A 72089-nucleotide genomic window follows, 5' to 3' on the forward strand; every position below is an offset into this window, starting at 1 on the left:
GTTATTTTGATTCTGCTCACATTTAGACAACTGAGGGCAATTTGGGCCCAAACTAGTGGTAGCAGTAAAATTTGCCCAACTTCAAATTAGCTGCATTTGAGGACAACATCGTGGTATACTGATGTTCATTCCCTAATGCTCAGGTGCAAACTGACCAGGTTGGCTGTAGTCCCTGCAGGTCTGATACGATTTACAGTCAGCATCTGCCAGCACATAATGACTAGTGCAACTGTGGTCCTGTGCCACACTCCTCTGCAAGCCCTATCGAACAGTATTCATCAGTACCAGGCATACTGGGGCATTTGCCAAGGCCCATTTGCCCACTGGGGCAGACACCTTGCACGTTCCCTTCCCCCTGGCAGCTCTGCTGCTCCAACTGCCAGCCTCCTGCTCTCTCACTTACAAACAGGCTTACTCAGTGGCAGTGCTCTAATGGGCTACTACTGTTTCACCACAGTTGGAAAAATCCATTCACAAGTCCAAAGGGGAGGTTGGCAGCTGCCTCACTTGCTTGTATGTAGGCTTTTCCAGCACTTAGCATAATTAGTGTTGCCACTACCACTAGGTAAGCTGGCTTGCAAGCATGAGAAGGAGGCTAGTACTTGTCCCATCTCCTCCCCTGTGCACGAGCTGGTTTACTCAGTGGCAGCTGTGCTGTAATGGGCTGCTACTGGGTAATCCTGTTCACAAGCAATGGGAGACCAAGGCTGGCCGCTGCAGCAGTGCCACTGCTGTGAGTGGGAAGTGTTCGGAAGGCCTACCAAGGCAAACTGTCTAGGAACCCAAAATGTCTGGAGCCAGGCCTGACTAGAGTAGCCCTCTAGCTCAGCTTCTGTTCATTCTCTTAGTGGGGCTTGCTAGTAGAAAACATCCCAATGGATTGTGATTAGGGATGGAGGAGAATATCCGACAAAATCAAACCTGGTACCAGATCCCGACTGAATTCACTAGTCCGCTATCCCTTTGGAGCGGCACTGATCTCTTGCAGTGGGCCGTGACTGTAATCGGCATGGATTTTGTCCCTGCAACTGCAATTGGCAAGAATTTCTCCCCCGAAATCCTACCCCTATTTTATGTATTTTTTTTCATAATTAAGATGTTGTGTCAACCACAGGATTTCCATTTGTCCATTATATATTACAAAAAAAAAGTTATCACAATATAATGCAAAAAAAATGGCTATATATGTCTTTAATGTTAATTGTCTAATCATCCTGCAATGTCATGTTTTTCAAACAAGATATCTCAGAGCATTCTGAATCTCTTGCATGGGAAACATTATGATGATGAAACGGACCCACGCTCCCCACATCACCCTGCCCCCTGCCTCTTTCATTGCTGCTGTCCTGAGCTAACCAAGGGCTTTCTCTCGCTCTCTCTGTGCTAAATGTGTATGTGTGCGTGTGTCACTGTGTGACTGACAGTGACAGACAGTGTCAGAGCAGTGCAGTGGGGCGCTGCTGCTGCCTGCCTGCCTGCACCTCTCCTGCACTCTCTGACTTTTTAAACTTTCTGTTGCCACCCCTCACGAGACCCTTGTTGATGTTCAATCATTGTCATGGCTCCTGGTGCCCTGTCTAAGTGTGAGAGTTTTTAAACAATTTAAATAAACTGGGAATTCATTGATTAAACCAGATCATAAAGCAACCTAAAAATTATGCAAAGTTTTTCTCCGCTGCCAAAAAACTATCTGGAATGCTTTCATTTACATAAGCATCTACGAAAGCAATTACATAATTTTTGCAACCTGAAAAACACACACCTGCAAATCAAATCACCCAAAAATGCATGCAGCAGATCAAATTGGCAAGCGCCAGAGAAAGAGGAAACAAAAAAAGGATAGACTGGTAAAGAAACACCGGACTATCTAAATGCATGCGGATCGCCACCATGCAGCGAACCCCATCCCTAATTGTGATCCTAGCTGCTTAGACATCAGTTACCCAGTCCATTATTAGCTGATCTAGTCATACTTTTACGTTTCTTATGAAAGGAGGAGAGGAGAGGTTCACATAAGACTCAACCAAGTGTCTTACCTATTGCACTCAGTTCAACGGGCACTGCCAGATCAGGAATGTGCCATCCCAGTGGGCATGTTTAATATATGTGGGAGATAAAGGGCTCTAGCAAAGGTTCCACAGAAGTAAATGAACAGCTCTCCTTTGGGACATACTTTGGCTGGAGATAACAATGACTTTTTCCAAGGCCGGCACCAGCCTGCCCCAGGTGCATAGCTCCTGCCTGTGTCACCTGCCTCTCTCCTCTGATCTGCTGCTGCACGCGCTGCGCACACAGGGCTGCCAGCAACCCAAATGGCAGTGAGGCTTCTCTAAGGGGCTGATGCCCCTGCCACCATCTTCGGTGATAGTGCACATGCACAGTATGCTACATGTGCGCACAGGGCTGCCATCAACCATGATGGTGGCAGGGGCATCAGCCCCTTAAAGAAGCCTCCGCTGCCATCTTGGTTGATGGCAGCCCTGTGTGCACAGCGCATGCAGCAGCAGAACACAGGAGAGAGGTAGGAGGAGCGAGTGAACAGGCGGGCAGCCTGGAAGCTCCGTCCCTGCGATCTTTGGCAGGGGAGTGCTACTCTCCCATGCTAATGAGGGCCCCCTCAGGGGCCCCTCTGGGTCACAGGGGCCCTCAGCCAGGGCCCGACCTGGCCACCCTTTGACTTTTTCAAATATCTGTAAGTATAGAGAGGGACTACAGCTGAGAGAAAGAGCACATGCTCTGCATGTGGAAGATCCCAGATTCAATCCCTGACACCTCCTGTTCAAAGAGTAGCAGGGGTGAAAAAAGTGTCTGCTTGAGACCTTGGAAAACTGCTATCAATCAGAGTAGGCAGACAACACAGAGCTAGACAGACTTAGGATAAAACACTCTCCGTGTTCCTTTGATAACACCTTCATTACTCATGGTATGTAGACTTACTGTTTCTGTCTCCCAACTGTCTATCTTGTAGTTCGACAGCAATCAAACAAAATAAATGAGCACGTATGGCATGGACAGTGATGCCATTTCAAACTGTTGTCCATTTCTGATCACCGTGTGTCAGTAATGAAGGTCCACGGCTAGTATAAGCAAGCACTGAGACTGCCCAGTACCACTGAAAGGCTGATATCTCTCTGGGGTTAATGTACCTTGCTTTAAGGTTTAGCTAATGCCATCATTTGCCTGACCTTGCAGTATGGATGGTAACAACTATGGTATTTCTCTCTACCATGGCACAGACTTGTGCCAGAGTGTCTCCTCCCCTCCCCACTTGTCTTTTCCACCAAAAGAGTTGTATGATAACCATTAGTCAATTGTTTCAGGGAATAACCCCACCGCCACCCAGGGACCCAAGGTGTACATTGTGGATGGAATAAAAAGACTGCTAAGTGGAGGCCACAATGAGCAGAGATGATACTGCTGATGTTCTGCCATGATGCAGTCATACTGAGAACAAAGCTAAGTATGGATACATCCATGGTAAGCCATTAGGATAAGCCCATCCATCACTGTCACACAAAGGGATATGAACTTATTCCTACTGCTGCTCTTCCTCTGCAGTTCTGTCATGTGCAATGAAATCCTAGTGTGTGGCCTCTGCAGCCTCTCAGCCTGCACTGGCTTACTTTCATTTCCATTACGTAACAGTGGTTTGCTTTACGGGGGTTTCAGTGGTGTGTGCCAAAGACTGAAGCTTCCTTCCCACTACAAGAACAATCCAGAAATTAAGTTGAGCAACTCCTAGATGTTGGTAGGTTGTGTCTCTATCTTCATCTCCAGGAGAGTTTACTTACTTTGCACATGGCTGATGTTTACTCAGCATGTGATCGGTCAGTGGGATTCCACCCGCCCTACATCTAGACACACGAGTGCACTGGCATTTATGCTCACTGAGTCCCCTGCAGCAGCGATTCCCAAACTTTTTCCCGCATAGACCACTTGGAAATTGCTGAGGTCTTGGTGGCCCATTTAATTGTTTTCCTGCCTGTTTCTGCAGTTGTCACGTATTGGGCTGGTGCCATGCTGATCTTTAACCGTATTTTTATTGCTTCTTTTATTTCTTTTCTTTTATTGTATTACAATTTGAATTTCATAGAATTCAAATTGTAATACAGTTTAATACAATATATGAAATAAAAAGCAATAAAAATACAGTTAAAAATCAATATGAATATTTAAGACAGACACACCACAGACTACTTGAATGATGCTTGCAGGCCACTGGTGGTCCACAGAACACAGTTCCGGAACCCCAGCACTACAGGATCCTTAATTCTTGATTTTGCAGAGTAAGAACTATGCTTTATTGAACCTATGCATGTTGGATTGTAAGTGCATCCATATTGCATGCACATTACAGTCAGTATCTGTAGGCATGTTTGCTGTGGATGGGCAAACATGGGGGCAGGATGGGCATTATTCCGCTGCTCCACAGAATGAGTATATGTATATGTATGTATATATTAAGTAGGTGTAAACAGGGCTTTTATCAGCAGCGTGGAGCAAGAGTGACTCCTAAGTGTGAGCATAGAGGGTCTTAGTATCACATCTCAAAAGGTAACATTAGTTGCCACCAGTGACATGCAGGCAAGGAAGCTCCACAGACTGGGGCACCTCCCAAGACAGAAAGTTGGGGGAAGAAGGCAAACTTATATTGGGTTGTGGACTGTTTAGGTTCACCACGATTTCAGTCCCTCTGCTTTATCATGCCTACAATTTGTTGGTCACTGAGCATCAATAGCATTCTGTTGTTGGTCCTGAGCCCGCTGGCAGTGTGGTCCTCGAGGCTGACCAGAACGACGCAGGCGGCGTGGTGGCAGGCCAGCCAGTTGGCGGCAGATCTCATCTAGAGACAGACCAGAGGAAGGAAGAGCTAAATATTGGGTTAACCATTCAACATTATTTACATGCCCAGCTAAGTTTACAACTGTCCTGCCAGGTGTGCATAGAATTTCATGCCAATTATTTGGGGTGTGGGTGTCTTGGGATGGTTAGTGGTTGACAGCATATTACACACATTTGGGACCCCGTGAGGGGAAAGGGGGCTGTAGGAAAAGAGTTAAACATCCTTCCCTCTCTCCCTCTAAATCATATCTTCCTGAAGTAGCTTTACTTGTTTAAAAAAGAGCATTGGGAGTGTTGTGAAGTGCTGTGGCCCTCAGTCAGACTCTGCACATTGTAGTAACTGAGGAAAACTGAGAGTAAAACTTGCTTCCATGTGTGCCAAGTAAATTTCAGCACTTACTTACTTATTAATAAGTAATAATCAGGAATTACTTCAGGAGTTGAGAATCTGCGGCCTTCCAGGTGTTGTTGGACTAGTACAACTCCCATCATCCCTGGCTTGGGCTCATGGAAGGTGGAGTCAAACAACATCTGGAAGGCCAGAGGTCTCTGTTTATAAATACCTTCAAGTGATCAAAGCACTTCACATAAATAATATATGCATTTTTTACAACAACCCCAGTATTAATGTCTCCATATAGCAGATGAAGAACTGAGGCTGAGAAAAAGAAGTTGGCCTAAGGCTACCTAGCAAATTCATAGCAGATACCAGATCTGAAGTTTATCCGCCACTAACACCACATTTGTCCTCAGCTGACTTCCCCAGACACTTGGCAGTGCAGTACTTTTACTCTGAAAGTGAACAACAGCTAATTGAGAGTAAATGCATACCCACTCAAAATGTAGTTCAATAATGGTAACAGAAGAGGAAATCTAGCTGATAACTCAATAGATTATATGCTGCTAACTCCAAAATTATCAGTCAGATTTGTTCCTTCTTCTGATGTCTCTTTACATCTTAGTTATCATGCTGTCTCCTTATAGTCATTTATTCAAGCAGAGCATTCCCTGGGACCTCAGTTTTCCCACCTATTGCTTTGCCATTAGCCCTTTATCATCTTTGTACCTTTCCCATTTGTCAATATCCCTCTTAAATAATGGTGTCTGCCATGGAATGTGGCCATTCACATAAGGTCCTACACCTGTGATGTAAGCCATATTCTTCCTCTAAGATAAATGACCTTTCTTTCTTTCTTGTTTGTGTGGAAAATCCCTGTAGGCATCTTTACTCACCCTGCATGGCTTCATCCTCTTTACAGACAACACGAGAGCAGATCTCCTTGTTTATCATGTAAGCCCGACGGACGCTAGCCCCAGAAACGGGGGGAGGGGAAGAAGCAAACAGCCGAAGCATAAATCCATGAGAACCAAAACCTGATAACATTTTTTTTCAAAAACGGATATTGGCAAATAATTGTGAATAAATCATTGCTAGTAAAGATGCAAAGGGCCTAATTACACATTACAAACAAATGGCTGTAACTGAACCCACATACACTGAACCCTCTTTTTCAGGAAAAGCAGGTTTGGGGTGCTGTAATCTAGAAAAGAAACTCAGTGGAGGGAAGTGTACTACATCCCTGCCCTGCCCTCTGCTTCTTTGCTCCAAATCAGCCTTCCTCAGTCTGGTGCCCTCCAGATTTGCTTAACTCCCAGTTCCCATCAGCCTCAGCCAACATGGCCAATGGGTCAGGGATGATGGGAGCTATAGTCCAATAACAACTGGAGAGTGCCAGGTTGGGGGACGCTGCTCCAATCCTATCAGTTGCTTGTCCTCCTGGGGTATCCGAGCTTAGCAGACATGTTTGAAAACGGGAGTGGGGAACTTGAGGGGCTTGAAGGAAATCAGTTTGGAGTGGGAAAGCAACAGGTGAGGAAAGAGTTGAGCAGCCCTTCCCATCACATCAGATCTCCCTCTCCATAAGCAACTTTTCCTAAAAAGAAGAGCTAATAGGGTTCCATGCAGGGGTTGCCAACACAGTGCCATGGGCCCTATGAAGGCCTTCATTAGCATCCCCAGTCAGGGCCCCCAGACTCTGGTTTTAATTTTTAAAAAGTAAATCTCTAGCCTTCCCAAAAGAAATTTATGGAGCAAAATGTGAAGGTGCGCTTCTAAGTGATTTCTATGAAATGAGCCAGCCTGGCTGATTCCACTTGTCAGTGCTTTCAGCCAATGGTGAACTGTGATTAATAAGCAAGTTGTTTCAATACCAAGCAATAGGAATCCCTGAGGTCCTAAAGCGTTCCTGTTTTTTCCTCCCTTTTACTGCCCTTTTACTGTTTCTGTATTGTTATCTAGTAGTCCTTGGATTCTCCATAGTTTGCCCTTCCTTGTTTCTTAACAACCATGATACATCTTTCCTGTGGTGAGTTCATCTGAGATCAGGTGATCCCTAGAAGCTATTTTCTGCAAATACTATTACACAATATGTGTGGCTAGATAAAGAATCCCCTCTCCAAACTGCAAATGCAAAATGTGAAAGCTGTTCAAAGAGATTTAGGCATGTCTCCTGCCCTGCAGGATCTAAAGCTATGCACTCATTAAAAATTCACTGTATAGTTAACATACAGTACAATGGTATATATACCTACTCAGAAGTAAGACCACATCCGCACCACACATTTAAAGCACTATTATACTACTTTAACAGTCATGGCTTCCACCAAAGAATCCTGGGAATTATTAAGAGTGCTGAGAGTTGTTTGGAAACATCTGTGCCCTTCACAGAACTACAATTCTGCCACCCTGGGCTCCTGCTGGGAGGAAGGGCGGGATATAAATCAAATTATGAATAAATAAAATAAATAAAAATTCTCAGAGTTCCCTGGGAAGAGGGATTGATTGATAAACCACTCTGATAACTGCAGGTCTGTCAGGAAATAGGGGCTCACTTAACAACTCTCAGCACCCTTAAACAATGTTACAATGGCATAATAGTGCTTTAAATGTATGGTGCAGATTTGACCTAAGTCTGTCTGTTTAATGGGGCTTAGATGGCAGCCTATGCTTTCATTTAGGGGTGGCATTGGGTAAAACAGGATTCTTGTGCCTTTAACAGCTGTATTTTCACAATCAATATCAGCAGGACATAAATGACTTTATGGCAAACTTTATTTATTTATTAAACTTTTATCCCTGCTCTTCCTCCCAAAGGAACCAAGGGCGATAAATAAAGGACAAAACACTAAAAACATCTTAAAACATCTCAAAAACAAAACATCTTGAAAACATTTTAAAAATAAAACATCTTTTAAAAAATTTAAAAAGCAATTCCAAAACTGACGCAGACTGGGATAGGTCTCAACTTAAAAGGCTTGTTGAAAGAGGAAGGTCTTCATAAGGCACCAAAAAGATAACAGAGATTGTGCCTATCTAATATTTAAGGGAAGGGAATTCCAAAGGGGAGTTACCACTAAACTAAAGGTCCGCTTCCTATGTTGTGTGGAATGGACCTTCTGATAAGATGGTATCTGCAGGAAGCCCTCACCTGCAGAGCGCAGTGATCGACTGGGTATATAAAGTGTAAGACAATCTTTCAGGTATCCTGGGCCCAAGCTGTATAAGGTTTGGTACACCAAAACAAGCACCTTGAACTTGGCCCACCAATTAATGCACAGCCAGTGCAGTTCTTTCAGCAGTGGGGTGACATGTTGGTGATATCCTGCCCCAGTGAGCAGTCACACTGCTGCATTCTGCACCAGCTGCAGCTTCTAGACCAACCTCAAGGGCAGCCCCACATTTATTTATTTATTATTTGATTTATATCCCTCCCTTCCTCCCAGCAAGAGCCCAGGGCGGCAAACAAAAGCACCAAAAACATTCTAAAACATCAAAATACATTAAAACAAAACACAATTAAAAACATTTTTTTAAAACAGTTTTCAAAACATCTTTTTTTAAAAAAAGGTTTAAAAACATATTAAAAAGCAATTCCAACACAGACGCAGACTGAGATAAGGTCTCAACTTAAAAACATTGAGCACATTACAGTAATCCAGCCAGGAGGTTACCAGTTTATGGACAACAGTAGTCAGAGTATCCCAGTCCAGAAACAGCCACAGCTGTCTTACCAGCCAAAGCTGTTGAAAAGCACTCCTAGCCACCAAGGTCACCTGTTCCTCTAGAGACAAAGATGAACCCAGGAGCACCCCCAGACTACAAACTTACTATTTCAGAGGGTGTATGACCCCATCCAAAGCAGGCAACTGACAGTTATCCGGACTTGGGAACCACCTACCCACAGCGCCTCTGTCTTGCTAGGATTCAGGTCAGTTTATTGGCCCCCATCTAGTCCACCACTAAGTCCAGAGCTTGCACAGCCTCTTCCGATTCATATGTTACAGAGAAACAGGGCTGGGTATCATCAGAGTACTGCTGACACTTTGCCCCAGATCTCCTGATGTCTTCTCCCAATCACTTCATATAGATGTTAAACAGCATTAGGGACAAGATGGTACCCTGCAGCACCCCACAGCACAACTGCCAGGGGACTGAAAGACAATCATCAAATGCTATTGTCAAACTGAGAGATAGGATCGGAACTACTGTAAAACAGTGCTGCCAATACCCATCTCACAAAGTCAGTTCAAAAAGATACCATGGTCAGTGGTATCAAAAGCTGCTGAGAAATCAAATAGGAATAATAGGGTTGCACTCCCCCTGTCCTTCTTTGAATAAAGGTAATCTATTCAGTCCTATAACCAGGCCTGATCCCAGATTGCAATGGGTCATGATAATCTGTTTCATCCATGAGTACTTGCAATTGCTGTGCCACAACTCTCTCAATCACCTTCCCTACGAAGGGGGTATTTGCGAATGGGTGGAAGTTGTCACAAACCGATGGGTTCGGGGTGGCTTTTTCGGGAGCAGTCGTATCACCATCTCTTTCAGGGTGGCTGGGAACACTCTGTCCTGCAAAAACACGTTATCCACACCCTGGATCCACTCAGTCATACCCCCTCGGCAAGCTTTAATAAGCCAGGAAGGTCAAGGGTCAAGAAGACATGTTGCTGGCTGTATCATCACAGGCACCTTGTCCACCTCATGAGGCCACATCAACTGAAACTGATCCCAAAAAGTTGCAGTAGATGTTGCACTGGACACCTGACTGGGGACTACAGTAGATGTGGATGGGGCAACTTTACCCTCCAGCAACTTTATCCTCAAAGTGCTTTGCAAACAATTCAAAGTGGGCTTCCAAAAGATCTAAAACTCCATTTCCTGGAGTAGATGTTAGCAGATCCCAGACAATATGAAAAAGTTCCACTGGATGGCTACTTGAGGATGTGATGGAAGCAGAGAAGTGGGCCTTCTTTACTGCCTCATTGCCACACAGTAGGCATGGTTATGCTGTTTTACTCATGCACAATAGCTTCACTGCACACATTTTGCAAGGCGACCTACTTTCTCAAATTTTACTTGCATTTCTGCCATTGAACGGTAGATGTCAGTCATTACCCACCTGATGGATTATCATCCAGGGAAAATATGGAATAGTTTAACCAAGAATTCCCAAACCTCCTTGGCTTCTACAAGAGGGCCTCCTACCTTACCTGGTAACACACAAGTAGCTGATACACTGCTTCACCGGCTTATGAACAGAGTACAACCGCGTACAAGGAAACTGCTCTTCACGACATTCTGGAAGCAGACAAACAGGGACATGTTCAAGTTAAGGACACTGATCCTTATGAAGTTTGTGATATGGATCTATCAACTGGATGGACACTCATAAAAACTGACTGCCAAGAGACCATATTAAAACCAAGTGAGAAATTGCCTAGAGTGAGACTGGCTTGCAGTAACTTCTATGATTTCCTTATCCATACTGAATTTCATCCTATTCACACATCCTATCCTATGCATATGCTGAATTTTATGCAAGGTACTCTACCTAACTAAACAACATTGATTGGCACAGAAAATAATATTGTGCAGGCAACTTAGAATGCTGGGATATAAAATTTGTTGATAAAAGAGAACTTACACCCCAGCAACTAAGGCAGAACTATGCTGAGCAAACATTGGTGGTATATTCAGTCATAGAACAGCTGCCAGTGAAGACCAGCTGCAAAATAAGTGGGAAGACTAAGCTGAAGGGGTCTGAACTGGCAGTGACCGACAAGGAAAGGGATCTTAGGGTTGTGGCTATAACTCAACGGAAATATCAACCAAGTACGCAGTGGCTGGGAGAATGGCAGATTCCATGCTATTGATTATTAGGAATGGGATCAAAAATAAAACTGAAATTATTGTAATGGCTTTATATGAATTTATGGTGCAACCATACTTGGAATACTTGTGGAGGGTTCTGGTCCTACATCTCAAAAAATGTAAAACTGGAAAAGGTGCAGAAAAGGGCAACCAAAATGATCAGGGAAGAAAAATTACAACTAGGGATTTTGAGTAATTTGATTTCTGTATTGGAAATTGACTGACTGAAATGTCTGGGGATTTTTTAGTTTAGAAAAAAAGGGTACAGGATAGTGGTGTGTGCAATTATGCATGGTGTGGAGAAAGTGGATATAGAGAAGTTTTTACTTTTCTCTCAACACTATAACACGGTCAAATAAAAGGAAGTACTTCTACAGTCTACACATAGTACATAGTTAAACTGGGATTTGCTCCCAAAAGATATAGTGATGGCCACCAACTTAAATGGCTTTAAAGAATAATTAGACAACCCATGGAAACTAAGACTATGAAGGGCAACAAATCATGATGGCGATGTTCTTCCACTATTAGAAACAACATATTTCTGTATATCAGCATTGAGGAGCCTGTTTGTGGGCTTCCCAGAGACGTATCTGGGAAACAGGATGCTGCACTAGATAAGCCTTTGGTCTGATTATCCATCAAGACTCATCTTATGTTCTGCTGAGGGACCAACTATGGGAGTACTAGAAGAGTGAGGTGGGGTTAGTTGGGTGACACAATGTTAATGAAGTATCCATATAAATGTATTGTGAAAGGCAAGTGTGAATAATTATAACTGGGCTTGCAGCCTCCCTGTCTTGTGGGAGATGATGAAAGCTAATGAAGTTCACATCAATACTGCATTTTCCCCTGCTCGTATGCACAGCACAATGATGACCCACAAATTTCATAAACACTTATGCTGCTTGGTTTTTAAAAAAAATTAATTATTTTTCATACCTGTTCAACAGGTAACAACCAATAACATAAAAGAACAGGAAAAAGTACAGATTCCATATCATACAGTTAAAGTTCCATTAGGAAGTAGGTAGCAAGACAGACAAACAAAAAGCACACATCAGGGCTGTTATCTGACACAGTCTCTTCAAAGCTGTCCGTGTATGCGAATGGGCCATCAAGTGTATTCAGAGTCATTCACATACTGAATAAAGGGAAACCAATGAATAAGAAAATGATCTGTGTGACTAGGGTTGCCAGGCTCAGGGCCTGAGACTGATCCTGTATCTTTAGGAGAAGAGAAAGTCAGCCAAGTGCAGGTGCTCTTGCAACACTGTAATGGGAAAAACCACAAGGTAGAATTCTCCCTTCCCCCTGCACACCTTTTAAAGATACAGAAGACCTCTTGGAGGCTGGGCCTGGCAACCAAAAGGTCTTCCGTATCTTTAAAAGTTGTGCAGGGGTAAGAGAGAATTCTACCTTGTGCTTTTCTCATTACAGTGTTGCAAGAACACCTGCACTTGGCTGACTTTCTCTTCTCCTAAAGATACAGGATCAGTCTCAGGCCATGAACCTGGCCCTATCTGTGTCTGCTGTTCCTTGAGATTTTTTTAACCATACTGGTTAATTTTTCAGCTAATGAGACAGTCCAGACTTTGTCATACCAAGAGTTCAAGGAGATGCCTTTTATGGGCAATTTCCAAATGGGCAGCTATAAACAGGAATATGATTAAGTCCTGATTGTCTCCATCAAAGATATTTAATAGGGCCAAAGATGGTGTCAGTGCCACTGTATGACCTGTAATGGCATTAATTTCTGAAAACACCAATTACCCAAAATGTTCGTATGGAAGAACAAAATAATCACATACACACAAATGTTCCTAGCTCTCCACAGCTTTGCCAAGAAGCAGGACTTGCATTAACCATGATGTTCAAGAGTTTCACAAGTGTTAGGTACCATTTATGAATAACCTTAAGTGAATTTTATCTTATCTGAGCTGAAAGAGATTTCAGTGGCTTCTTTAACCACATTGCATTCCATCTTTCCTCTAAGACACCCCAATTCTTGTTCCCAGAATAATTTGCTACCATTTAAAGAACCCCAGTGATGGGGAGGGGAGCAGGGAGGGGAGCAGGAAGGAGGGGGAGGGGAAGAACAGGTTTGATCATTTGCATGTTTATTGAATTCATGGGATTTACTCTTGTGCAATCATGCTTAGGATAGGTAAAACTGACAGGAGGGGAGAGGGACTGCTGGAGTGAGCAGGGGAAGAGGAAGAAAGAGGAGGGGAGGGGAGGAGGAAGGGAGAGGAGAGGGGAAGGAGGGGAAAGGCAGGTCTGATCATTTGCATGCTTATTGAGTTCAATGTGATTTACTCCTATGTAATCACGGTGAGGACAGGTAAAACTGACCATAGGGGAGGAGCAGGGGTAGGGGAGAGGTGAGGGAAGGAGAAAGGGAGGGGAGAGGGGAGAGGAAGGAGGGGGAGAGGGAAGGAGTGGATTGGAGGGGGATGGGCAAAGGAAGGTCCAGGGAAGGGCAGGTTTGATCATTTGCATGCTTATAGAGTTCAATGGTATTTACTCCCATGCAATAATGCTTAAGATGGGTAAAACTGACCATGGGGAGGAGGAGGGAGAGGGGGAGGAGAGGGGGAAGGAGGGGATTGGAGGGGGAAGGGTGGGAAGGGGCAAGAGGGAGGGGATAGGAGGGAGAAGGAAGGGTGGGTTTGATCAGTTGCATACTTTTTGAGTTCAATGGGATTTATTTCTGTGCAATCATGTTTGAAAATGGAAATGGACTGCCTTCAAGTCGATCCTGACTTATGGCGACCCTACAAATAAGGTTTTCATGGCAAGCGGTATTCAGAGCTGGTTTTACCATTGCCTTCCTCTGAAGCTGAGACTGGCTCAAGGTCACCCAGTGACCTTAATGGCTGTGTGTAGATTTGAACCCAAGTCTCACAGGTTGTAATCCAACACTGACCTGGGGGAGGGGCAGAGAGGGTAGGAGGAGGGGGAGGGGAGGAGATTGGGTGGGTGGGTACTGGGCAGCGGGGAAGCCCCTTTCCTTTCCAAAAGGAAAACGTAAACAGTATCATTGCTTTTCAGCACTTCCCCCACCTTTCTATTCTACAGCAGGCACATGTAGCCTCCCACCCAAATTTAAACCAAAGCTGTCCCTGGCCACATCCACACCAGACTGTTATTTCACTTTAGGCAGTCATGGTTTCTCCCAAAGAATCCTGGGAAGTGTAGTTAGTGAAGGGTTCTGAGAGTTGCTAGGAGATGCCCTGTTCCCCTCACAGACCTTCCATCAGAGTGGCTGACTGTTAAACCAGTCTGGCCACTGGAGCTCTGTCAGTGGAATAGGAGTTTCCTCACAGCACCCTTCACAAACTACACTTCCCAAGATTCTCTGGGGAAAGCCATGACTGTCTCACGTGAAATCAAAGTCTGATGTGGGTGTGGCCCCGATTAGCCAAGTAGCTTTGAGTCTGGCTTTTAGAACACTGACAGTTGATTCTTACTGAGCATGCCTGACATTATCATTCAGTTCAATGCAAAATTTCTTAAATAAATAAAAAATCAGCCAGGCATTTTTTTAACTTTTAAACTCCAGAAGGTGAAGGTCAGGGTATGGGGCAAGGTCAGTAATGGGATTAGAGGTCCTCTGTGAACATCGCTGATTTTTATTGAATTTCAACAGATTATGAGAACTCTGAGAGAAAAAATTCCAAAGGGGGTCTGATTTTCTCTCTCTCTCTCGTTAGACTTTGAACTTTCAATTTTTTCTGACTGTTTTGTGTATCACCATGAAAATGTATAGGGTTGTTAAGCAAGCGCTTCTGAGTTCAGGACTATAAGTTTTGTACGGTTTTGTTTTGAAATGAGCTTTGGAAAGCATCAGAATGTCATGGGGGTATTTTCAATTTAACATTGCAGAATGTGAAAAATCCATGCTGGCTATAGTATACAGCCACTCTCGTGGCTGTAAAATTACTACATTTAAAAAGGTATAAAGATCTTATTTAGGGCATTCAAGGGCAGACGCTTTGATGTAGGTTCGGTTGAGAGAAAATGACTGGCCCCCAAACACCCAGTGAGTTTAATGGCTGAGTGGGGATTTGAACCCAGGTCTCAGTCCAACCTGTTACTAATTACTTCACTGCACTGGCTTTGCTGAGTGCCTTATCTCTGGGCTGGGCTGATTTCAGCATTCTGATTTACTTGTGTTAAAATAGAATCCTGGCGGATCATCAATGTGTTTTAAATTTACAAAGCAAAAACACACTCTCCACTCTTGCTCAAGAACACAGGAAGTGCCTAACTGGGTCAGATCAAGATCTACCTGACCCAGCATGCTCAGGGGGGTAGAGGCACCGGTATGCCAGCCTGACAAAATAAATCGAGAAGTCTGTTATCTCCCTGGGGCGCACATCCGGGACGTCGCTGACAACCTGCCGAGGCTCATTGGGAAACAAGATAGGTACCCCTTTCTCCTCATCCATGTGGGCACAAATGACACGGCCAGAAACACCTTGCAACAGATCACCTCAGACTATGAGGCTCTGGGTAGGAAGGTCAAGCATTTGGGGGCGCAGGTGGTCTTCTCGTCAATTCTTCCCGTGAAGGATAGAGGACTACAAAGGGAAAGGAAGATACTGCAGGTCAATGACTGGTTACGCAGATGGTGTCGATGGGAGAGGTTTGGATTCTGGGACCATGGTCTAAGCTTCTTGGAGGGGGGACTGTTGGCAAGAGATGGGCTGTACCTCACGAGGACTAGGAAGAATCTCTTTGGCAGAAGTACGGCAAAACTCATCAAGAGGGCTTTAAACTAAAGCCTCTGGGGGATGGAGATGATAGCTTAAAGACCAATCCAAAGACAGCGGGTTGTAAACGCAGCAATTTGAAGGGTACAGGAGACACTGGGAGAGAGAAAGGGATGCACGGCAAAGCTCACGGTATATTAACGGAGGAATCCAATCGGGACAAAAGAGACTTCTGCTGTCTATATACCAACGCGCGGAGCTTGGGAAACAAGCAAGAGGAGCTTGAAGTCTTAGTGCATCAAGGCAAATATGACTTCATAGGGATAACAGAGACTTGGTGGGATGACTCCCATGACTGGAATATAGCCATTCAAGGATATAAACTCTACAGAAAGAATAGAAGCAACAGAAAAGGAGGGGGAGTAGCGTTATACATCAAAGACAAATACACCTCTATGGAAATCCAAGAGAGCGAACAAAGTGGTCCGATAGAGACCATTTGGGTAAAAATAAATGGAGAAACAAATAAAACCGACATGGTAGTAGGTGTCTACTACAGACCCCCTGGCCAGGAAGAGGTGGTAGACGAGGCCTTTCTCAAACAAATCTCTGAAATCTCAAGGAGGCAAGAAGTAGTAGTGATGGGGGACTTCAACTACCCGGATATCTGCTGGGAGACAAACTCTGCAAAGCACAAAGACTCCAACAAATTCCTGATGGGCCTTGCTGATAATTTCCTCTTTCAAAAAGTAGAAGAAGGAACAAGGGGATCGGCAATCCTGGACCTGATCTTAACTAACAGGGACGAATTGGTCACGGGAATTAAAGCGGTCGGTACCTTGGGGGAAAGTGACCACGTAATGCTGGAATTCGGGATTCTGGGGAAAGCCAAAGAAGAATATAGTCAAACATGGACCTTGGATTTCAGGAAAGCTGATTTTAGCAAGCTCCAGGAAATGATGGGTAGGATCCCGTGGCTAGATAGACTAAAGAAAAAAGGAGCCCAAGAAGCGTGGGAGTTCATGAAGAACGTATTACAAAAAGCGCAATCGCAAACAATTCCAAAGAGGAAGAAAAATGGAAGACATCGGAAAACGCCAATGTGGCTACACGGAAGACTGGTGGAGGAGGTAAAAGTAAAAAAGAGCATGTATAAAGAATGGAAGGAAGGACGCATCACCAAGGAAGAGTACCGACGAGCGGCTCGGGCTTGCAGGAATAGCGTAAGGAAAGCTAAAACCCAGAAAGAGCTGAGGCTGGCGAGGGAAGCGAGGAACAACAAAAGGGGGTTTTTCAGATATGTTCGAAGCAAGAGAAAGACCAAGGAAACGGTGGGACTGCTGCTCAATGAGGATGGCAAAATGTTGACAGATAATGAGGAAAAAGCAGAACTGCTCAACACCTATTTTGCCTCCGTTTTCTCCCAAAAAGGGAACAGTGTGCAACCTTGCATCGGTAGCAATCTCAGTAAGGGGACGGGACTGCAGTTCGAGATTGATAAGGAGATAGTCAGGAAATACCTAGTTAACCTAAATGAGTTCAAATCTCCAGGGCCTGATGAACTGCATCCCAGAGTATTGAAGGAACTTGCAGATGTACTCTCGGAACCTCTTGCCATCATCTCTGAGAAATCATGGAGAACGGGAGAGGTGCCGGAGGATTGGAGACGGGCAAACGTCGTCCCGCTCTTTAAAAAGGGTAAAAAAGAAGATCCGGGGAATTACAGGCCGGTCAGTCTGACTTCAATACCGGGAAAGATATTAGAACAGATAATAAAAGAGTCCATTGGCAACTATCTAGATGACAACGCTGTGATTAGTAGGAGCCAGCATGGGTTTGTCAAGAAAAAATCCTGTCAAACTAATCTCATTTCTTTTTTTGATCGGGTCACTAGCTTAGTAGATGGTGGAAATGCTGTAGATGTCATCTATCTAGATTTCAGCAAGGTGTTTGACAAAGTCCCCCACAACCTTTTGATTAGCAAACTCGTCAAATGCGGACTACATGGAAATACTGTCAGGTGGATTCACAACTGGTTGGAAAACCGTACTCAAAGAGTGGTCATCGGTGGCTCTGCTTCGGATTGGAAGGAGGTCTCGAGTGGAGTGCCACAGGGTTCTGTCCTGGGGCCGATACTCTTCAACATTTTTATCAATGACTTAGATGATGGGGTGGAGGGAAGCCTTATGAAGTTTGCAGATGATACGAAACTGGGAGGGATAGCTAACACAATGGAAGACAGGAATAAAATCCAAAGGGACCTGGATAGACTAGAAAATTGGGCTGAAATTAATAAAATGACATTCAATAAAGACAAATGCAGAATTCTGCATTTAGGCCACAAAAACAAAATGCACGGGTACAGGATGGGAAATACCCGGCTTAGCAGTAGTGCGTGTGAGAAGGACCTTGGAATTGTAGTGGATCGCAAGTTGAACATGACCCAGCAGTGTGATGCTGCGGCAAAAAAGGCAAATGCGGTTTTGGGCTGCATAAACAGAGCTATAGTTTCCAGGTCGAGGGAAGTAATAGTCCCACTATATTCTGCATTAGTCAGGTCTCATCTGGAATACTGCATTCAGTTCTGGGCACCTCATTTTAAGAAAGATATAGACAAGTTAGAGCGGGTTCAGAAGAGGGCGACAAGGATGATAGCCGGTATGGAGAACAAGTCTTATGATGAAAGGTTGAAGGAACTTGGCATGTTCAGTCTGGTGAAGAGAAGGCTGAGGGGTGATATGATTGCACTCTTTAAGTACCTGAAGGGCTGTCACATAGAGGAGGGTACAGATTTGTTCTCTGCTGCCCCAGAAGGTAGGACTAGGTCTAATGGTTTTAAGTTGCAGGAGCGTAGATTCAGATTGGATATTAGAAGGAACTTCTTGACAGTAAGGGCAGTTCGGCAATGGAACTGACTGCCTAGGGAGGTGGTGGGATCCCCTTCGCTGGATGTCTTCAAGCAGAGGCTGGACAGCTATCTGTGGGAGATGCTCTAGCTGCAGATTTCCTGCTGTGAGCAGGGGGTTGGACTCGATGGCCTACAAGGCCCCTTCCAACTCTAGGATTCTATGAACTTCTATGAACCCCAACAACTAGCAAGCACTGAGACCCTCGGAGGCCAGGTATTACAAAGTTGTAAGGCACTTTAGGGATAAAATCATGCAGATTTGGCCAGAGTTTGATACCACAGTGAGATCAAGTCCAGTGGAGGCATCCAGAGCACTGCCTGTTCCATCTGTACTGGATCAGTTTCAATTATTGCAGCCTGAGGAAGTGGGCAAGCAGCTTGAAGAAGCACGGCTGATTATCTGTCACCTTGACCCTTGCCCATCTTGGCTTATTAGAGCTAGTCATAGGGGGTTGAATGGGTGGGTCCAGGGAATTATAACTACTTCACTGGAGGAGGGGGGGCATACCATCTGCCATGATGCATGGTGCATCCCCTCAAGAAGACCTCTCTGGACCCAGAAGTGTTAAACAACTATCGCCCAGTGGTGGATATTCCTTTTTGGGGCACGTTACTTGAGAAGGTGGTGACAGTCCAATTTCAAGCATGCTTGGAGGAAACTGATTACTTGGATCCATTCCAGTATGGCTTCAGGCCTTGTCATTGCACTGAAACCACCTTGGTTGTCCTGGTTGATAGCATCTGCCAAGAGAGATATAGGGGGAATGTGACCCTGTTTGTTCTCCTTGATTTCTCAACAGCTTTCGATACTGTTGAAAGTATACTGTTGAAAGACACTCATTCTGGAGTGTCTCAGGAACATGGCTGGGAGCACTGTGCTTTAGCAGTTCTGCTTCTACCTCCACAGCTGCTTCCAGAAAGTAGTTATGGGAGGATACTGTTTGGGCCATGGTAGTTCTCCTGCAGTATCTCTCAGGGTTTCATATTGTCCCCCATGCTATTTGACATCTATATGAAGCCATTGCTAGCTGCCATCAAGCGATTTGGAGTGAAGTGTCATCGCTAGGCCTATGACACCCATCTCTGTCTCTCTGTTCCATCTGAATCAAGAGAGGCAGCTGAGGTGTTAGACCAGTGCTTGTAGGCAGTAACGGGCTGGATGTGGGCCAATAAATTATATAAGCCACCCTGTTTTTGTGATTTTTCTGACTGTAAGTTGCTTTACATTGTTTTTAAAGATATATTTTAAATTACTGTAACCCACCCTGGGACTTCAGGGTGAAGGGTGGGTAATAATAATAATAATAATAATAATAATAAATGGCAATAGCCCACTGATTGGACCTCAGTCTGATACTATTCTATGCTTCCTGTACCCTTGCTCTATATTGTAATGGGTAATCAAGAGATGAGACAATCCAGGTAAAACAAAAGAGCTACTGGTTGGTGGTGTCCTGGCTCACTGTCCCAAAGCACCATGACATAGGCTATTATCTTCAAGTAACAGAGAGGGCTTTATTCAAGAATAGGTTCAGTGGTAGGCTCAGGTTACAGGGGGTTGTAATAAAAGAGTCTAAGAGCAGGGTCCAAGTTCAAGACTGGGCGGTGGCAAGAAAGATGACCCAACAAGTAGCCACATCCTTCCTGCAAAGTTTCAAACCAGCAAGGCATGGCAAACTCACTCAGGAGACTCTCACCCTGCACAAGAATATTGCGCTTGCAGGTGGGCACTTCTGTGAGGGGACTGCAAGTGCTTGTTCGGCACCACGTCATTGAGCCCTTGGCAATGGAGCAGTGCCCTGGTCCACTGGCCCCTCCTCCTGCTCTGCAGCCCTTCCATCTAGTCAAGGACTTCCCCAGTTTCCAGTGAAGCAGGGCAGGGCCAAGAGCCAGAGACTCTGCTGCCCCATCCCTAACATCCTGAGTCAAGGGGGCTGGGTCTTCACCCCCCTCCTAGTTTGCCCCAGCTCACTTGCACGTCTGCTTTCTCCTCCTCCTTGTCTGTCAAACACTGCCACCCCATCCCAGATCTTGACAAAACCATGGCACTCATGACATCGTCCTCCCTCCTGAGGCACAATTCCCTCCCAAGACCGTGGGAGCCAGCTTGTCTGAGTCGTGTTTGTGAAAGTGGTTCAGCAGTTCCAGAGCCTGCATGGTGGCAGCAGCTTCCTAGGAGGGTACTGCAGTTTTCCGTGATGGTGCAGTAGTCCAGAATCTGGGCCACCTTGAACTCTTCCAGAAGCAGGGGCACAGCAGAGACCCGATACAGGTGCTTAGGTGCCACAGGTGCCAGGAGGCAGCAGCGAAACACTTGGTGAATTCACATCAGAGGTGACAGGCATATCTGGACAGTCATGGGATTAATTTAAGACTTAATTTGAAATGGTCCCATGTGGTGCACATCCGCCTTGAAACTGGGTGTGCTAGAAGCAAGATAACAGGTTGAGAAGCAATCCCGGTCCCCCACTCTGCGTTCTGTGCTTTCTTGCCCATGTTTGTCTGCAGCCTCCTTGTACACAGTCTTAGCCCTGCCCAGTTGTTTTTGTAGGAATTGCTGTACTGTGTGCAGCTCTTGCATGAAGCCTTTTGCTGTGGGGACTGGGGAGGCAGTTACAGTAGATGGAAAAGATGGGTGATATCTGTAGTTGACAAAGAAAGCAGTTTGCTGGACAGAGGAGAGAGGCAAGTTATTATATGCAAACTCTGCCAGGGAAAGCAGGGCAACCAAATTGTCTTGCTGATAATTTATGTACAAGTGCAAATATTGCTCCAATGTAGCATTAGTACATTCTGTTTGTCTGTCTGTTTAAGGATGATGAGAGGATAGCTTGAACTCTATATCTAACAGTTGCAACAAGGGTCATCAAAAAGTGTGATGAATTGGGGTCCTCCATCAGAGATGAGCCCTTCAGTCTCCTTGGCAGTTGAGAGCCCCAAACATGGGACAAAAATGATTATAAGTCGCTTTGGGTTCACTTTTGTGAAGGCAAGCAACTAACAAATTTAAATAACAACAACAACAATCATGCGGACCATTTTACTGAATAGATCCACAACTAACAAAATGGTGGTGTGATGCTGGGAAGGTGGTAGGCTTGTGATACTACCCACAGATAAAAATCTCCATGGCCTGAAGGGATGGGCATGGTTGGAGCAACTCTGTGGGTCTGCCAGGCTCACTCTTAGCCTGCTGACAGATTCCATGGGACTGGAATAGGACTGGAATTCCATAGTGCTCTACAACATTATGCACCTTGAGCCACCAAAATTCTCTAGTCACTGCCTGTAGGATCTTGGACTGTACAAAATGATCTGCTATGGGGCCATCACAGCATTGTTTTGTTTTGGGTTTTTTGAATTGTTATTGTTGTTAAACAGGAACATGAAACAAACAGTTGCATACAGAGGAAAATATGTACTGTAATGAAGCAACATCTTCTCTTTAAGTAGCACAATGTCAACAAGTTCTACAGAACTTATCTAGCCCCTCCAAAGAGAGGCATGCTACAAGGGAGGTTCTGAGGACCTCCATGAATGTTTACATAATTTAAAAAAGGGAACCAAACTATGTCACAATGGTCCTACTTCACTTCCCATACATCACCCGCCGTTGATGTGTAAGATGTTCCAAAAGAGCCAAGTCCCAAACTTTGATCCACCAAGCAACTTTTGGGACACCTTTGGGGTCTTTCCACAATTTGGCCACCTCTAATTGAGCAGCCGCCAGGAGAAGAGAGGTCAATTCCTTATGTATTAAACAAGGGTTAGTATCGCTTTCTAGGATAAGCAAAGCCAAACCAGGGTCCAGGGGGAAAAATCTGGCAGGTGATTACTGCAATCTCGTTGATCACCCAGTTCCAGAAAGCTCACACCCTAGTACAGCCCAACCATAAGTATAAAAGTGACCCTCTTTCCTTGCATCCTCACCAGCTTAGAGGAGAGATGGTCTTATTAATTCTCAACAATTGGACTGGAGTCCAGTTCCATCGGAGTGTTTTAAAGGAAACCTCCTGCTTTCTCACTGAAATTGGACCAGATTCCCTCCCACCAAGCTTCATCAATCTTAACATTTAGATTCGACTCCCAAACCTCTCTAAGGCCATTTGCAATACCCATCTAACTATCAATAAGTAGTTCATATATCTCCGATGCAGTTCCTTTCAGCTGCTGGGTACAGCGCGTACAGAGAGCTTCAAACCATCCCCTTTACTCATAAGCCTACTAGCAAGGGACTGAATTTGTAAGAGGTGAAACCAATTAACTTTGAGGCCACTTAATTGTTTTCACAGCCCATCCATTGAAATGGGGCAGCCACGTATAATAATGTCCTTAATTCAAAACAGACCTTTCAATTGCCATCCTTCAAATTGTTTGTATTTATCAACATGGCAAAAATCCAGGTGATCCAGTATTGAGATAAGAGGAGACACACTTGGAGCAAGCTTATCACTCTACCCCCTCCACACTAGCATAGTTGATCTAAGAAATGAGTTTTGAAGCTTGTGAATCACTGCTCAAGAGAATTTTAGCAGAGGGAGCATTGATAAAGTTGATACAGATGGCAGGAGCTCCAATTGCACCAAGGGGATATACAGAGAGCCTTTTATTATGTGGATAAGAGATTTCAACTGAAAGGCTTCATAATAAAGATGTAAATTAGGCATACCTAAGCCCCCTTTCAGACATGGCCTATATAAAACCTTATTTGGCAATCTATTCCGTTTGCCTTTAGTGGTGAATAGAAATCAGGAGAATTTGAAAGAGGTGTAGGAACTTCAGGAGAATGGTAATCTTTATGGCAGTAATCCTGCCCAACCAGTTCAAATTCGTGCTTCCAGCTATTACATTCATGGAGTGTTTGTTTATAAAGCATCCCAAAGTTCCTATATCTCTTTAGACATGATAACCCCTAAATATTTGAAACCCTCACAACATAGGGTGAAACCAGAGATCAGTGTCGTTTGACAGCTCAGCCAAGCCATCGTTAATTTCACTTCTAAGATCAAGCCTAGCAAATTTTGTCTTAGGTCCCTGAATTCCAGATAACATTACCTTTCAAACTACGAGGGTCTTGCTGAAGCTGTCTGCAATTTTATGTCACTTAGAGCTTTATTTCTCCGGTGATTGTTGGAGGCTTATGATTAAGCTGCCATTCGACTTGCCAGCAAGCCACGCCCCCCCCCCGTAACAGCATTGTTGTAGTATCTGTGCCCTTTCCATCCCACTGGGAAAAAGGGGAGTTCTGGCTTAATGTCTGCTCTGCAGCTTGGTGAGCACAAAGAGATCTTGCTCCTGCTCAGCTCTCAGTTGGGGGCCTGGGGCAGCCACGAAAAGCTCGGGTTGCAGGATCAGCAGCAGTGGAGGTACTTCCCTGTGAGAGGTGTATACTGGCTTATGAGCCAGTGCATCAGCCCTGTGATTTTCAGAGTTGAGTATTATGTGATTTTGAATTAGAAACATGAAAAGAACTGAGATCACTTGACATTGATTGAGTTTGCGGGTGGTCTATAGATGCTCCAGGTTTCAGTGGTCTGTTCTTTCATTTCGTGCACTGCCCCTTCTAGATGATGGTGCCAAGTCTTGAAGGCTACCTTAATCATAGAATCATAATGGCTAATAGTTTTTTCTCCATATCATATAATTCAGCTCTGAAGGGGTTAACTTTCAGGAATAGTAATTACAGGGGAGGTGCTCTCCTCCCTCCTGATTGGAAAACTACTGCTTGTATGGCAACATCCAGCGCTTCTATTTCTTGATGAAGAGCTTTTGAGGATCTGCATGCTGTAGGAGGGGTTCTGTGGTGAAGAGTTTTTTAACCATTTGAATGCCTGCTGTGCAACCTGAGTCCATTTAAATGTCCTTTCCTCCTTCAGATAGTCTGCCATTGGTGTGGTGAACTCTGCATAACTGGGAAAGAAATGCCAGTAGTAATTAGTGAAGCAGAGGAATCTTTGGAGATCCTTCTTCATTTTGGGAAGCTGCCACATGAGCACAGTCTGGACTTCGGCAGGGTCCATTTCCACACTGACAGAAGAAATACAGTACTCCAAGAAGTTGAAGGTAATAAGGTCCAATGCACATTTCTCCAGCTTTGCATAGAGGCTGTGTACTTGGAGTCTTTGCAACACAACCTTTACATGGGATTCATGTTGTTGACAATTTTCTGAACAGATTAAGATGTTGTCCAGATAAACAATCAGGAAATTATCTAGATAGTCTCTGAAGATGCCATTCATAAGATGCTGGTAGACCTCAGAAGCATTGCACAGTCCGAAGGACAACACTGTGTATTTGAAATGACCATTGAATGTGGTCTTTCACTCATCCCCCTCTTTAATCCGGACTTGGTTATAAGCCCTTCTCAAATCCAGTTTGGTGAAAACCTTGAGAGTGGAGATGCTGTAGTAGTTCTGAGATCAGAGGGAGGGGGTAGCAATTTCACTGTGATTTTATTAAGGGCCCAGGAGTCATGGCAAGGATGTAGCTTCCTGGACTTCTTCCAAATAACATAGAGACCCCTGCAGGAAAGGTGGAGGGGCAAATAAATCAATGCTTATGATTTGTGTCCAGAAAATCCATGAGCAATGCTAGTTTTGGTTCAGACAAGGAATATATGCTGTTCACCAGAATCTGCGTCCCTGACACCAGCTTGAAGGCACTGTCATAGGATTGGTGATCGAGTAACCTGTTGGTTTATTTCTTATCAAAAACATCTTTAAAGGCAGTGTAGTTACTTGGCAGGACCCCTAACCCAGAATTGAGATTTGCACTGATGTGGGGACATGACAGTTACCACCATCACAAGAAAGGTCCCACAGTGCTGTTGACAGTACTTGGAAAGAAAGTCCACCTCCAGACACTCCCAGGAAATGCCAGGATTGTACTTGGTCAGCCAGGTAATTCTCAAGACCAAGGAAAACCACGGAAGGATGGCCAGGTAGAACTATTACTGTTCCATGTGTTCTTCGATCCTCATGGTCAGGGTGGCAGCAATCTGGGTCATAGCACCTGAGAGTAAAACTCATCCATCAAGAGTCTCCACAGTTATAGGCATGGCAAGGGGCTGGATTGTAATTTTATGCTGTTTGGCAAAATCCAGATCCATGAAATTGCTGGAAGAGCCAGAATCCACCATAGTGTCAGCCTGGACTAACCCCCTGAGCTCCCTTGAATAGGGAGGATCATCAGAGGTTTGGTTTTGGGGGTGAATGAAGCATCCTGCTCTGGGGGCAGACTGGGAGCAAGAGTTGTGGACTGTCATCCGTTCTCTAACATTCCAAGTCCAGAGGGCTGGATCCTCATCCTCCTTCCTGGATTGCCCCAGCTCACTTGCCCCCTCTGCTTCCTTCTCCTGTCAAACAATGCCACCCCAGCCCAGACCCTGTCGCGGGTCTCATGGGGCTCATGACAAGTGGCTCTGGTGATCTCGGAGGAGATGGTGTGTCCTTTAGATTTAGTTACATTCCCCCTGAAGTAATAGGTTTGCAGTTTGGTCCATTCTGGATCTGCTGTTACTCCTGGATAAGCAAGTGATGGTGGTGGGCAGGAGTGCCTTTTATCAGCTGTATCTGGTTTGCCAGCTACATCCTTTGTTGGAGAAATTGGACTTGACCATAATCATTCATGCCCTACTTAATTCCACTACCCTCTATGTATGGTTGCCCTGAAGACAGTTGGTTCCAAATGGTGCTGATAGACTGGTACCCGATAATTGGCTTTATGCCAGTTTTATGTCAAACTGTCAGTTTGTTTCTGGGCTCAATTCAAGGTCCTAGCATTAGCACCCCTCTGACAGAATACAGCTGATGTGAATAGGGAAAGGTCCTTTTTCATCTTAGAGTCCAAGTTATGGAATACTTGCCCCAGAGACTGACCCACTCATTGACCACTTTTAAGCAGACATTGGAATGGTATTATTTCAGCAAGTTAATTTCCCTCTGACTGGAGTTGTTGTTGTTGTTGTGTTGTTTCTGCAGTTTTGCTATTTGTTGTTGTTTTATTATATTGTTTTATCTTATTTATTGTTATATTGTTTTATCTTAAGGCATTGCAAGCCATCATAAGCAGGCATTTTGCCTAGAAAGGTGTGATATAAATGAATGAATAAATAACTGAAAGATCTATGTCCCAAACAACTTTGAACACCACCTAATCCTCCAGTGCCAGGAAATGGGAAGGCAGGCCACCAATGAATAAAACTCCAGCTCTACAAGGAAACCGATATGAGCCACAGTTTAAATCAAACTGTGGCTTAAAATCAATGAGCAGCATGCTTGTGCACACTACTCAAAAGTTCCCACAATGCTCCTCTCCTGATTCTTCTGCTGCCACACCATGGGCAAAATGAGAGTCTGGCTTATCATGTGGTTTTGTCATGAGCCCCATAGTTCTGACAGGGATCAGTCCAGGTTTGGACAAGGTAACAAACCAGACTTTGGCTAGTATCATCCATGACACGGCAGCACGAGCAGCAGAGTAGCATCATGGAAACTTTTGAGCAGTGTGCACAGCACACTGCTCTTTCACATTAAACCACAGTTTGTTTTAAATTATGGTTTCATGTGATGTGTGAACCATTGGTTGAATATGGGAGAACAAACAGGAGCAGAAACAGAGAGATAACAAAACTAAACTTACCAGGTGTTGTTGTTGGTCCACCATCATCTGGAATGAAAAAGGGAAAAGATTTATACACAATGGGTTAATGCACTACTATTTCCCTTAAGGGCCAGCCGCAGAAAAGGTGAAATAAATATGCTTCTGAAAATTATCAACAAATTTTAATATCAAATATTCACTGGACATTCTGTGAATATTCAAATATAAGCTGCTACATATTTAGAATCTATATTTGACCAACAGATTTGATACCCGATATTTAATTCTACTTGAGGTGAAATAATTGCATTTATTTCTTTATATCTAAGAGTTTCAAATGTAGCAATATTTGATGGCTGACAAGCAATGGTATTTAGTATCTTACATTTGACATCTTAAAAGATTCCACTTGATGTTTGCTAAAATTAATACAATCAGGAAATGCTGACAAATTTTAAAGCCTTTGAAATGAGTTTAAGTTTCATATTTAAAATGCAAATTCAAATTTCAAAAGCAAACTTTCACATTCAGGATTGTACTGCAAAATTTGAAATATTGGCACATTTTGGATATGCATAAATATTTATTTCTGCTGTAAACTTTAGCCTCAGCACCAGGTCTTGCCCAGGAGGAAAACTAAGCAATCTTCTGGCTTGAAGTATCAAAAAGCCAATACTAGAGGCAACATGCTTCATGTGCACCAAAACAGGAAATTACCTTGCTCATCTGCTACAGTTTCCATGGGATCAGCCACACCTTTTGAAAGGATAAAGAATGTTATTACACGTTCCACATATTATGTGGCAGCAACCCAGGTTCTTCTGCCAAATGAACACCTAACAAGGAGCACCAGTCACTCCTGGCTCATTGATGAGTGTACTGGTATGATATCCACATTTGCAAACAGAGGTTTATCTTATTCATTAAGCTGCACACTTAAAAAAATCTAAGGCATACTAATAAAAAGCAGAATGTGAGAATCAGCCCTGACACTAGACGTGGATGTGAGACCAGAGGAAAGAACTCACCTAAGTCATCTGTTGGATCAGTGGTCAATTCTGCATTTAGCACCGCTGAAAAAAGAGACATTTGTTTGATGTACAGCTGTGCAATGGTTTCTTTATTTTCCTTTCTGATTTATAAAATATTGCAAAATGTTTTAACAGTAAAAACCAACAATAAACACACACTCACACACACACATATATACATACACACAGACAGTTTTGCATCTATACATATGAATTAGAATATGCACATTTTATGCAAATCTATGCCCTCTTTTTTGGTGATGCATTTTCTCTTTTTTGTTGACATGCACAAGCACCCACCCACCCTAGAAAAATGTTTCAATGGGTGTAACCTAGTTCTCCAGATCCACTAGTTCATTGTCACCCCTAGTTCCCTGAGACTTGGAGTTGCCCAGGATCTCTAGCAGAATTCTCAGCACCCACACTACAGTTCGGAAGACTCTTTGGGGCAAGACTATTGTAACAGTTGTTGTAGAAAAATCTGTATATGTGCCTCCTGGAGTAAGGGAAAGGGCAGTTTGTAAAATAATAAAGGTGAAATAAATTTTAACTTGTTTAACTGTATTTACTTATATGAAAACACTGGAAATGTTTGTGTGCTACCTTAATAAAATTTTGATTATTATTTAGAGCACTTATAGTAGTTAGGAAATGTATTATTATATAAATTCCAACAATCATTAACATATATTATAGCAACTACAAGAGGGAATCTGGATCGAGAGGGCCTGGGGAGAAAGGGTGAGCCTCCTTCCCCCATACTATGGACACGATCCACATTTGGTGTCTGGTGGCTGCTTTTACAAAAAGAAATATTATATGGGGAGGACCAAATATGGAGTTCCAACTTAACATGTTGTTTGACCCTTAAAGTGTCTAGTAACTAATCTGCTCCAAATTCCCTTGGGTGAAACCAATAATCTGGATCACTTAAATCCCTTCACCAGGAGATACATGTGGGATGTCTCCCTCTTGATCCTCCTACACTTTTCAGCTCTTTTCAGTGCCATTAGCTATATAATACCCTTTTGGACCACCTGACAAGACTGGGGTGAGTGGCACTGTTTTGCAGTGATTCTGCTCCTACTTGTCAGGTAGGTTTCAAAGGGTAGTGCTGGGACGCTCCTTCTCTGCCACTATGGGACTTGTTCTCTAGAATGCCATAGAGCAGGGATGGCTATCCTGCAGCCCTCCAACTGCTATAATCCTTGACCTGTGGCCATGCTAGCTAGGTATTATAATGTTCAAATTTAATGTCAATATGTTTTATTTAATGTTTTTGTTTAATTTGCTGTTGTTCATCACTGATTTTATTGTATATTGTATTTTAATCCTGTTTTGTTCACCACCCAGAGAGCTACTCGCTATGGGCGGTTTAAAAATGAAACAAAATAAATAAATAAATAAATAACATCTAAAAGGCCACAGGTTAGCCAACCCTGCCAGAGAGGCTGCATTTTGTCTCCATCCTTTTTAATATCCACATGAAATCACTGGTGCAGTTATGTAACATACTGAAATTCATCAGCTGTAAATTGCAATGCTTCATTCTATATTGTACTGAAATCCAGATGTTATTTAGGATGGGGTGGTCGACACAATGCCCTCCAGATATTGAGAAATTACAACTCCCATTGAGATTGACCATTGGCCATGCTGTTTGAGCTGATGGGAGTTGGAATCCAACAGCACCTGCAGCACCAACGGGTTCCCCACCTCATCTTAGGAAATGCATGTAATTTTCTTGAAGAATGCACCAAATCTTCCTGAAGGCCTTTGGTTTCTACATTGTTGTTGTTGTTGTTATGTGCCTCCAAGTCGACTACGACTTATGGCGACCCTGTGAATCAGCGACCTCCAAGAGCATCTGTCATGAACCATCCTGTTCAGATCTTGTAAGTTCAGGTCTGTGGCTTCCTTTATGGAATCAGTTCATCTCTTGTTTGGCCTTCCTCTTTTTCTACTTCCTTCTGTTTTTCCAAGCATTATTATCTTTTCTAGTGAATCATGTCTTCTCATTCTGTGTTCAAAGTATGATAACCTCAGTTTCATCATTTTAGCTTCTAGTGACAGTTCTGGTTTAATTTGTTCTAACACCCAATTATTTATCTTCAGATATATAAGGCATATATATAAGATATAGAACACCTAATATTTGCCTTTCCATATATGAGCACACCAAATTCAAACACATTACAGATTTACATAAGGACCCTAAACATGATTATTCAGATGTATGTTCACTGCGTCTATTGAGATTTACTCCTAAAGATTGCAACATTAATGTAGAATTGATGGAAATGTACCTGCAGAATCTTGAGAAACTTGCTGAGCAATAACTACAGGCAGAAGCCAGTCTAGGTAGGACAAAGAAAAAGATTGTTTCCATTCTATAATCCACATGTATTAAAATTAATTGTTACAAATTATTGATGACCCTAACCTCCCCAGTAACTGCTCCTCAAAGATGGAAATGCAGCTCCCAGATTGCTGAGAGGAGGGGAAAAGAGAGAGACAGAGACAAAGTCATACAGACTTTCTTGAAAGAAAGGAACCAAGAACAAAAACTGAATCTATACTTTTTTCAGAGGGGTAGCTGTGTTAGTCTCTTGCAGCAAAAATAATCAAAGAACCTTTATATATACATGATTTCTTATCTGCCCTTCACAACAGTGTCTCAGGATAGGCTACAACAATATACAGTTATAAAACAGATAAAAATTTACATTTATAAAAACAAAACTGCTCCAGCCAGAACAGAACAGTATATATTCAGCAGAAGAGGTGGGTTCAACAAACAAAATGCCTGAACTGTCAAAGACCAAGGTGAAGAGGTATGTCTTCAGCATATGCCAAAAGCTATACAAAGAAGATGTTATATATGTTTGATGATTTAGGAGCTGCCACAGAGAAAGTCCTCTGACAGTAAGCATTCCCCACACTTCTGAGGATGGTAGAACTGCCAAGAGAACCTCCTCTGCATCTTAATTCCTGTGAAGATGAGTAGGAATACAAATGGTATTTTAGATATTTGGGGTGTAAGTTGTTTAAGGCTTTAAATACTAATGTGAGCACCTTAAATTGGGCATGGAAACAAACTGGCAACCATTGTAGCTGTTTTAAAACAAGGTTTATGTAAGTTAATGTCAGTTATGTAAATGGAACTCCAACTAATATCATAACTGCAAAATATTGGACCAGTTGAAGTTTCCAAGTCATCTTCAAGGGTAGCGCCACATAGAGTGGGTTACAATAATCCAGTCTGGAAATTACTAGACCATGGAGTACAATGGCCAAATCATCTCAGTCCAAGAGGAGTGATAGCTAGCAAGCTAGGCACTCCTAGCCACCAAGACTACCTGAGCCTCCAGTGACACCCAAGCTACAAGCCTGTCCCTTCCAGGGAGTGCAGTCCCACACAAAGCAGGTCATATCTCTGCCTCTAGGACTCCAGAATTCAGGACACACAACAGCTCTGTCTTTTCAGGAATCATCTTCAATTTATTGGCCCACATAAACTGTTCCTTAAAGACTAAGAAATTTATTATGGCATAAGCTTTTGTGGACTCGAGATTCTTTGACTGAATTTATAGCCATACTATTCTGTTTTGCAAAATGTGCCCCCCTCCCATCTAGCTTTTTCCATAGCTTTATGTTTGATGGCAATCTATAAAGTCCTGATTAATGGGCAGGATCCATTTCAAGCATCTGGAATATATCATAAGGTCAAACTACACATGATACAGGACATTGTGATTAGATTTCCTAGCATACTCTTCTTTGAAACAGCTGCATGTGAGTCTGTTAATTTGATATGAGAAATGACACTGGGGGAGGGGGTTAAACTTTTCTCCCTGAGCTGTTTCCCAGTCAAAATTCCCTAAAGCTAATATTAGTACTGCTGGGGGACCAAAGGCAAGTATATCCTCCACTATGCTCCCCTGTTCAAAATAACACCCTCCTACAGCTGCTTTTAATTTTTGAAGTAAAGGGAAAGACACTGGGCGGTCCAGCAATTCCTCATAATATGTAGTCCAGCCCATTGCCGGATGCCTAGTTAAGGGCTGAAATTAACACTGGGTTTAGCTAGGGCAAGGGGGAGTTTTAAGTTGGTGGAAGCAGTGATTTCAGGAGTGCTACAATTGCTTTAGACTAGCACTACCTGCCAGAGTGCCTACTTGCAGAGTGCTGTCTGGTTGATCTGTAAATTTGTAAATAAATAGATATTGCAAAACACTAGCTGTCTTTGGAGCCAGTGTGGTGCAGTGGTTAGAGTGTTGCGACTATGACCTGGGAGACCAGGGTTTGAATCCCCACACAGCCATGAAGCTCATGGGGTGACCCTGGGCCAGTCACTGCCTCTCAGCCTCAGAGGAAGGCAATGGTAAACCCCCTCTGAATACCACTTACCATGAAAACCCTATTCATAGGGATGCCATAAGTCAGGATTGACTTGAAGGCAGTCCAGCTGTCTCCAATACTCTGTCCTCCCAGAGCTTGGAAAAGTTACTTTTTTGAACTACAACTCCCATCAGCCCAATCCAGTGGCCATGCTGGCTGGGGCTGATGGGAGTCGTAGTTCAAAAAAGTAACTTTTCCAAGCTCTGCGTCCAGACAAAACTAACCTATAAAGCTGTCCCAGAACCTCTCTCTGCTTAAAGGGGAAAGGCACAAAACAACACTCTGGTTATTTGAAGCTACAAAAAGACAAGATAATTGATTGTGATGGAAGATAAGATAAGGAAAAGATTCATTCTAGAGCTGGACAGAAGGAAACATCTGCATTAGCTGGTAAAGGTAAAGGAAAGTGATGAAAAAGCAAAGGAGAGAAAGCTGGCAATATGATACATAGCAGCAGTCAGCAAATGAAAACAGCAGGCAACAATGAAATAGGGTTCCACTGTAGATATAGTTAAATGACAACCTTCTATTGGTTTTATACCAGTTTAACTGCTATGACATCTGCCAAAGAATTCTGGGAGTTGTAGCAATAATGCTGAGAATTCTCTGTTAGCAATTCCCAGCCCTCCCATAGAAGGCGTCTCAATATTCCACAGGAAAATGGAATTGCTCTTAAACCGACACTGAGATTGTGTGCACAGTTACACAGGAGTAGGCCCCACTGCACTAAATGAGCAACAACAAGCCTTCCAACAAGCCTTTTAAGTGGAGACCTATCCCAGTCTGCGTCTGGGTTAGAATTGCTTGTTAATATGTGTTTTTAATAATGTTTTTAACCCTTTTTTGAAATGTTTTTAATGTTGTTTTGTTTTATTTGAAGCTACAAAAAGTTTTGTTTTAATGTTTTAATGTTTTAAAGTGTTTTTAGCGCTTCTGTTTGCCACCCTGGGCTCCTGCTGGGAGGAAGGGCGGGATATAAATCAAATAAATAAATAAATAAATAAATAAATAAATGAGACTTACAACTGAGGACTGGTTGCATGTCTATAGTGTAGGCATGTAGTCATAGCCTACAGCTCATTAGTAGTATTAAGCTGTAGCCTTTAGATACTGCTTTTTAGCTGTCATTTATGCTTTCTGGTGTGCTAATGCTGTGAAAGTTCTGAGTTGGGGCAGAGGTGGACTCCCATAGAAAACATTACAAAATTCACATTGTTTTAATAGTTGTGAATAAATTTTAAATGAAAATACTTGGTTTGATGAACAACAGCAAGCATGAACGGGAAATTGTTTCAATTTTAAAGGGAAGCTCCTCAGTGAAATTTTAAAGCAATAGACCTTAATGTCTTAATTAAATTAAAGTCTTACTCTGCAAAGGACTCATCAAAGATCTCCTCAGATAAGTTAGCTCAGGTGGAGAGATGGACTGAAAAGAGAAAAAGAACAGGTCCAAAGGTTTTGTTGCAAGAATGAATGACTCAATAGAATGGATTCTTTTCTTCATGATAAAACCTAATAGAAATAATTATGAACTATCATTATTAAGGTGAAGATTCCACCAAGGAGTTTCCATTTAAAATTCAATAAATATCCTGATATGCTTGCTGTTATTTGCTCTGTTTCAGCATCTGATAACATAGATGTGTCTCTGAAACCTCATGCTCTTAAAGTAAAAAGGACATTAATCTTGAAGGTGCTACAAATTTCTGGACATATTACACACATGAGCACAGACTAACATGACTGGACTTGAATTGTGTCAATACAGAATGTGCTCTTTGCCAGTTTTGCACCTCAGGCAAATGCCCTATAATCCACATCTGGTTGTATTCCTACTCCTCTGGTCTTCCTTCCATTGGTACATCTTCCATACCAAATCCATTTTATTATAGACCAGTAACCTCTGTATCAACATATAAACAGCCTGGAAAATAAGGGAAAACCTGATATGGTTTTCACAGGACAGACTCACCAGATGGCAGGGCAGTGAGAGCTACAAGGCACAGGAGCTTCTGAACTCCACAGGCCATCATTCCTGGAAAGTGAGGAAGAAAGAGAGACAATAAATTAAAGTTACTTGCAAATTTTGTGTACATTTTCTTATTTCACTAACCGATTCACAGCAACTTGTACATTTTCCTTATTCTCCTCCTTTCTATGATCAATAGCCTTGCTTGCTTTGCTTCTCCACTTGATAACCAACTAATTCAAAATAATGCAACTTGAACATAACTCTGCCTTTTCCTTCTGTTCTGTTCTAACCACCCAACACCGATCTGCCAATTCTCACCTTCTTATTATGTTGATTTACCTGCTTATTTTTATTTTTAAAAAATCACCCTCTTTAAAAAAAATAGGGATTCAAATCCTTTCCCTCAATGTTATCCAGGCACTCTGTTCCTTTGCACTGTAGACACGGTCTCTTCCCCCTTCAGTCAGTCCACTTAGTTTGGCCAGAGTGCATAGCCGCTCCCAGTCCCAGCAAATGTTCTACTTTGGCTTGTCTTCAAAACTGATTTCAACAAAGAAATAGTAGGATTTGGTGTCATAATGCAAATGGAATGAGAAGAGGGGGAGAAAAACTGTCCCGTGACCTCACTGAGTTTATTGTAACTCAAGAGGAATCGGCACCTCCTAGTCCCTCTAGATAGGGAATGGCCAGGGATGGAGTCCTACTGTCTGTCTTGCATGTGCATTGTTTCACTCTGCCCTTAAGAGGATGAAGCAGCAATTATTTTTCCATGTGAATTCTTCTGAACACAATCTGTCTTTTTCCTGGAAAAGAATCATTCTAATAAACCTTATCTGGCCTCAAAGTCTGCCTGACCGTTAGGCAGGCATAAGAGCTGGAGCATAAAAAGAAGCAAATTCTCAGTAGTTTAGTGTACTTACATTGTTTGCCATGAAAGGAATCACCATTGGGATTTTCTGCCTCAGGCATGAAAATATTCTGTGTGTGGTAGCTCTCCTTAGGTAGTCACCTCATATCACAGAGTTTGGACACCATTAGGACTGCCAATTCCTGAAATAATAAAGAATTTATTTATTTATTTATTTAAAGAATTTCTATCCTGCCCTTCTACCTTACAGGATAGCTTGGTTGGTTGGTTGGTTGATTGATTGCATTTGTATACCGCCCCATAGCCGGAGCTCTCTGGGTGGTTTACAACAATTAAAAACATTAGGGCACAGTAGGGCACTCAGGGCAGCTCACAATAAAATTATACACAATAAAATCATACACAATAAATTCATACACAATATACAAAAAACACCAGAAAAATTAAAATAGATAAAAATACATAAAATACAGTTGAGAAATATAGGGGAGTGATATTAAAAGGGACTAAAGAGGCAAAATTAAAAAGGGGAGAAAATAAAATTAGTTTCAGGCTGTATCTTCAGTCCCTCCCAAAGGCTCTCCAGAACAAGATGATTTTCAGAAGTCTGTGGAAAACCATCAGGGAGGGAGCAGAGCAGGCTTCTTGGGGTAGGGTATTCCACAGCTTGGGGGCCACAGCTGAAAAGGCTCTCTTCTACGTGCCTGCCAGTCTGACAGCTTTCATTCCAGGCACACAGAGGAGACCAGAGGTAGCTAATCTTAAATCACGGCCAGGTACATATGGGCGTAAGTGATCTTTCAGGTACAGTAGGACCCCACTTTACAGCGCTTCTCTTTACAGCGCTTCACTAATGCAGCGGTCTCAATTAGACACAATTAGACTAAAGCCCCACTCATATGGCACTTGTTCCGCTTTTACAGCGGTTTTCGGGCATCGCGCACCATTCTATTCAATGAGTTCCACTTTTCGGCGGTTTTCACTGTTCAGCGGGGGTCCGGAATGTAACCTGCCGTATGAGTGGGGCCCCACTGTACATTGGTCCAAGGCTGTTTAGGGCTTTAAAGGTCAGAACCAGCACTTTGAATTAGGCCCGGAAGCAATTGGGAGCCACTGGAGATGATAAAGCACAGGGATGATATGATCCCTGCATCATGATCTAGTTAACATTTAGGCTGCTGCATTTTGAACCAACTGCAATTTCTGAACCATTTTCAAAGACAGCCCCACGTAGAGTGTGTTACAGTAATCAAGCCTCAATGTCACTAATGCATGTGTCACTGTGGCCAGGTCAACTGCTTCCAGGAACAGGTGCAGTGGTAGACCTGTATGAGTTGGCCAAAAGCATTCCTGGCTACTGCAGCCACCTGATATTCAAGCAGCAGGGCAGGATCCAGGAGTACTCCCAAACTGCAGATCTGCTCCTTCAAGGGGAGTTTGACCCTGTCCAGAACAGGTTGCAGCACTGTTCCTGGCGCAGTTTTACCCTTGACCAGCAACACTTTCATCTTATCTGGATTAAGTTTCAGTTTGTTACCCACATGTAGCCCTTCACAGCCTCCAGGCACCGGTTTAGGATAAGCACTCCCTCCCTGCAATCAGGTGTCAGGGAGATATAGAGTTGTGTGTCATCAGCATGTTGATGACATTGTACTTCAAATCTCCGGATGATCTCTCCCAGCAGTTTCATAGGAGACAGAATGGAAAGCTGCAGAACCCTGTAGGCCAGTGGTCAGGGGGTCAAGCAGTAGTCTGCCAGCACCACTTTCTGGGACCTGTCCACTAGGTAGGACTGGCGCCACTGTAGAATGGTGCCTCCCAATCCCATCCCAGCTAGACAGTCCAGAAGGATACCATGGTTGATGGTATCGAAAGCCGCCAAGAAGTCTGGCAGCACCAACAGGGATGCAACAGGTCATCAAGCAGGGTAACCTAGGCAGTCTCTGTCCCATGACCACACCTGAAGACTGATTGGAAAGGGTCTGGATAATCCAATTCATCCAGAATTCTTGTATCTCTGTGGGGTCTGGGACTGAAGACTGTAAATGCCTGGTGATGAATGCTCAGAAGGAGAGCTGGTTGAGCTCTCAGAAAATGCAGTGAGGGGTAGGCAACCTGTGGTCCTCCAGATGTTATTGGGCTACTATACGTATCATCTATGACCATTGGCCATGTTTGGATAAAGAGAGCTGGCGTCATACAGCAGCTGGAGAACCATATCCTCTTGGCTCCTCTTCTAAGTCTTCTAAGGAGCACAACTATTGCATGTGCTAGTAAGTGTCATACCTCCCTTAGAGGACTCACCAGAGGATGAAGGGGAATGGGAGACCTCAGACCCAGGGAAGGGACAAGCAGAGAGGCAGCTCAAGACTCTTCGCCATCAAACAAGGAGCAGGACCCTGCTGGAGCCCTCCTGTCAGATTCAGGGAGCAACCAGGAAGCTACTCGGACCCCAGCAGAGAGGAGAGACCAATGGGAATAATGAAGGCAGTCAGCATGTTTAAGAACCACAAGCTCTCGCAAGAGGGGAGGCTGATTGCATCTGGCATCAGATGCTGAGCTTAAAAGGCAGTGAGTGGCTTGTGCTCTTGCTGAAAACAATGTTGGACCCCCGCATCAGATAGTCACCAGCCCTGCTCGTGATCCTGTGCCTTCAACCCTATCCTGCCTGATTGGATCTCCATTACCTTGACTCTTCGACTGGCCAAGGACTCATCTGTTCTGCACTGTCCCGGCTCTTGTAACTTCTTTCAACACTTGCTGTTTGCTGGGCGCTCCTCCTCAACTCAAGCCTGACAGGTTTACGAACCAGCCGCTGGCCATTTCTGTTAATTCTTCTATTGCTGCTGTAAACTATTTCCACTTGGCTGGCAAAGATTGACACTAGGGCCTTTAAATAAAGCCGTAAAGGACCTAGGATGGGTATCTCAGGTCTCCTCCCCCATGAACATTGCTCACCTTCTGAGGCTCTTCTTGCTATTCCACACCACTAACAGACAGTTGACTGTTGATGTGTCTCAGTACTGTGCAGAGCACAAATGAATAAAGAATCCAATATGGCTGCATGATCCAATCAGTGTGGATGTGTTATGATCCACTCCTGACTAACAGCTGCTGCTGAATAAGCATAGGCATAACAAGATCAACAGCATAAAGAGGAACAATTCCTTTCTGTAGAGAACTAGCTTTTTTGGTCACAATGTCAAAATTGCTAATGAATTTCAGTTTAGTAGCTTCAAGTTGAAGTCTCCCTTTGAAACTTTACTTCCATGGTAACTTTAGGGCAGTGGTTCCCAACGTTTATGAGTACGGGACCCACTTTATAAGTAAAAACAATTGTGATACCCCCGACCCCCTAATTGTAATTTTAGCCTCTGTTAATTGAAAAAATTGAAAAAAACATCAATAATTTAAGATATGCAAATGATACCATACTCTTAGCAGAAACCAGTAATGATTTGAAATGAATGCTGATGGAAGTTAAAGAGGAAAGCACAAAAGCAGGACTAAAGCTGAACGTCAAGAAGACTAAAGTAACGACAACAGAAGATTTATGCAACTTTACAGTTGACAATGAGGACATTGAACTTGTCAAGGATTATCAATACCTCGGCACAGTCATTAACCGAAATGGAGACAATAGTCCAGAAATCAGAAGAAGGCTAGGACTGGGGAGGGCAGCTGTGAGAGAACTGGAAAAGATCCTGAAATGCAAAGATGTATCACTGAACACCAAAGTCAGGATCATTCAGACCATGGTATTCCCGATCTCTATGTATGGATGTGAAAGCTGGACAATGAAAAAGGCGGATAAGAGAAAAATAAACTCATTTGAAATGTGGTGCTGGAGGAGAGCTTTGCGCATACCACGGTCTGCGAAAAAGACAAATAATTGGGTGTTAGATCAAATTAAACCAGAACTATCATTTGAAGCTAAAATGTTGAAACTAAGGTTATCATACTTTGGACACAGAATGAGAAGACATGATTCACTAGAAAAAACCATAATGCTGGGAAAAACAGAAGGGAGTAGAAAAAGAAGAAGGCCAAATAAGAGATGGATTGATTCCATAAAGGAAGCCACAGACCTGAACTTACAAGATCTGAACAGGGTGGTTCATGACAGATGCTCTTGGAGGTCGCTGATTCATAGGGTCGCCATAAGTCATAATCGACTTGAAGGCACATAACAACAACAACAAAGAACAAATTAAACCAGAACTGTCATAGAAGCTAAAATGATGAAACAGGTTATCATACTTCGGACACATAATGAGAAGACATGATTCACTAGAAAAGACCATCATGCTGGGAAAAACAGCAGGGAGTAGAAAAAGAGGAAGGCCAAACAAGAGATGGGTTGATTCCATAAAGGAAGCCACAGACCTGAACTTACCAGATCTGAACAGGGTGGTTCATGACAGATGCTCTTGGAGGTCACTGATTCATAGGGTCGCCATAAGTCGTAATCGACTTGAAGGCACATAACAACAACAACAACTGAAAAAATGGTGCGTGGCAAAATCACATCTCCAAATATCCCTTTCAATAAAAAGCTCCCAGCAGACAGGGAGGTGTTGCTTTCTTTTCTTAATACAAAGGTTCATCAAATTGGTATCCCCCCCCCCACACACACATAGTCTGAAGATGTACAGTCCTGTCTCACAACACCAGTGGATTACAGTGTTGGACTAAGATCCAGGTTCAAATCCCCACCCAGCCATGGAGCCCACTGGGTGACTTTGGACCAGACACAGTCTCTTAGCCTGACTTATCTCACAGGGTCTGTGTAAGGATAAAACGGAAAGGTGGGGAACCATGTGTACCACCTTGAGCAACTTAGAGGAAAGGTGGGATATAAATGTAATAATAATTAAATAAATACATTTTATTTATTTATTTATTTATGGAGCTCAGCCAACCTGCTGAGGTTTTTTAAAATCACATCATCATCAAGCGGCAGCAATGTCATAGTGGTGGGGTTGATTGAGAAGGGGTGTTGGTGCATTTAGGCCTTGGGATGATCATTAGAACTGATGACTTGGTTCGTGGGCATTTGGGGAACAAGAGTAGAGCAGAAGACAGATCAGCGCACGTGCACACACAAACACACCTGCCCCTCCTGCAAGCATCTGCAGGTGCGCATGCATTTGGGCAGATGGGAGGGGGGATGCCCTGAACTGCCACAGCATCTTGGATACAGAGATTGGGGGCACAGAGTATAGGTGGAAGAAAGGAGGACACTGGCACACACACTTAGCCTCAGAGATGGGGGCAGAGCAAGTCCTGAGCTTCCTCATGGCTCCTTGGCTCTGTCTGGGCCGAAGGTGAGATCTGGGTGGCCTCACAAATAAGAGTAATTTTTAAAAAGAGATGGCCATGAATCAGGAGCCAGGAAAGGCAGGCAGACTGGCTGCCAGGAAGGAAGGGGGAAAGCAGCATTTCATTGCAGCATGGCTTCTTTTTGCTTCACGAAATGCCCTCTCCTCTTGTTCTAAGTAAGGGCATCGGCGGCAGCAGCAGCAGTGTGGGGAGATGGGAGTCAGCCATAGTAATCGCCTCTTTTGCCTGGTAGCTCCACCCTCAGCCTCCTTTGGCACCTGCCATGTGTTTTATAGGCAGATGCCTGCCCTCGGTGCACCTGAAAGACACTCTGGTGCTTCAGCAAAAGTCCTCCCCTCTCATTTGGAGCAAGGGGGAGCTGTTGTCTGCAGTGGCAGTGGGGAGCAGACAGTGTCCAGGGAGGGAAGTTTTTTTTAAAAAAATTAATAAATAATTCATTTCTTTACTGTGCACAGTCCCCTCTGGATTACTTTGCTGCCCCCTGGAGGCACTGACCCCAGGTTGGGAATCATTGCTTCAGGGTACGCTACAGAACATTCTGGGAAAATGAAATGCTCCCACAGTGGTTCCTGAATACTATTTTTATGCCCAATTTGTGCTAAGTGATGCTCTTGCAGAAAGACTGACTTGTTTCACCTCTGTAAATGGGAGGCCCGCTGACATTGCTGGCTGATATTGCTTGGACCTGTGATCATGTTCACTCAAGTACCTATAGGGACATAATTGGCACTGGGGTTGTAGGGATATCTCCATTAGATAGCCTATTGTAAGTAGGGAGAAGGGGTACCTGTAAGATAGGCAGTGTATACACCATACATTTAAAGCACATTCCCCACTCAAAGAATCCTGGGAATTGTAGTTTGTTAATGATGCGGGGAATTGTAGCTCTGGGTGGAGTTAACTAAAGTTCCCAGGAGTCTTTGGGAGGGTGATATGCTTTAAATGTAGTGTGTACACAGCCAGAGATCACCTTCCAAAACAGGCTGCAAATCTTTTATGATATGCTTGAGAAGTTTACCTAAGGGTTCAGTTACAGACCTGTGATCAGGATCTCACATGGGTGGTGGTTGTTCGTCTTTCAAAGCAACCCAATGGCACTGTTAATCTGATCAGAGAAGTGGCATATGAGGGTGGAGTGTTTTGCTATTCCTCTTGCAGTGTTTCCCTAACCTAAATCACTCTCTGAAGCTTCTCTTAGCACCATGGGGGGAGCAGGGAAAGCATCTGTACATGTCTTCTGCAGCTCTCAGTAGAACAAACAGCAGCTTCAAGGGGCAATTTAGATCAGGGAAACAGCATGGTAAGAAAAAGTTAACCCCCTTCCTCAAGGCTGCTTCCCCAATCAAATTAGAAATGCTATGCAATCGTTTTATTTTTGTTTTCGAAAGCAGAAGGGGGAGGATGGTGGATATCACAGAGAGGTTCCCCCTCATATTAGGATTGGCCCTGACAGGTAACAGTGAGTAGCGTTCTGCTACTTTTTCTGCTGGGCTGAACTTGCAGTAACTGACTCTGGCTTTGTCAAGCTGTTGTTTCACTACTACATGTGAGCACTGTTATGGGCCTCGCCCTATGTTTTATAATTATCTATATTCATATTTCTCATATAAGTGCCCAACATTTTATGTTAAGTTGTTTGATTCATAGAGAAACAGAGGTCTCTCCCCTCCCTTCGTAGTGTGTTGTACATCTTAGATGCAGTTGACTGTCTGCTAAGAGGGAACTAGTAAACACACACTGGTAAGATTTCTGAGAAGAATGTTAGTAAGTCTGCCTGAGAGAGATGGAACTCCCTTAAAAGGAAGTTGAGTGTGGTGCATCTTAGACTCATGGAGATGGAGCATCTTAGATGTAGGATCCCTGGAAGAGTTGGGAACAGGCCAACTAGATTCACCTGATGCACACCTCTTTGTATAAGAAAACATATACAAAGCCACACCACATGGAGTACAGGACCAGTCTCTCTGGAGACTTGGTTGAAGAGCTGCATGAAAGTCAGAATATGGTAAATAGTAAAAATCATGCACACTGTAGTATCTCAAGAGATTCTAGATGTCACATGAGCACTAATTTTCCTATAGAAGTGATTATCACTAATACTTCTTTGGCAAATTACTGCCCAAAGGTGGAAGGGAAAGTTCCTCCTCCCCCCACCTGACCTTTGCCTTTGATCCTTGGCTCCCTCTTGGCCACACCAAAAGACTGACTAACAAAAGGGAAAGTAAGGAAAGGCTACTCAAGGCATTTCTATTTCCATGTAATCAAATGCATTCTCAAGATCACAGAGCACAGATTCCTGAACACTCCCATTTACTCTGCATCCATTGCACTCCCCCCATTTCAATTTAGGAAGGGGTGTACACACGATGCTAGTCCCAATCCATATCTATTCTGTCCCTTCTCAGGAAATACTGCAGCATGATGCGTTTCCCCCGCAAAACAGCTTTGATCTGAATGGAGAAAAAGGACAACTTAGCTGCATTTCAAGCCAGTAATGTTGTACACACAGGGTTGTGAGGGAAGTGTTTGAGAGTTTTTTGAGCTGACTGTGGGAATACGATCAGAGACAATGGTTGCTCCAAAATCAGAGCACAGAACTCTTGATCTTTTACATGCAATGTTAGATGAACTAACTTCCTGTGCAGAAGCAGCGTACAGTCGCGGCTAATTCATTCCAACTACGAAATATAACTACTGCTGGCTCAGTCAAACCACTCTCACTCACCTCCCTGGACTACTGGATCTGCTTGCGCACCACCTGCTTGTGGTGGTAAATAGTTTCACCAAAGTGGGCTGGAAATGAGTTTCTACCCGAGTGAGCCCCCAGAAAGAGCTGGTGTTGCAGGCCGGCCAGCCCACGTGGCTTCACATTGAAATACACCAGGACGTCAGTGAGAGACGAGCAATCCAAAGAGGTGTTTAGAGACTTGTTGGAACTGCCGGAGCTTTTGTCTGCCCCCGGCAGAGGCAAGGCAGTGCACAAAATAGCTTGGAGAGGAAAGGCATGCACCTTCTCCCAGCACAGGAAAGATTGGAAAGCCAGCTAGCCTGCGGCAATGAGTTCCTCCAGTGCCAGGCACTGTGCTGTGCTATATGTCTGAGGCGGGCTGGGATCTCAGGTGGTGTGGAACCCCCTAAAGGATGCATTGTTCAAACACTGGGACTGATTTGCCATGTGCGTCCCTGCCCTCTCCAAGAAATATGTTCCTAAGGGCTTAACAATGCACGTAACAGACATTCATCTTTTACATGGAGTTTTTTCCACTGTCATAGATTCCACTGTCTGACTTCCCATTTATTTTCCTGATTCCTCCCAAGACCCAAGAATCCTTGGGTGGGGTCTCTAAACCATTAAACCCATCTATTCAGGCAATTGCTGTTAGAAACATGCAACCTTAGGTGAGCTAACGTCTGATGTATAAGGACTTCATAAAGGGGAGAAAGTAAGAACCCTCAATCCTGTGCATTCACTAGCAAGGGGGCCGGTCTTATAGAATCATAGAATAGTGGAGTTGGAAGGGGCCTATAAGGCCATCGAGTCCAACCCCCTGCCCAATGCAGGAATCCAAATCAAAGCATTCCCGACAGGTGCCTGTCCAGCTCCCTCTTGAATGCCTCCAGTGTCGGAGAGCCCACTACCTCTCTAGGTATGAGTTCCATTGTCGTATGGCTCTAACAGTTAGGAAGTTTTTCCTGATGTCCAGTCGAAATCTGGCTTCCTGTAACTTGAGCCCATTATTCCGTGTCCTGCACTCTGGGACAATCAAGAAGAGATCCCGGCCCTCCTCTATGTGACAACCTTTCATGTACTTGAAGAGTGTTATCATATCTTCTCTCAGTCTTCTCTTCTCCAGGCTAAACATGCCCAGTTCTTTCAGTCTCGCCTCATAGGGCTTTGTTTCCAGTCCTCTGATCATCTTGTCGGTTTCAGTACTGTAGTGAGATAATTTCTGGTGTATTGTTTAAGAATGCCTGCAGTTATTGGTCTCTGTCAGGACTAGAGCAAGCACAGTTCTATCATAGGGCAAACAAAACAGTGGTTGATATGGTCCTGAAAAAATATATAATCAGAAGAGATTCATTGTATACAGTGGGAGGTATGTCATTCTTCCAGTCAGCAAAATTGATATTTCCAATTTGATTGATGCTGAGGAGGAGTGTATCATGTCCATTTGATTCACAAAAGCAATGAAAGAATGCTAAGTAGAATAAACACATGTGTGATGTAAGGTGCAATCCTATAGGCATTTACATTGGGCTAAGGGAAGTTATGATGCAGCGGATGTCCGTCATCCCAGCTCAGGGCCTTTCCTGGCTCAGCTGACTCAACTGAGACTGGCATTAGTTAAGCTGGCATAACTATCTAAGAGTGGTGTTCCCAGGGCTTGACAGGGCAGGACTAAGCAGAGGGGGCTTACACCATATCCTACATCTGTTTGGTCATTGGACCTCCAATCAAAACGGTGGTCTAAATAAAAGCACACAACAGAAGTCAATGGGGCGGCTCACCTGCCAGCCCTACTTCCACCTCTGTGAAAGACCTTACTGGGTCTGGCATAAATCCTGGCCAATCACACAACAGCAGCAGCAAACTCCAGCCTCACCTCACTTCAATTCTTGACACGTGTGGCATGGCATGCTGCTGGCTGAGCTCCTTATGTGCTTGGGGGAGGTGCTCAGAGCACTTGGGGAAAGGCACTTTGCATTCAGAGAACACACTTCACAAACACTGTGCACTTGGAACACTTTTGCAACAAACCCCACCCCTCAGAAAGGGGGAGCAACGCCTTCATGCTGACACCTCTCTTTTAAGCGTCTCTCTCCAACAGCTATACAGCAGCAGCAGCCGCACTCTGGAGGGCAATCATCGAGAAGTCCAGAAACAAGGCTGGTCTAGGAAAGAGTAACCCTTTGGAGAAGTCAACCCCCCCAACCCAAACAGGGAGGGCTGGAGGCAACCTCAAACACCCTACCCCCTGCAGAGGCCATCCCAGCCCTCCAGACAGCCCCACAGCTCCAAGCAGCACCCCAGGCTCATGCACAATGACCCCACTGGGGGAGGAAAATGCTGAGGCCCACAAGTGCATCTCCTGCACTCCATACAATAGAAGCATCTCACAGCGGATCTGGCACCATGGCCACAGATGGAAGGTGCTCAGGGAAGCCAGTCAGGGGGAAGCTCCTGCAACCACGAGACTACATTGCCATCCCACTGTCCAACTGCCTTGCAGACACCCCCCCACAGAGGTGTAGGCAGCAGCATCTGCAGCACTAGAGGATGCACCACAGGTGGGAAAGCCATCTCCGCAGAGAAGTAGGGGACACCTCCAAACAATCACTCCACGCACCCCACTCATTCCCTGTGCTGTTTGCTTTTTGAGAAGTTCCCTCCTTGCCCCAGCCAAGAAGGCTGCAGGCACCAGGAGGCCAGCACCAGCAGCAGGCCACCCCAACCATGCGTCTTACCCACCCCATGGTAGTGGGGGGAGCAGGCTCAGTCTCCATGGCTCTCACCCCTGCTCCCTTCACAGGCTGCAAGGCAAAAGGCTGCATCCAGTATGGAGGCCCCCAGTCTCTGTGGAATGGCAGCCCAGCAACCGAGGGACTGCAATCACCCCCGCCTGATGGGACTCCTCCGCTGTGCTTCAGATTGAGTTCAACAGAGATCAGATGTTTTGTAGCTGACAACTGTCGTGTTTATTCATGGTAACAACAGCTGGGCAGGGCACATTCACGCCACCAGGAAATGCTTCACAACAGGACAGGACTCTGCCTCCAAACCACAACTCCTACGAGCCTCTGCTGCAGAACAGGCAGTGCCAGGAGGGGCCTCTGGGACCTGTGGTCCAAAGGCAGAACAAGGGGATGCCACATACGAGGCAAACAGCTAGCTGCCACCTGGGGAAGGGTGGGCAGCCCCAAGCTGTCCGGACACCCCTTGCAAGGGCAGGTCTGGGGAAGCCAAAGAGGAGGGGGGCTGATAAGTGCCTGGGAATGGCTACCCCACATTATGGAGGTGCATGGGGGGGGATGGCGGATGAGGGAATGAGCCACCATCCCACTTGTGGTGGGTCCAGGGAGCTGACAAGGAGAGTTTACTAGGTCCAAGCAATGGGCAGGGGCACTGCCTCATAGCCTGAACAACTCCTTGACAACTTGGGCAGCTGCCACATGTGGGTCTTGGCCATAGTGGAGAGAGGGCTGCACCTTCCCCCATCCCAGCCCTCCTCCTCTGACCTCAGGGGTCCCTGTGGGCTCAGTTCAACTTCCAGGGGCAGCTGCCATGCCATTGTGACATTGTGCAGCATGGCACAGGCCAGCACTATCTGCAACACTTTCATGGTGGAGCCCATTGTACACACCCCTGCGTGATGCAGGCCAGGGAAATGGGACTTGAGAATTCCAAACAAGCATTCAATGACCATGTTTGGTGTGTATGCTGTGTGGCAAGAGGCATCCACTGGGTAGGGCATCATCAGGAAGGGCCTCAGTCAATTTCACGTCAGCAAAGCAAAGGCACAAACTTGGCAATTTTAGGTTAGCAAAGCAAACAGCAGGCTGAGCAAAGTAAAGGCACATATCAATTTCATATTAGTAAAACAACAACACAGTCTTGTCAGTTTCAAGTTAGCAAAGCAAAGTGCAATGCATTTTTAAAAAATCCGATGTTGGGGAAAGCCGGGGAAACTTGCAGCATTCAAGATCGGTCTGCAAAGATAGCAAACTTGCAGACTATCAGGAACAGGGCCGGTTCTAAAGGGCAGCCAGGTGGGGTACTGGCCCAACAGCCCCTGGAGTTACAGGGGGCCCCTCAGCCGCCCCTCCACTCCCCTTCCGTGATCCGTGCCCCCCCCAGTCCCCTCACCTACCTGTCTGCTTTTACCATTGCCCTTAACGAAGATGGCGGACACGGTTTCCCTAAGGTACTGAAGCCCCTGCTGCCATCTTAGTTGAAGGCAGAGATGCACACGCATAGCACGCATGCGTGCCATCAACTAAGATGGTGGCAGAGGCGTCATCCCTTTAGGGAAACCGTGGCTGCCATCTTCGTTAAAGGCAATGGTAAAAGACAACAGACAGGTAGGTGGGGGGATGTGGGGGGGACGTGTGTGTGTGTGTGCATGCGTGCATGCGCACGCGTGCACACACACACACCAGGGCCCAGGGCATGCTGATGCCCAAGGGCCCCGGCATTCCTGGAGCCAGCCCTGATCAGGAAGTCCAGTGCCAAGTTCTATTTTCATGAAATTCTTGCTCATTCCTAATCACATTGATGGAGTACTGGTGATGGTGGTTCCAGTAAATGTGCACGAACCTCACAGGTACCAGGATCGGGACGAATGAACCATCCAGGCCCCAGTACAGCAGGGAAGCCCACCAGGGTGAAGAACTCATCCCTAAGTTTGGAAAATTCCTCCCCCCACTTGCGGGAAGTGGATGAACTCCTGCACATGGCCACCATGGCTTCCAGGGAGGCTGACAGGCACCTCCTGGTGGACTGGAGGATAGGGTGGGGCCCCCAACCAATGTCCCACTGGAAGTTCCTTGTGGCCAGGTAGTGCCAAGGAGCACTTTCTGAAACACAGAGATGTTCCTGTGTGCATGTGCTGGGCTTGCAGGTGAGCCAGTATCAGGCAGAACTTCTCAATCAACTGCCTGTCCAGTTGAAGAACTGGCAGCATTACAGGTCAATTATGGCAAGGGCCTGGAGATGACCCGTTGGCAAACAGGTAGATCAGAAGGATGGACAAATATAGGACAGACAGGTGTACCTCGGATGGCAGAAGCAGCAGACAGAGGTGAGAGGAGAGGTATGTGACCTTGGCAGTCCGCACTGTGGATGAAGTGGCACTATCAGTGGCAAGCAGGCATGGCCCTTCCCCCTCCAGCCAACCTGGCTACCTGCTGGCCAACATTGCACAGGGTGGCACCCTGGTATTGCACAGGCCAAGGATGCCATGTAGGCCATTGGTGCTGCCTGGTGACGGGGGGGGGCTGCACACATTGCTGCTGGTACTTTCCCTGGCTGCAACTCATGCCTCCTTCCATGTGCATTGCCTCCATGCCTGCCAGCTAACTCAGACATACTGCGAGGGATGCAAGCTAGTCTTCTGAGAGGATCTATTGGTTCTCGGCTGCCTGGCAGTAGAGAGTCATATTTCTCATAGGCTCTTATCGGCAGCTGCTTGGCTCCACGGCCTTGGAAGTACTAAGGCATCTGCTCATTTCTTGCATGTGGGAAACACAGGATAGGAGCTAGGCATGCTGGTTCCAGTGGCAAGGGAGATGGGGAAGACAGAGAGGGCAACTTAATTTTTGGTGATATCTGCCTGCTGGTCACATGGGAATTCTTCTGGTTGCTATGGCTGACACTGGGGAAGGATTGTCTGGTTACAACACCTCCACGGATGACCACAACCGCAGTGAGCCAAACTGGCATGCCGAGAAGTCCCTCCTGTAACAGCTGGTCGCAGTAGTTGCAGTGACAATGCTTTGCATCTGGGGAGTGGGCCCTGCTGAGGAGTGGGGTGTGCAAGTGGGTTCCACCACTGCAGCCCGGACCATCACTCTTGGTGGAGCAGCCTGCACAGCTGAGCTTTGTCGCAAGCACTGAAACATCTATGGGAACATCCGCAGATGTCTCAGGAAGCTGTGCTGTAAGCCTTGTCTCGGGATGAGATCCTTGGGCTGATCCTGACAACAGAAGCTGTCTACAGAACCAGTGTGGATTCCCTGATAGGTGAGTGCATTCGGGGGGGGGCAGGAGTGGCATGTGGATGGGGAAGAGGGAGCATGGGCTCTGCATTGCATGCAGCTGGAAGTCCTCTATCACCCTAACTAGTCTACCCTCCCCCCCACGCAGCTCCCCTCCTAACTACACCTGATGGAAGCAGTGATGACAGCCAGCCACTTGGCAAGTTGCTGACACCTCCAGCGAAGAGCAAGAAGGCTCCCATGGATGCCCAGTGGGCACTGCCAGGCAGCAATCATCCTGAGCAGCAGCAACGTTCCCTCACACAGCCTGACCCCTCCAGCCCAAAGAGTTGGACACACAGCTGAACATACTGGAGGAACTCACAGAGCCGCTCCTGCAGGAGGTGCCCGCCCAGCCCATCAAGGCCCTGGAAGAGCTGCCAGTGGATGTGGAGCCTGTTGAGGAGGACCACCCCACTCTCCCCTTAGGGGCATCTCTGCAGTTCTCATGGAGCACAGATAGTGGGTGGTCCCTGCCCACAAGCTCCTCCTTCGTTGAGTGGCATGGGCATGGCTGGGCACCCAAGAGGCATGTCCTGGGTTCCTTGTGGACATTTTAGTGATGCTCTTTCCTCTCTCCCCCCTTCTTGCTCCCCTTGCAGGCTCACTGATGCTGCACGGGCTTCTTGTGATAGTGCAGTTGATGCTAGATGTGTCTTAGGAATGCCTGCTGGGGGCTCTCAGCATCCTGCCACCACCGGAGCCTGCTCTCCTGGTGCAGGCGCAGCTGCCCCCCCCCATGCCTGCTGTCACCCCTGTGACTGACCCCCTTCCCATGCCTCTTCTGGAAACCAATTGGAAGCCCCTTGTGCTGCACACACCCTTTCCCCTGAGACCTCTCTGGATTGGGAAGTGTGAGTGGAGTTCGTGGAAATAATTGACTTGCTTCTAGTCCCTGATAAGCCTGCACCCACAGTGCCCCCCATCCCTGTTGCTCCTGCTGACCAGCCTGTGCTCCCTGTGCCACCCCCACTTGCTCAGCCATCTCCTGCTGGGTCCCTTGGAGGTGGTAGTGGTGGCCAGTGGGGAGAGTGGGCAGAACATCAGCAATATTGCCAGCAGCTATGGTGGTGGGAGCAATGCCTCAACTGGTTATAGCAGCAGTGGCATGAAGCCCAGTAGCTGATCCCCTCTTGGCCCCTTCCACGCAAGACCCAGGATGTTGGGGTGGGGTGTGATGGTGATGAGGAGGTGGATGATGCCAGCAACGTTGATTCTGGTGCTGGGAATGGGAATGGTGAAAGGGAGGGTGAACTGGAGGAGGGGGAGGACATCTGCATGCCAGGGGCCCTCACCATGTGCAGCCCCTCCCTTGGACAATGGCTGGGCTGTGGGCTCCAGTGGAGGCTGGGCACCATGAAGGTGGGCACTGCAGGGTGCCGCCTTGGCCATCTTGGTGTACACCTTTCCCAATGACATCAAGAAGGTGGCACTGCAACTGTGGGCAATGGCAACTTCTATGCAGGGTGTTCAGGGTGCACTGGATGGGAGCTCAGCTACCACCCACAGCCAGTTGGAGGCCCTCCACCAATGTGTCCTCCAAATGCACCAGAACGTGGCTGCAGTGGATTGAGGGATTGAAGAAATGCCCCCCTTCTCTGAGCCCTGATCCAAGTAGTGGGGGTACTGGGGTTGACAGCTCATGGACCACAAAGGGGGTGCAGGAGCAGAGAGGTCAGGGTTGCGCCACTGCCACTGCTGTAAGGGAGGAGGAGGGGGAGCTGCCAGTTGCCTGTCCATAGGGCTGTCCCTGCCACAGTCACCCCTGAAGGCATGGCTTAGTGTATTTGGAGTGGGCTGCATGTGTGTGTTTCCTGTCCACTCACTATCTCTTCTGAGGCTACAGCTGTATCTTGTCCATTGCTTTCAATAAACTGTCCTTTCATATCTTCGCCTGTTGTTTGTGTTTGGATAAGCAAGCTTGCATGGTTTTAATAGGGAGAATTTGGGGGCACCTCTATGCTTGTTTACTGAGATGTAACTTCCTATTGATAGGTGTTATTTCCCTTCTCTTCTTCTTTGTTCTCTTATTCTGCATATTCTCTGTTAAGCCATAGAAGAGAGAAGCCTCCACAGGTTTCTCTCCCATATCATCCCAGTCATGGACTGAAATCTACTACCTACTTCTATCTTTTCTCTCCAAGCTAGAGCTTATGTTTCCTGAACATATGAAAGGTTGTGAGTAAACATTCTTAATACTTTTTTTACCAAAGAAGACTGTCTCTGTTGTTCAGCTAGTCTGTATGAGAAGGTGGGCTGATTAATTCTCATTCCACTTTGCAAAATGTATACTCTGCTAAGAAATAGAACTACTAAACTGTTTCTTTTTCATTTAAAGCAAACACTTGGGGGAGTGGCAGTCTGTGTATGCCACCAGGGTACTTGCAGGGTGTGCGATGTGGGTGTGATGTGAGATGCAGGGTGTGCTTGTGGACTTGTGTGTTTGTTTACCTGATTGTGTTGTTTTGTGCTATCTGTGCATATGGGCGTGTATTGGCGGAGAGTGTGGTGGGCGTGTGGTGTGTGCAGTGTGCTGATTGGTTGCCAGGGTGGCTGTTGCTATGGATGCTGTGTATCATGGGCCCTATGGAGGACTCCTGGTGAAGTGAACAGGAGCAGGAGTGTCATGGGCCCCAAGGAGAACTCCTAGCAAGGTTGGGAGAATGGAAAGTGCGGTACAGACACTGGTGAGAACATTGCCAGCACTGAGGATGGAACTGGGGCTGGTGGTTACAGAGAGAATGTCTCCAGAAGCCTCAAAGCTGGCTGTTAAGAGTTGCTGAGGAAGGTTCAGGCAGCCTTCCCTTGTCTCAGCCAGCTACTGGAACTTTCTGCTTGGCGTCAAGGCCAGGCACAACGGTTAAAGAGATCAGCCTGAACAAACACTTTGGAATGTTTCCAGCAGTGGAAAAAGAAAGTAATTCAGCAGAGGTAGACATTGCCATGTTCCCTCTCATCGTAGGCCTGCCTTGCAGCTCATGTTGAAAAGAGCCTGAATTAATTCATAGTATTAAGTGCCCTCCCTTTTTTTGTATAAATAGAAGTAGCATTGCTTGTATTATCTGTTGCGACAACTTGTCTGCTGTTGCTTCTAGTATCTAGGTGCCTGCTACTGTTTGAATCCTGGTTTAGGCCTAGCATAAGATGCTAGATCCCTGTTCTGATTTCTGAAATAAGCTTTATGCAGAAAACCCCAGTCTTTGAGCCCTGATTCTGTTTCTCTGGTTGGAAGCCAGGACAAGGAAGAATGGGACCCTGGGGCGGGCCCAGTGGACTGCAGTGAGAGGAGGCTGAAAGCAGGAGAAGTCAACAGTTTAGACCGTGACAGCTCCACCCCTATAGTTCCATTTACAACTGAAGAAGTGGTGTCTGACATTGAGACAGACCCTACCCCACCTCTCAGTCATGCCATTTGCACCTCCTCCTGAGGAGGAGGAATCGGGGGCTCAACAAAGACAGTGTTAGAGGAGGATCTCACCAAAGATCTCACCTGCTGATGTGCAGGCACCAAGCAGATAGCAACAGCTTTTCAACCTGTTCATCAGTTACCCAAGCAGTCCCATTCAGAGAAACCTTCCCCAAGCAAAGTGAAAACCCACCCTCAGCCAGTTTAAAGGGTCTCAAGGGACTGGTATAATTGCTGTGACATCTTAGCTTGAGTAGACATGTCTGGTTAAGCTGTGTATAGAACAGAATCCTGTATAATTTGCAAACTGATCTATATAATGCTCTAAGCTGGGATTTCACATGAAACATAACAGAGAAAAATACACCAGTGAGTCTGAGTCTGAATCCAACAGGGTTCGCCACGACATCATGCATGTCCTCCTCAGTGTTTGTTTGCATTCCTGTGCTGGCGCTTCCAAGCCATTTCCCATGGGCTATATATCTGGGTAATCTCACTGTTTGTACACAGCTGATAAAGGGGCTTGGAAACTTCCCTGAGCTCAACACAGTTCCCATGGTTCCTATGCTGATGCCAGCTGAACTGTCTGTCTGTGACGTGCTGCTTTCATTTTCTCTCAACCCAGCTCTGCTAGCTTAGCTGACATTCTCACCTTCCAAGGGCTCCTGAACAGAGTTAGGGTGTGGCATACTTGAAGCTGCCGTAACTTATGCCGGCTTGAGTTGCACTGGCTTCCTTGATGTAGGATTGTTCTGTTAATCAATTTTCCTTAAAAAAGAAACCTAGGAAAATCTAGAATAAAAAAACCCTTTGGCTAGAAAAGAGTTAATGTGCTTACAAATTCATCCATGTAGGTCACCCCTCACAGAACTATAATGCCTAGCAACCTTAACGAATACAGTTCCTAGGATTCTTTGGGGGAAGTCATGTGCTTTAAATAAATGGTGTGGGTGTGGCCAAAAAGCATGGAAATTGTGGGTAAAGTTTCCCACCTGAACTCCCATGCCGTGTAAGCTATAAATACATTCTATAGTCTCATTGTGCTAGCTTACCATTAGCCTTATGCATCCATAATTTCTCTTAGTCTTTCAGGCCCAATCTTCTGCAGGCACTGAATCTGGATCAGTGGGATGTCAATCTTCAAGATGCTTTTAAATTCTAATCTTTACATTCTGATAACCAACATCTTGCAATGCTTATGTTAGACTAGAGAACACAAATCCTAGGAAAACGTGACAAAAACCTGCAGAAGCGATTTTCCAAGTACAGCAGAATTCAGCCAAATGCAGACTTGAATAAAATGTGTCCTCGGAGTAGACCCTTATCTGGAAGTAAATCTGACTGAACTCAATGAGAATTACTTCTGAGTAGACATGCCTAGACTAGCACTGTAAATCTGATGCCCATCATCTTGCAAAGCTTACTTTAAATTTCAGACTACAATCTTGTGCAAAGTAACTGTTCAAGTATTATTGGAACATTAGACTTGCTGTACTCTGTTTGTAAATTCCAAAAAATTAATTAAATCATTTTGAACAGAGCCAGTCTGTTGCAAAAGTCAATCCTAAGCATTACTCCTAAATAAAGGATTTATTCACCTACTTCCTTTCACCTGCCAAAACTCTGTCACCTCATGTTACTAAACACTTGTGCTGATGCCCACCTGCCCATCCAGTCTTGTGTGTCCAGACTCCGTCAACCATGTCTGTCCTCTCCCAATAAAGACCACATCACTTCTACTAACATATGCCATTCTGTCTAACCCAAATGAAAGGACGTAGGGAAAGCAGGAGGTCAAGGATGCAGCTACAGGGCTAGGTCACCAATGTCCTCATGATGTCCTGACATTCAGTGGTCCTCCATCCCCAGATGGCAGTGAAAGAAGATTGTGGCTGAAAGACCCAAGAGGAAATATGGATGCATGTAAGCAAGCACAATATTTGTTTGTTACAATTATTTATATCCTGTCTTTCAGGATACAAATCCTTCCAACGTGGCTAACATTTATTTATTTATTTATTTTATTAGTCGCCCATCTGGCTGGTTATCCAGCCACTCTGGGTGACGTACAACATAAAAACATACAATTTACATTAAAGCATTAAAAAATCTCAACCAACGATAATAAAACCTAGCCCACCCCAAAAGTCTGCCATGTAAAATATTCATGTTAATTTTTAATTGCATTTAATTGCTTATATTGTATTAAATTGCAGTGAATAAGATTAACATTTTAAAAAGTCATCAGAACCTTTCCCACAGGGTAGTTGATGGTAGAAAGGTCTTGTGATGTAATTTTGATCCTAGAATTAAGTTGTAGCTTACATATGCCCACATGTGATTGCTTATTTCTAATGTCATAGGACAGAGAAAGCAGAGTCAGAATAATAACACATAGGAGAGAAAACCCTATAATAAAAATGCATGATTTCTATAGATGGCTGACAGATGGAGGGCTTGGCAGTCAGCCAATCAGCTGGCGAAGAGTGTGATGACATCAGCTGAGGCTCCACAGGCCAGATGCTTAAAAAGCTAAACATCCTTCTCTTAGCTGGCTCCTAAGACATGGGAGGGATCTGTCCTTAGGGACTTAGACTGTATAGTTTAGGGGAAATGGGGAGAATAAAGGACAGAATGTGCAGATTGGGAGGGGAGACTTCTGTATTTAATTTTCCTTCTCTAGCAACTAAACATGACAGAAAGTATATGTGTATATATATTTAAAAATAAAAGGTGTATATATATTTAAAAATAAAAAAAAATAAAGGTGAGGGAAAGCCAAGGATTTATGGCATGACTCTATTTATAAATCCACTTACTTTCTTCCTTGAGTTGGAGCCTAAATAGATAGGTCTTCCAATGTTTCCACAAGTTCTCAAGTTTGGACCTGGGTGAATTTCCAATACTGATAAGAGGGCATCATTGTGTCATGATTTGGAGTAAGACTCTCAGACCTGAGGGATGCAAGCTGTTGAATGTTTTTTGTAGGGTTGCCAACCAACCTTGGGGGACAGTAGGAATCAGCACACACAATGTTCTCAGTGATGTAACTAGGGGTGTGTGGGGTGTGTGGACCACACCAGGTGACACCATCAGAGGGGGATGATTCTCAGCTTTAATTTAAAAAAAGAATTAAGTTTCTAGGTGGTCTGGTTCTCGAGATATACATAAAAACGTCAGCCCACCCGTTAAATCTTTTTTTAAACTACTGTATAGCACTTCGTAGCTTTAACCCCGCCCATTCAGGATTGCAGCCAATCAGTGAAGTGTTTGGTTGACCTGTGGCAGTGTCTAGTAAACCTCATTGCAAGGCCAGAAAATGGTGGTTCCCTCCCCTCCCTGTTTATCTGAACATCTCATAAATGGGGTAAGTATATACATTTCAGTTTTTTCCCCTTTTGTGTGTAGGAGTCAGATCCTGGGCAGTGTTTTGAAAACCTTCCCAATACTTGCTTTTGTGGGGGTAAAAGCATTGCTAATCCCATATGTCCAGAGTAAATCCCATTGAATTCAATAGGATTTACTTTTGAGTAGACATGGTTATGAATGTGCTGAAAATCAATGGGACTTTGGAGTGAATGTAAAAAAATGTGTTTGTGTTCTCTTTCTGTCCCCCCCCCCCAGTCCTATTTTAAAGCAAGTAGGCAGGGCTTACTTAGGTATTACAGTTTTTATTCTGTAGGAAACTAATACTGATTTTTCTGCAATGACCAACTGGTTTGACATATGGGGTGTATGTATTTATACATCTGCAGTGTGTGTGTGTGTAGTCTTTCTGACAACCCTGTGAGGTAGGGTTGGAAACCAAGGCAGCTCACAACAAGAAATAACACCATTTAAAATCTAATAACCATAAAGCAAGAATAAACAGTTGGAAAACAGCCTAAAGAGGCATGATTCTGAATTTTGGGTTGGGTGAATGAAGTTTATTTATTTATTATTTGATTTATATCCTGCCCTTCCTCCCAGTAGGAGCCCAGGGCGGCAAACAAAAGCACTAAAAGCACTTTAAAACATCATAAAAACAGACTTTAAAATATATTAAAACATCTTTGAAAATATTTTTTAAAGCTTTAAAAAAACATTTTTTTAAAAAAAAGAAAAGGCTTAAAAAGATATTAAAAAGCAATTCCAACACAGACTCAGACTGGGATAAGGTCTCAACTTGAAAGAACAAATTGAAAGAACAAGTTCCTTATCACTTGAGGCTGTAGTTCTCTCCACACTTCCCAGTTTGAGTAAGCCCCATTGAATACATTGGGACTTGCTTCTGAGTAAACAAACATCGGATTGCACTATAAATATATTTACAAATTGTGTAATGCATAAACATATTTGAGAGTCATGTTTATATAAATATTTCTTCATACTGTGTCCCAATAAGTATTTGATTTCTCACTATGGTTGTAGATGATTTTTTCCTCTATATTTTAAGTGTGTCCTTCTTCCTGGGGGTGGTTGTGGTTCTCCATTGTTTTCATCCTGAGGGGAGGATAGGCTGAGAGATGGTGAGTAGCACATTTCAGGTCTCTTCACCTCCCCTCCTTTTAATTTGTATTTATTTTATATTTCTCCAATATCTTCCCCTGGCCGTTTTTATGTATTTTAAATATTTTTAGATTAAATAAATAGGAAATCATAATTGTGAACCTCCCTAAAAGCAATTTACCTATCCTTATGTTTTGGCAAAGTGATGGTGTGAAGGCGTGCAGGTAGAACAAGAGACCATGTTTGAGGCATGTTATAAGGTGTTTGAGGACTTTGTCATACATTACTTTATGAGACCTGTAGATTCATGTCGGAAAGAACAGGTGCACGTATTGAATGGTGGCTTGGGTGCTGTTTTTTCAGTCTACGCTGCATGCGTAGCGAAGGTGATACATCATCTGGCAGGTAGCTTCATAACGTGAGAATGAAAAACATTTGGATCACCATTCACTTGTTTACTTTTCTCGCTATTGAGACCACTTCATATATTACTTGTTCATAAACAGAAATTTAATCTTTGTATAGGAAAAAGTATATTGTAAAATATGAAGGGCAGTGGCTGCCCAGTCAGTATAACCACTGTACAAGATCTACTCAGCCACTATATAAACTATATCGGAAGGACAGGGAAGGACGTATTGGTGGCAGAGTCGCTCTATACGTGAAAGAAGGCATTGAATCCAGCAAGCTTGAAAACCCAAAAGAGGCAGACTCCTCCACAGAATCGTTGTGGGTGGTGATACCATGCCCCAGGAGGGACTTAATACTGGGAACGATCTATCGTCCCCCTGATCAAAATGCTCAGGGAGACCTTGAGATGAGATATGATATTGAGGAAGCATCCAAACTAGGAAATGTGGTAGTAATGGGTGACTTCAACTACCCGGACATAGACTGGCCGCATATGTGTTCCAGTCATGACAAAGAAGCAAAGTTTCTAGATATTCTAAATGACTATTCCCTAGATCAGTTGGTCATGGAACCGACCAGAGGGACGGCAACCCTGGACTTAATCCTCAGTGGGGACCGGGACCTGGTGCGAGATGTAAGTGTTGTTGAACCGATTGGGAGCAGTGACCACAGTGCTATTAAATTAAACATACATGTAAATGGCCAATTGCCAAGAAAATCCAACACGGTCACATTTGACTTCAAAAGAGGAAACTTCACAAAAATGAGGGGATTGGTCAAAAGAAAGCTGAAAAACAAAGTCCAGAGGGTCACATCACTCGAAAATGCTTGGAAGTTGTTTAAAAACACTATATTAGAAGCTCAACTGGAGTGCATACCGCAGATCAGAAAAGGTACCGCCAGGGCCAAGAAGATGCCAGCATGGTTAACGAGCAAAGTCAAGGATGCTCTTAGAGGCAAAAAGTCTTCCTTCAGAAAATGGAAGTCTTGTCCGAATGAAGAAAATAAAAAAGAACACAAACTCTGGCAAAAGAAATGCAAGAAGACAATAAGGGATGCTAAAAAAGAATTTGAGGAGCACATTGCTAAGAACATAAAACCAACAACAAAAAATTCTATAAATACATTCAAAGCAGGAGACCATCTAGGGCGGCGATTGGACCCTTGGATGATAAGGGAGTCAAAGGTGTACTAAAAAACGATCAGGAGATTGCAGAGAAGCTAAATGAATTCTTTGCATCTGTCTTCACAGTGGAAGATATAGGGCAGATCCCTGAACCTGAACTAACATTTGCAGGAAGGGATTCTGAGGAACTGAGACAAATAGTGGTAACGAGAGAGGAAGTTCTAAGCTTAATGGACAATATAAAAACTGACAAATCACCGGGCCCGGATGGCATCCACCCGAGAGTTCTCAAAGAACTCAAAGGTGAAATTGCTGATCTGCTAACTAAAATATGTAACTTGTCCCTCGGGTCCTCCTCTGTGCCTGAGGACTGGAAAGTGGCAAATGTAACACCAATATTCAAAAAGGGATCCAGAGGGGATCCCGGAAATTACAGGCCAGTTACCTTAACTTCTGTCCCTGGAAAACTGGTAGAAAGTATTATTAAAGCTAGATTAACTAAGCACATAGAAGAACAAGCCTTGCTGAAGCAGAGCCAGCATGGTTTCTGCAAGGGAAAGTCCTGTCACAGTAACCTATTAGAATTCTTTGAGAGTGTCAACAAGCATATAGATAGAGGTGATCCAGTGGACATAGTGTACTTAGACTTTCAAAAAGCGTTTGACAAGGTACCTCACCAAAGACTTCTGAGGAAGCTTAGCAGTCATGGAATAAGAGGAGAGGTCCTCTTGTGGATAAGGAATTGGTTAAGAAGCAGAAAGCAGAGAGTAGGAATAAACGGACAGTTCTCCCAATGGAGGGCTGTAGAAAGTGGAGTCCCTCAAGGATCGGTATTGGGACCTGTACTTTTCAACTTGTTCATTAATGACCTAGAATTAGGAGTGAGCAGTGAAGTGGCCAAGTTTGCTGATGACACTAAATTGTTCAGGGTTGTTAAAACAAAAAGGGATTGCGAAGAGCTCCGAAAAGATCTCTTCAAACTGAGTGAATGGGCGGAAAAATGGCAAATGCAATTCAATATAAACAAGTGTAAAATTATGCATATTGGAGCAAAAAATCTTAATTTCACATATACGCTCATGGGGTCTGAACTGGCGGTGACCGACCAGGAGAGAGACCTCGGGGTTGTAGTGGACAGCACGATGAAAATGTCGACCCAGTGTGCGGCAGCTGTGAAAAAGGCAAATTCCATGCTAGCGATAATTAGGAAAGGTATTGAAAATAAAACAGCCGATATCATAATGCCGTTGTATAAATCTATGGTGCGGCCGCATTTGGAATACTGTGTACAGTTCTGGTCGCCTCATCTCAAAAAGGATATTATAGAGTTGGAAAAGGTTCAGAAGAGGGCAACCAGAATGATCAAGGGGATGGAGCGACTCCCTTACGAGGAAAGGTTGCAGCATTTGGGGCTTTTTAGTTTAGAGAAAAGGCGGGTCAGAGGAGACATGATAGAAGTGTATAAAATTATGCATGGCATTGAGAAAGTAGATAGAGAAAAGTTCTTCTCCCTCTCTCATAATACTAGAACTCGTGGACATTCAAAGAAGCTGAATGTTGGAAGATTCAGGACAGACAAAAGGAAGTACTTCTTTACTCAGCGCATAGTTAAACTATGGAATTTGCTCCCACAAGATGCAATAATGGCCACCAGCTTGGACGGCTTTAAAAGAAGATTAGACAAATTCATGGAGGACAGGGCTATCAATGGCTACTAGCCGTGATGGCTGTGCTGTGCCACCCTAGTCAGAGGCAGCATGCTTCTGAAAACCAGTTGCCGGAAGCCTCAGGAGGGGAGAGTGTTCTTGCACTCGGGTCCTGCTTGCGGGCTTCCTCCAGGCACCTGGTTGGCCACTGTGAGAACAGGATGCTGGACTAGATGGGCCACTGGCTTGATCCAGCAGGCTCTTCTTATGTTCTTATGTAATTACCTTTTTGTTTTGAGTGCCCTTTTGTCTTTGTCTTGGTTCAGGTGTGTATCCAACTCTGATGTGCTTATGGAAGGGGTGTGCAAGTAGTGTCCCCCCAAGTGTGGAGGCTTGGACAAACATTGTGTTATGGAAAACCAAAGTCTGTGTGAAAGTACATATTTGGGAATGCCATCAGTGTAATCCTAAACACACTTAATAAATAAGATCGAACTTGCACGTCACAAAATATATTATGGTCATGTCCATAAACACCAGGAGGGTAGTCACCCAGGGGATCTTAGTCCCTCTGCTTTTTTGGGAGCAGGGTCCCTATGTCTCCAAGCATCCTACAGTCAGCATGAATAGGGAGTGTGTTAGTCACTGAGAAGAGTCTTCTAATATGCTTCCTTGCCTTTCCTGCTGATTGGAGCCAATCAGAGTGAAAGGAGGTGAGTCAGCCACTGAGAAGACTCTTCTCAGTTGCTAACGCTCTCCACTTACATGCTGATTGGCTCCTAGAGATGTTTGTTGTTGTGAGAGAATGCATTAACAAAGATCTCATTCTTAATCCAGGAGTAAAAAAGGGTGTATGTGGCTGCAACTATCATGAAGGGACTCTGCACTTCTGAATTTTCTACTAAACAACTGATAAATACCTATGTAACTTTGTGTCTGGAGACTTATTATTAAGAATCACTTTCCATAACTGTAAGGAGGTATGTCCACACGCGTGCATCCCAGGCACCTAAATGAGGGGTGAGAGCAGCATAGGGACATAAGCAGATGTCTTATACCAGGGGTTCCCAAACTTTTCTTCTACATAGACCACTTGAAAATTGCTGAGGGTCTGAAAGCATCTGAAAATTTACTATGGGCATATGCAAGATAATTAATTCCCATTAGTGATAAGAGCAAGAATTTGGGCAAGAAATTGTAATTTAAAGGTGTAATTTTAATTTTGCTAGTTGTTTATGTCACTACTACTGCCATTACATTCAGTAATATACGGGAATTACGATTTACGAATTACATTAGTACAAAAAACATTACTAAGGATTCTGTATGGTCTGGTACGGGAGGAGGTCCATGGGGGTGACACCATGAGTTTCCGCACTGGGTGACACCAACCCTAGTGATGTCACTGAGTGTTCTTTCTTTTATGAAATAAAAAACCCTGTAGACAAGGCAGGCTTTGTGTTAGACTCCACCCCCAGAATCAGTAAAAACCGCTGGGCTTCTTCTGCTGGCCTCCCCACTGGCCTCGCTCTGGGTTCCATTCCTGGATTTATATCAAAATAAGTAATCCTAGCTTTATAAGGCACTAACGAAATGACTACCAAATGGTGGGCATGTCTATTTGGCCATAGACTGTTTCTGAGCGAATGCCAGTCCTTCCTTCCCAAGTCACATTGCCTGATCTTTCTTTCACTTAATACTTGATTTCTCCTTCCAGCCACAACTGCCTGGTACTTCATCTACATCAGAGATGCCCAAACTGTGGTCTGTGGGCTTCATTTAGATGGTCTGCAGCATGTCCATAGAAAATATTCATGTTAATTTTTAATTGTCTTTTATTGTATTACAGTTTGAATTCTGTGGAATGCAGATTGTAGTACAATATCATAGAAGAAACAAAAGAAGCAACAGATATGCAATGAGAAATCATACAGCCTCCAGACAGCATGTAACAATGGCTGCAACAGGCAGGAAAACCATTCTGTGGTCCACAAAGACTGTCCGTTATCTTCAAGTGGTCCTTGTGGGAAACACTGGTCTACATCAGTCTCAGGCCCTTTTCTCCCTGCTGTGGTTCTATTCCATTTTAACCCACACCTGAAGCCATGATAATAGGGATGGGGGCAGAGAACTATGCATTCATGACACTGACAGTCATTATACATAATTTCAGCAAAATTTCAGAGGTTTTTGTCCCTCTGCTTAGGTAGTGTTTGTTGCTTGGAGTGTAAATAGATCTCAATTGAGGTTCTACCAGCAATGGTCTCCCAAAGATCTCCTGGGGAAAAGGAAGAGGGACCATTTTCACCAAACATAACGGGGATGAAGACCCAGATCTGTTTTTGTTTACTTCCTGTTAAATATATAAGGTTAGTGCTCTCTGGTTTATGCTGGGCTTTAACACAGGCTTTGTCAGAACTGAAAGTTTAGATGTGAAGATACTTATTAAATATTACCTTGAGTGTTGCTGCAACCTACAAAAGAAGAGGACTACAGCTGAACAAGCTAGGGAAAGTGTAGAAGGTAAGTTGTAAGAACGAACGAACCATGAGACAATATAGAACATGTGCTACTACTGCAACCTTAAAGAGAACTTTTTAAAGACAGTCTACCAATGAAACCTAACTCCTCACAAGTTAACCAAAATTAACAAATTAACCAAAACAAACATGCAAATCTCTGAGAACAGACTATCTGCACCTTTTTTGGAAATGTGATAGAATTTTGGAAGGAAGTCTTCAGAGTGATAAACAAGAGCACTGGCTAGAAGTTGCCATATACTCCAAAGATGGCCCTTTGTTATCTGAGACCTGAGGTCTGACCATAAGAACTTGAAGCAATTGTAGCACTTTTAACAACTGTTAAAATATTCATTGCTAAAATATGGAAAGTTGAAAGTAGTGGCCCCCGAATTGTGGAACAGCCTACCTGAAGAGATCCGCCTGGCGCCTACAGTTTCCTTTAGGCGCCAGGTTAAGACCTGGCTATGCTCCCAGGCATTTTAATGTTTAATCTTTATGTTTAATGTTTTAGCTTAAATTTTGCTGATACTTGTTATTGATTTTATTGTAACATTGTATTTTAACTCTGTTTGTACACCGCCCAGAGAGCTATTAGCTATGGGCGGTTTAAAAATGAAATGAAATAAATAAATAAAATAAATAAATAAATTATGGATGGAAAAAGACATGGCAAGTGATAATATCAATCAATGCAAGAAGAGAAGTCTTTAAACAACTAGCGATCAAATTCATAGAACACTGGGCATCATTCCTGAGTTACTGGAATAAAAAAGTCAAGGGTGATGTCTACCTTTACCATTTATTCATAGTGATTAAATAAGAAGCCGCTTTCTCCTCCCTCTTTCACTTAATGAATCATGGTTTTCTTTACTTTATATGTGTATATATATAACATTTATTTACATATATATTCGTTTTCTCTCTTTTCTTTTTTCAAAGTCACAGTCAAATCACTTTATTTGCTTTTAGCCATAGGCCATTGCACAGTGTAAAACAAACAATTAAAACCATACAGCTTAAAACAACTTCAAACACACGCTCATGTCAAATTTATGCTCGCTGGGCTTGTATGTAGTTTGCTCTTAGCTTTTTTGCGGCTAGAGCAAAGTTTGCCACCGCCATAGTGACCTGTATATGGTTGTCAGCCAGGAGCTCAGTCACCAGGTCGCCAGGTGTCCTTACTCTGGGGCTAATCAGAGGCGCTAAGAATTTGTGTCTGGGGTTCGAATATAAAGACAGGTAAACATATAATGCACTAAGTCTTCCGGCACATTACAACCAAAGACACAGTAGCGCTCCTCGATAGGGGTCCCCAGATACCTACCTTCCAAATAGGCCATGGGCATTGTTTGGAATCTGAGTTCCGTGAATGCTCTTTGTAGAGAGGGGCATGTCAGGGTGTCGAAGTACCGTGATTTAGCGTGGTTGGGTTTAAAGCGAGGGAACCAGGATGAGAAACGGGCCACAGCTATCATTGCCCTATCTTGGTTCGCATCATAATCGAACACCCAGTTACGGAGCTCAGATGAGTTGAAGCCTATGAGTTTCTTTTGGGGGAGGTCATAGGTTTCCAGTATTGCCTGACCCCCTTGAGCCCAGCCCCCAATCTGAAGTTGCTCTTGCCAGCAGAGCTTTGTGAGGGAGGTGTCCTCCATGATAGAGATTTTCCTCCAATACCTTAAATGGGCCAGATTGATTTTGGCTGACAATGAGGGGAGGCCTAGTTCGGCTCTTAAGTGGGCAGCAGGTGTACCTTGAGGGAGCCCCAAAATTTGTTTCATGAATACATTTTGTAGTGACTCAAGCCTGGATTTAAGTGAACTATCCCAAAGCTCTGACCCGTACAGGATTTTCGGTAGGACTTTGGCCCTATAGATTTTCAGCATCGGGTCAATCAGCTGGCCCCCACGGGTATAAAAAAACCTTCTTATTTGGCCAGTCACTCTGGCGCCCAATACTTTGGTAGCCTCCAACTGTGGTCTCCATGAGAGTTGGTCACTGAAATTTATACCTAAATATTTAAAGGTGTGGACCTGGTCTAGTGGTTGCCCATTTAGGGTCCAGGTTGATTTTGCTTTCTTATGCTTCCCGCAAATCATTATTTTAGTTTTGGAATGATTGACTTGCAACCGGTGGGCTTTGCAATATTCCTCTAGGCGGGCCAGCATTCTTTTTAAACTGATTTTATTTAAGGAAAGCAAGGCCAGGTCGTCCGCATATAGTAAAGACGATATTTTCCTGGGCCCTACCGCTGGAGGAAAAAAAGACGGAGAAGCCAGTGCTGTAATGATATCATTTATGAAAAAATTGAAAAGGAAAGGGGCCAGTATGCACCCTTGTTTGACACCTCTCTCAACTGGAATTGGTCGCGAAAGGGTTCCATTCCTCCCCCGTCGGACCTGTACAAGATTTGCCTGGTGGAGAGACCGTATAAGCCATAATAATCTTTTATCGATATTCGATTGGCTTAATTTGTGCCATAGCAGGTCTCTATCAATTGAGTCAAAAGCGAAGGCAAAATCCACAAATGCCACGTATAGAGACCTGCTGGGCCCAGATATGGACTTTTTTATTAAATGATGGAGAACAAAGGCTTGGTCTATTGTGCTCCTGTCTTTCCTGAAACCAGCCTGTTCTTGGTGAATGATGTTATATTTAGAGTCCCAATCAAGCAGTTTGTTTAGCAAGTAACGTCCGTACATTTTGGATGTCACGTCTAACAAACTTATGGGTCTGTAGTTGCGGGGGTCCGAGGGGTCACCTTTCTTAAATATGGGCCCCAGTATGCTGGTGCGCCAACCTGTGGGGATGGAGCCCATGGAATTAATGTATGTGAAGAGTATTGCTAAGAGAGGACCCCACCAGGTGATTTCGGTGAGGAATAATTCTGGGGGGAGCATGTCTTCCCCCGGGGCTTTGCCGGCACAGAGGGTCATGCTTAGGTCCCCGATGTCCGCACTGGTAACGGGAGGCCATGCTGGGAGTGAGGCCGGGTCATCAAGAGGGGACAGCCACACAGATACCATGCTCCCAAAGGTAGCACGATAATATGCGACCCATGTTTCTGGGAGGATGGGGGGGACCGGCACGAAGTAATTTTGTGTAAGCCCCCCCTGAATTAACCTCCAGAATTCAGAATTGTTTCCGTGGCGTACCACCAGGGCCAGGGCCCGCCAGTTATTAGAGTAAAATGCCTGTTTGTTCTCTTTGAGTAATCTTTTATATGCCCTTTTTAATAAGAGAAGTTGGGAGATAGCTTCACCAGTATTATCTCGCCTGGTGGTTCTGATTTGGGCGCATAGTTCTCTTTTCTTGCTTCTACAGTCCCTGTCAAACCATGATGGGGGGCCATTTGAGCTCCTACATGGTGCTGTTGAAGACACTAGCAGTTTAAGAGCCTTAACAGTGTCCTCATATACCCTAAGGATGTCCTCCGGGGTATCTGAGGCTGCCTGGCGAAGCTCTGTCAGGGTACTTGACTCTAGTAGTCAGTTTATTGCAGACCCGATGACTATGGACCATTTAAGGCGCCTTGACCCTTGTACACTATCCAGCCGTGGGGCAGTTATGTGTGACTGAAAGACATGGGGGAGGGCGCAGAAGGTTAGTCTTAAAGGAAGGTGATTGCTGTCTGGCCTGGTTTCAACAGAAAATTCCTTGGCATAGTCCACTAATGAAGGCGACCTGAGTTACTGGAATAAAAAAGTCAAGGGTGATGTCTACCTTTACCATTTATTCATAGTGATTTAAATAAGAAGCCACTTTCTCCTCTCTCTTTCACTTAATGAATCATGGTTTTCTTTACTTTATATGTGTATATATATAACATTTATTTACATATATATTCGTTTTCTCTCTTTTCTTCCTCTTCTTTTTCCTTCCTCTTTTAGAAAATATAATTGTGATGGTATATTTTGATTAATGGATTATGACAGTAGTTAATTAGCTTCTCTAACCATTTTCTATCTTTTTACTTCTTTAGTAAATAGAGTTTACTATGTAGGCACATTTTAGAGATATATAGCAATGATGAGATAACACTGGACTATTTGAATTGCAAAATGATATAGTGGCGTTCTCTAAAAAAGCAAACATGCATTACTGCTAAGAAAATATGAAAGTGTAAAGTGGGAACCATAACCGAACAATTTCCATGCTTTTTTTGTGTCAGACATCTTATCTTAAACTGAAGTGTTTTTTTTTAAATCCTGTCTACAATTTTTTTAAAAGGTAGACAATGTCGCCATTATACATCATCAACACTGGAGGGAGCTACAACACAGCAACAAAGGAAGCCATGCTTTCAGTCAAACTCCATTTACTTCGTATGCCTTCAAAATATGTAGTTCTCTGCTTTATCTGGCAAAGATCCTAGGTCAGCTGTGTGTTTTTCCTTGAAGCCTAGACCAACATCATTTGCCATAGATGCTGGAGAGATATTTTCCATTGCTTTCATCCTGTTTTTTTCTCTTATGGAAGCTATAAAAGGTAAAGGTGTCCCCCGCACTTATAGTGCGAGTTGTTTCCGACTCTTAGGTTGTCGACTTGCGACGTTTACTAGGCAGACTGTATATATGGGGTGGGATTGCCAGTTTCTTCCTCGGCCTTTCTTTACCTCCCAGCATATGCCGGGTACTCATTTTACCGACCACAGATGGATGGAAGGCTGAATGGACCTCGACCCCTTTTACCGGAGATTTGACTTCCTCCTTCTGTTGGAATCGAACTCCGGCCGTGAGCAGAGCTTCGGCTGCATTACCGCCGCTTACCACTCTGTGACAATCTATTATGCATAGATTTCCATAATATATCCCCCACCACCATCAAAGGGACTTCAAGTCATGTCTACTGTCATATTCAAAGCCTCAACAAAGGAGAGCCCATTCTGTTTTCAGCTGTTTTGGTTCATGCTACTGACAAGAGAATTTTCCTCTCACCAGCTCCTTCCTGTACACCTAATGGGCTCCTTTGGGAGGAAAAGTGGATACAGATTTAATAAACAAATAAATAACAATAATGTACATTTTCTTTCCCATGTATCTAAATGGCACCACAGTTTTATAATAGTAACTGGTCTGTACCTTAGGAACTGTGATCAGGTTTTGAATCTCTATGAACTTCCACATTTAGATTTAATGTTCACTTACAAAAACTGCACTATCTGCACTTATGAGGAACCAAATTGGCTGCTCAGAAAGGAATGGGAATCTATTAGCTGTTTAATGGACTGGGATGGAAGGAGGGGAAGAGGGCCCTCATTCATTTTTACACTAAGGCCACAATTCAATACATGTCTGCTCAGAAGTAAGCTCCATTGGGGTCAATGGGACTTACTCCCAGGTAAGTGTGTTTTGGATTGTAGCCTAAATCATTACGAATGTTAGAGACTCAGCAGGACCAGAGATCTCTCTGTATATGAAAGATTCCCATGTTCTGGGACAATCAAGAGGTTCTGTATGAGAAACTGATAAGCTTTATGTTGATAGCAGCTAGGACTGTGATAGCTCGTTTTTGGAGAGACCTGGAGGGATTCACAGTGGATCGGTAGTACAAGAAATTATGGGAAATTGCCCTACTGGAGAAGCATGATATTAAATTGCATATGACTAAAGGACAGCGGGGGAAGCAGACTGGTGGCCATTTACAGCTGTGGGTGATACAGACTGTCAAGTTCCAAAGCCCTTTAAGGTGTTACGGACAGTTTAAATTATTACCTTGCCATCTGCTGCCAAGGTGTGCCTTGCCTACAAGGATGAAATTGATAAAGAGTTTCTGTGATGAAAGGGTGTTTCTGGGAGGGGGAGGATGGAGTGAGGGGGGTCCTTCTTCTGCCTGTATTATCTGAAAATTTCATTTAAAAAAAAAAGACTCCAAAGAATCCAAAGACCAGTTTCTTTCATATGTTATTTGTGTGAAAGGGTAAAGCATACTGAGAGGTCTAGATGGATGTGCCTTTAGTCCCATCCCTAATGTGCAACTACTCCTAGCCCTTCCTTCTACATATTAGCAGGGAAAACTTTGCTTGTAGACCTCAACATACAAAATCAGGGTTCCAGGTTCAAAGAAGCCTCCATGTTTTGACAGTGGCAATATCAGTGCAGATCCAAAGGAACAACTTGCTTCTTCACGTGGATAATGTATGAAGGGGACTCTTCAGCATTATTGCTCACATGTATCAACAAAAGAGTGGGGCTACTCTAACTTGCTCTGACACTTTACAGTCTGTCTTGCCCCCATGGAATCAGCACACATAGCATGAACATGGGCACCAGGAGGAGGTGGGGCAAGCCAGACTGTGCAACATCAAGGTCAGGGTTAATCCATGCAGCCCTACCCATGTGTTGATACAACATGTCATACTTCTGAAGGAGACTCCAGTATTGGCCCAATATAGTCCAGTGGTTTTGCTATTGGCAGTACTAAAATTCATGATGTGTTCTGTGTCCAAAATGGAAGATTTTCTCTGCATGCATAAGGAACTTCAGAGTAGAAAAAATGTATAAATACCAGCTAACTGCATATTCCTTCTATTCTGCCACCCTCATTGTTGTTTTTCATTCATAAGGTAACCTGCATTAAATTACATATTAATGATTAGACATTAATGAGCTCCTGTACAATGTCTGAATGCAGTGGTGTGAATAATGTAAGAACTCTGTGTTCAGCTGAGTCAATGTGGGAAGGTCACTAGTTCTTGGGTCGCAAAACTCATTTAACTGAACAGCAGAATGGCCCCCAACAGCTTAATCTGTTCCTTTGTTAAGCCTTTGATACCAATGGAGATAAACCTTAAACTGCTTAAGTTTGCTGGCACTATTACTTGCCTAAATATGATTAATTTCTAAATGGTATTGCACCCAATGCATTTTAAAATTGGGAGCATATCTAAAATCCAGAAAGTTCAGATATCTCTCACTTGTTCTCTTTGGTCTGCAGCTGCACCTTTGATCTAGTAGCAACTACTAGTTAAGTAGTTGATGTAAAACTTTCTTCTATATCAAGATAAAACCTGCAAGGTGAACGCCGCATGGGGAGAAAAACAGCCTCTATGTCCCATTTTTGCAGCAGTTTTTGAAAATAACAGGATACTGTAAATCCCATATATGTCTTCACTGAACATCAGGCCCCAATCTTTCTTCTGCGCGGATCCCTGGTTCAGTCTTAATAGTTTAAATGCAGGGCTTCTAAAATGGAATTTTCACTGGGGGAAATGAACTCAAAAGGGCACTTTGAAATAATGAGAAAGGGGGTTTGGGGTTCGGTGCCATCAGTATGTGGATGACACCCAACTCTATTTCTCCTTTCCACCTAAAGCCAAGGAAGTTGTCCTGGTCCTGAACCAGTGCCTGGCATCAGTGATGGACTGGATGAGGGCGAACAAATTGAAACTAAATCCAGACAAGACAGAGGTGCTCCTGGTCAGTCGAAGGGCAGATCAGGGAATAGGAATTCAGCCTGTGCTCGATGGGGTTACACTCCCCCTGAAGACACAGGTTCGCAGTTTGGGTGTGCTCCTGGACTCTGCTCTGAACTTGGAGGCCCAGGTCTTGGCCGTGGCCAGGAGTGCCTTTGCCCATTTAAGACTAGTGTGCCAGCTGTGCCCGTTCCTGGAAATGCCTGATTTGACTATGGTGATGCATGCCTTAGTTACATCCTGTTTAGACTACTGTAACGCGCTCTACGTGGGGCTGCCTTTGAAGACTGTTCGGAAACTTAAACTGGTACAAAGAGCTGCAGCCAGAGTATTGACAGGGGCTGGTTACAGGGACCATACAACTCCCTTGTTACAACAGCTCCACTGGCTGCCAGTTTGTTTCCGGTCACAATTCAAAGTGCTGGTTTTGACCTTTAAAGCCCTATACGGCCCAGGTCCAGGCTATCTGTCAGACCATATCTCCCTATACGAGCCTGCCCGGGCCCTGAGATCTTCAGGAGAGGCCCTTCTCTCAGTCCCAACACCCTCGCAAGTGCGACTGGTCGGGACGCGAGACAGGGCCTTCTCGGTGGCTGCTCCTAGGTTCTGGAACTCCCTTCCTAGGGAGGCACGAATGGCCCCCTCCTTGCCATCCTTCCGTCGGAAGGAGAACAGAAGGAATAGAAAGGAAGGTCATGCTATATGTTAAAAATACATATCCCTGCACAGAAATACAGGAGGATGAGCTTGGTAGCTGCACCAAGAGTATCTGGATTAAAATAAATGAGGCAAGGAATAAAAGGAACATGATGATTGGATTCTACTACCAACCACCCAATAGAGGAGAAGACAGGGATGAAACTTTTGCAAAGCAAATTGCCAATGTTTCAAGGAGGCATGATGCAGTAATAATGGAGGACTTCAATTATCCCAATATCTGTTGGGAGGCAAATTCTGCCAAACACTGCCCCACTATCTCCTACAGAAAGCGAAGGAAGCAACTAGAGCATCAGCTATCCTTGACTTGATTCTAACCAACAGAGATGACTTGGTGGATGAAGTGGCAGTTATGGGAGCTCTGGGGGAAAGTGACCATGCCATACTTGAGTTCTTGAATTTAAAAGAAGCAAAAGCTGAGAAAAGCCATACACGTCTCCTGGACTTCAGGAAAGCCAATTTTAATAAACTCAGAACATTGGTAAGTAAAGTTCCATGGCAAGCGATTCAAATGAGAAAAGGAGTCCTAGATGGATAGGAGTTTCTAAAAAAAAAGGAAATTCTAAAGGCATAATGTCAAACAATTCCAACAAGTAAAAAAAGGGGGAAGACAGAAGAAGAAGCCAATGTGGCTCATTGGGGATGGGAAATAGATGACAAAGAAAAGGCAGAAGTGCTGAATTCCTACTTTGGCTCAGTCTTCTCCC

The 72089-nt window shown here is 44.3% G+C and overlaps 1 protein-coding gene across 5 annotated transcripts; it reads right to left on the reverse strand.

Moving 5' to 3' along the window:
* Window positions 1-1176: 1176 nt before the first annotated feature.
* On the reverse strand, window positions 1177-35204 carry MFAP5 (microfibril associated protein 5). Of its 5 annotated transcripts, XM_061583079.1 has the most exons (10): window positions 35006-35203; window positions 34688-34750; window positions 34084-34141; window positions 30621-30671; window positions 28312-28356; window positions 28001-28039; window positions 27323-27349; window positions 10396-10483; window positions 6076-6149; window positions 1177-4843 (listed from the first exon to the last, which is right to left on the reverse strand). In XM_061583079.1, exons 3-10 carry the CDS (start codon window positions 34097-34099, stop codon window positions 4722-4724), a joined length of 462 nt encoding a protein of 153 aa, XP_061439063.1. In that variant the 5' UTR covers window positions 34100-34141; window positions 34688-34750; window positions 35006-35203; the 3' UTR covers window positions 1177-4721. The 5 variants fall into 5 exon arrangements, with proteins under 5 accessions (XP_061439063.1, XP_061439054.1, XP_061439045.1 ...); XM_061583070.1 differs by lacking the exon at window positions 34084-34141 and having other exon boundaries at window positions 35027-35203; XM_061583061.1 differs by lacking the exon at window positions 34084-34141.
* Between the last annotated feature and the right edge of the window lie 36885 nt (window positions 35205-72089).

Source organism: Rhineura floridana, chromosome 1 (assembly GCF_030035675.1).
Source record: "Rhineura floridana isolate rRhiFlo1 chromosome 1, rRhiFlo1.hap2, whole genome shotgun sequence".
Taxonomy (NCBI): Eukaryota; Metazoa; Chordata; class Lepidosauria; order Squamata; family Rhineuridae; genus Rhineura; species Rhineura floridana.

Coding starts and splice junctions, on each gene's coding strand:
- MFAP5 (XM_061583070.1), bottom strand. CDS start 34,748: ATGATGGCCTGTGGAGTTCAGAAGCTCCTGTGCCTTGTAGCTCTCACT. Junction 28,040..28,311: donor TGATCCAACAGATGACTTAG/GTGAGTTCTTTC, acceptor TCCTTTCAAAAG/GTGTGGCTGATCCCATGGAA. Junction 27,350..28,000: donor AACTGTAGCAGATGAGCAAG/GTAATTTCCTGT, acceptor TTTTCATTCCAG/ATGATGGTGGACCAACAACA.